The 71,031-nt window shown below is 42.5% G+C and overlaps 6 protein-coding genes and 2 pseudogenes across 9 annotated transcripts; 5 read left to right on the top strand and 3 right to left on the bottom strand.

The window, feature by feature from the left end:
* Positions 1 to 1,587: 1,587 nt before the first annotated feature.
* Positions 1,588 to 2,570, top strand: LOC127768870 (uncharacterized). Its single transcript, XM_052294524.1, has 2 exons — positions 1,588 to 2,086; positions 2,178 to 2,570. Exons 1-2 carry the CDS (start codon positions 1,860 to 1,862, stop codon positions 2,416 to 2,418), a joined length of 468 nt encoding a protein of 155 aa, XP_052150484.1. The 5' UTR covers positions 1,588 to 1,859; the 3' UTR covers positions 2,419 to 2,570.
* Positions 2,571 to 3,190: 620 nt separating this feature from the next.
* Positions 3,191 to 4,819, bottom strand: LOC127765656 (uncharacterized). Its single transcript, XM_052290595.1, has 2 exons — positions 4,382 to 4,819; positions 3,191 to 3,238 (listed from the first exon to the last, which is right to left on the bottom strand). Exons 1-2 carry the CDS (start codon positions 4,817 to 4,819, stop codon positions 3,191 to 3,193), a joined length of 486 nt encoding a protein of 161 aa, XP_052146555.1.
* Positions 4,820 to 19,945: 15,126 nt separating this feature from the next.
* Positions 19,946 to 24,722, top strand: LOC127768589 (uncharacterized). The gene is made up of 3 exons (XM_052294194.1): positions 19,946 to 20,359; positions 20,858 to 20,987; positions 24,205 to 24,722. Exons 1-3 carry the CDS (start codon positions 19,979 to 19,981, stop codon positions 24,411 to 24,413), a joined length of 720 nt encoding a protein of 239 aa, XP_052150154.1. The 5' UTR covers positions 19,946 to 19,978; the 3' UTR covers positions 24,414 to 24,722.
* Positions 24,723 to 29,221: 4,499 nt separating this feature from the next.
* LOC127765775 (LOB domain-containing protein 36-like) lies at positions 29,222 to 33,854 on the bottom strand. The gene is made up of 4 exons (XM_052290730.1): positions 33,693 to 33,854; positions 33,077 to 33,334; positions 31,497 to 32,774; positions 29,222 to 29,821 (listed from the first exon to the last, which is right to left on the bottom strand). Exon 3 carries the CDS (start codon positions 32,663 to 32,665, stop codon positions 31,742 to 31,744), a length of 924 nt encoding a protein of 307 aa, XP_052146690.1. The 5' UTR covers positions 32,666 to 32,774; positions 33,077 to 33,334; positions 33,693 to 33,854; the 3' UTR covers positions 29,222 to 29,821; positions 31,497 to 31,741.
* A 1,692-nt stretch (positions 33,855 to 35,546) lies between these two features.
* On the top strand, positions 35,547 to 36,139 carry LOC127766337 (uncharacterized; annotated as a pseudogene).
* An 18,467-nt stretch (positions 36,140 to 54,606) lies between these two features.
* On the top strand, positions 54,607 to 55,518 carry LOC127766336 (uncharacterized; annotated as a pseudogene).
* A 3,734-nt stretch (positions 55,519 to 59,252) lies between these two features.
* Positions 59,253 to 62,998, top strand: LOC127767381 (protein OSB1, mitochondrial-like). Of its 2 annotated transcripts, none has more exons than XM_052292703.1 (4): positions 59,253 to 59,595; positions 60,317 to 60,455; positions 61,707 to 61,803; positions 61,918 to 62,998. In XM_052292703.1, exons 1-4 carry the CDS (start codon positions 59,288 to 59,290, stop codon positions 62,232 to 62,234), a joined length of 861 nt encoding a protein of 286 aa, XP_052148663.1. In that variant the 5' UTR covers positions 59,253 to 59,287; the 3' UTR covers positions 62,235 to 62,998. The 2 variants fall into 2 exon arrangements, with proteins under 2 accessions (XP_052148663.1, XP_052148662.1); XM_052292702.1 differs by having other exon boundaries at positions 61,888 to 62,998.
* Positions 62,999 to 63,960: 962 nt separating this feature from the next.
* On the bottom strand, positions 63,961 to 67,972 carry LOC127767380 (uncharacterized). Of its 3 annotated transcripts, none has more exons than XM_052292699.1 (9): positions 67,783 to 67,972; positions 67,331 to 67,545; positions 67,142 to 67,237; positions 66,956 to 67,039; positions 66,395 to 66,555; positions 65,550 to 65,667; positions 65,076 to 65,211; positions 64,596 to 64,774; positions 63,961 to 64,435 (listed from the first exon to the last, which is right to left on the bottom strand). In XM_052292699.1, exons 2-9 carry the CDS (start codon positions 67,532 to 67,534, stop codon positions 64,196 to 64,198), a joined length of 1,218 nt encoding a protein of 405 aa, XP_052148659.1. In that variant the 5' UTR covers positions 67,535 to 67,545; positions 67,783 to 67,972; the 3' UTR covers positions 63,961 to 64,195. The 3 variants fall into 3 exon arrangements, with proteins under 3 accessions (XP_052148659.1, XP_052148661.1, XP_052148660.1); XM_052292701.1 differs by having other exon boundaries at positions 67,331 to 67,550; positions 67,793 to 67,972; XM_052292700.1 differs by having other exon boundaries at positions 67,793 to 67,971.
* Between the last annotated feature and the right edge of the window lie 3,059 nt (positions 67,973 to 71,031).

The raw sequence follows: 71,031 nt of genomic DNA, 5'->3' as shown, positions 1-71,031 counted from the left end.
GTTTACGTGCAAATTGGGTACGTACCCAATATTTGGGTATATATATTCAATATTTGGGTATATGTTCGATATTTGGATACATACACGTAAAATTGGATATATACAAAATATTTGGGTATATACCCTGATGAGAAGTATATATACACAAGTCTTTAAATGGGTTATATACCCAATAATAAGAGTCATGGTGCGTCACACATACTCTATACCAGTATAATATTATGGAGATGGTCCCACATACTCGACGTGCATATATAGCAAAAGAAATAAGGTACGGTATAGAATTTAAACAAACATTTTTTTTTTGGAAAACACATGGGTGTACCTAAAATATAGGTACATGATTCCTGGAATATATGTCACGTAAAATTAATTTGTTCACCAAACACAACCAATTTGTTTTAGATATGTTGACACGATTATACTCTGGAATACATGCGTATGTCGTGTACCCAAAGTCACGAAGAAAATTATTATTTCAGATACGTTCACACGAATTGACTGAGTATATTTACCTTCCTTTCATTAAAAAAAATACTATAAAAAAGTTTCATTTATAACCTTTTCACACTATATACGGAAATAAATGACATACTCAATCGTGTGCATGTGATTAAACATCATTACCATCCATAATTAATTACGCCTATGAATCCGGTACCTTTTCATCTAAGTATATACAAATTCCATATATCATAAACTATTAATGGGCAGACCTGTTAATATCATACCCACATCAACTAGTTTGATCAGGATCAAATCTAACGGTGATTATAATTGGAGCCCATATACCATGGTGCCCCAAATGGGCTATATATATAGGAAAACTAGAAACTACTATCAGGAGTAGCTACTCCCTCCCTATCCTCCCTCAATTCGATCGCTAGCACTAGATAATGCTAATGACTGTTAACGGGTCTAATGAATTGAATACTCCCACCCGTTTTTATTTTTCTCGGTGGTTAACTTATCTTCTACAGCAGATTCAAAAATTGAACATAGCCTCCCTAGTTTGTTGTATATATGAGATTTGATCGGAGACGAGCTAACAAGAGATATATCCGGGTGGTTTTTTCGCACTTATGTTTGTTTATCCACAGCGAGAAAGCAGGATATTTCTCCCATCATGAAGGAAGAGCAGAACATTATCTATCTAAAATCGTTCTCTGCGTTTGGATGGTTCATAACCGAACTGAGCTCAGATTAGTAGCCTCACCGGTGGCTGTGTTGCAGATAACGATGAAAGCTCTAGCATATAGAGAATTCCAGTTCTAAGGTTTGCTGCTTATTTTCCATCTTTTGGATTCTTTTCTTGATCGTTTCTATTCCTAATTCGTTTTCTTTATACTCCCTCGGTTTCGTTTTATTTGACGTCGCTAAGTCAATCCGAAATCATTCTTTTTATTTGACGCTGTAGTTCAGTCATACTGCTGGTTTCCATCTTTGCCCTCCTCCTCGCCCTGATTCCTCAAATCCGGCCGCCGCCGCCGCCGCGAGGGATGCCGGCCTCGCCTGCGCGATATCCGCTGAGGCCAGCGCCGTGCTGGCCGTCATGCGCCGCAGCCTCCGCCACCCGCGCGCCGTAGCCGACGACGCCACGGCGGACCACCCGCTCGTCTCCTCCCTCAAGGCGCTGCGCCGCCTCGTCTTCTCCCCCGCCGCCGTGCTGCGGCCCTTCCTCTACGCGGTCCACTCCGAGGACTCCGGCGCCGCGGTCACCTCGGCGTCGCTGGCCGCTCTCCACGAGGTGATGGCGCTCATGGGTCCGTCCCTCACGAGCGCCGCGCTGCGTGAATGGGCCTGTCGCCAGCTGCCGGTTCGAGGCCGGGGCTGAGGCCGCCGCCGAGGAGGCCGTGCTGATGCGGATGCTGCAGTCGCTGCTCGCCTGCCTGCGCGCACCCGCCGCCACCGCCCTCGGGAACCAGCACGTCTGCACTGCCGTCAACACGTGCATCCGTGTCGTCCACCAGGCCGGCGCCAAGGGCGAGCTCCTGCAGCGATTCTCGCGGCACGCCATGCACGAGCTCATCCGATGTGTCTTTGCCCGCAACCGGCGAGGAGGAGAAGATACGCTCCTGGTGCCCTGGTGTGGTTTCTGTTCTTTGTTTGTTGTTCGTCGACAAATTATCAACTTCACCTAAATCCTTTTCAGACGATTTTTTCTCTTCTTTTTCCAGGAACATGTTCTTGATTTCTGATTGCAGTTCATTTTGGGTTACCTGGATAACTGCAACTGCAATTCAGTGCTATGAAGTCACAATAATCCCAACCTCCCTTCAGAACAGAGCAAGTCCTGAGACTGAAAATGTGTTCAACGATGCCTTTTGGGAGAGCCTGGATGCTGTTGTCAATGCGTTGGACAATGTTGGACAATGGAATCTGGAACTCTTGGTGCTAAATGTAACACACAGATGGTGATACCTCACCTAACACAGAACTTTTGGTAGAAATTTGAGATGTGAGCATGCCTATTTGAGCATTTGTGTAGTGCCAAATTGTTTGGTAGAAATTTTGGAGTAGTTTTCAATAGAATCCTGTGAGCTTGAAAATTTTGTATTGTGTAAGTAAGACAATTTGGAATTGTGTCTGTAATATCAATTGGAATAATGGCAATATGAATGGCTGAATAATGTCAATTGGAAGAAATCATATACTGTATCTGTAGTCTGTCTGTATTGTCAGTTACAAATTACAAATTGGAATACTGAATGTTGAATGCACATGAACTAAGATTTTTTACACAATCCAACTTTTTTTCTCCAAATATAACAAGGTCAGAAATAAGCATCAGTAGTCACCGATCCGGAATCAAGAATCAAGAATCCCAGCTCACACAGCAAGCAGGAGTATATGGAACAAGAGACAGTGGAGAATCATGCAGAACAAGAGACAGTAGTGAACAAGAGACAGTGACATGTTCATATCAACAACAGCACCAGCAATTGCTAATCTGGATAGTGTTTCAGATTAGCAATTTCAATTACCAAAAAGCAATCTGAAGCACAATTTTGGCAACGAATAAATGATCAGCACATGAGTAAAATTGGGTAGTCACTGAGCTCAACATTCACTGAGTACCAGGGAGTACAATGTAGAGTAGCACAATATGTTAAGCTAGAATACTTAGGTATAATCCAAGAATAAATTACTCTTAGAATAAATTACACATGAAGGAGACTTGAACACATGTTTATTTTTCCTCTATCATTCTTCTCCCACTGATTCTCCCTCTCCTTGCCTGTAGAGAAAAGACACCGATAATATGTGATCAATACACATCAAGCATTTGGTCAGAAGACTTTACAGTCTAAGTTTTAACAAACAATGCTAGGGAGCATAAAGTGTAACATTGCTGATTTCATATGCTCAGGATTGTTACAGCAGGTGGATTTAGGGAACTCCAAATAGCAGAGAGAACTCAAATTTGCCGCATTCTGTACCTTCCTGATCACAAGAACACAGTCCAACATACAAGCTCTGAAACTTTGAAGCAAGGCATATGAACAAACAGCAACCAAATAATACTAGTCCTATGAACTTCATAATACACACTGAATAAATGAACAAAGATGGCATTAATGAGCAAGCCACGGAGCACAGAAAACTCTGCATAAAAAAAAGAGTAAAGTCCATCACCGGTCCCTAAACTTGTACCGTTGTGTCATCCCGGTCCATAAACTCGCAAATCGACTGTTCAGGTCCTCAAACTTGTTCGACTATGTCATCCCGGTCCCTAAACTTGCAGATCACTCGTTTAGGTTCTCCAACTTGTTCAGTTGTATCACCCCGGTCCCTAAACAGGACGGTCTAAAAACTTTATATAAAAAATAATTCATAACATTTTCATGTGAACTCTAATGAAGACAAACTTTATATCAAAATTGTAGCCCTCGACGCGACCTACAACTTTGTAGTTGAAAAGTTTTTGAATTAAAACTGTATAGGGTCCCAAAATATTGTTGCATGTTTATAGATTTTGAAATTATAATTTTAAAATTACATTTTGGGACAAAAAAATGACTTAAAATAAAAAAAATTCAACTAAAAATTTGTAGATCGCGTCGAGGGCTACAAGTTTGATATAAAGTTTGTCTTCATTAGAGTTCACATGAAAAAGTTATGAATTATTTTTAAATATAAAGTCTTTAGACCGTCCTATTTGACCCAGATGATATTCAAATCCAAGTTTGGAGACCGTGGTGACACAACTAAACAAGTTGAAGGATCTAAACGAGTGATCTGCAAGTTTAGAGACCTGGATGACATAGTCGAACAAGTTTGAGGACCTGAACGGTTGATTTGCGAGTTTAGGGACCGGGATGACACAGCGGTACAAGTTTAGGGACCGGTGATGGACTTTACTCTAAAAAAAAAGAAGTACCTTCCGGCGGCTCAGGACAATGGTGCTGCCGGCGGCTCCGGCAAGGAGGGGTGGCGGCGACGGCTCCGACGAGTATGGGTGGCGGCAGCGTCTTGGGGGTGAGCCCCGGCGGCTGGCATGGCGGCCGGCGTTTCCGCCTCTTTCTTTCCGCGGCGGCGGCTTGATGTTGCGGCTTGACGAGGAGAAGGCACAGGAGCACGGTGCTTGGAGCAGGAGGGCCTCGCCGGCGTCTTGGGGTGAGCCTCGGTGGTTGGCGCGGCGGCCAGCGTTTCCGACCTGGGAGAGCTCGAGGAAGGAGGCGTCGGGGTCAAGCAGGCCCGGCGGGATGGGATGGCAAAAACGAGAGGGAGGGGATCCCGGCGGGTGGCGGCGTGCACGCCCGCACCTGGGAGACACGGGCGCGGAGGTCGGAGAGGAGGCCGCCCACCGCGGCGGCATGTCGGAGGCCGGTCGATTTTTGGGGATTCCTCCTGCGCCGATGAGGAGAAGACACAGGGGCAAATATGTAATTTCACAGCTTCCTTAATTTTGACAAAGATGTCGGAAACGTCAAATAAAACGAAACGGAGGGAGTATTTTGCATTGGCAGTCCTGCAGCAGGTGCGAATGTATCAGGTGGTGGTGGCTCTCGTTTATGTTTTTACCAGAAACGATCACGCTGGACGATAAGAAGTCATGTTCTGCTCCCAGTTCTGCCGTTCGCCATGTTCTGCTACATCTCTAAACCCAAATACAAACACAAGCAGAAACTACCAAATCTGCCACATGTTCTGCTCCTCAGAAATCAGAGAGCAGATCATGCTATGCTCCAAAGCAGTGCATGTCCATCTCTAAACCAAAAAAAGAAGTGATGTTCTGCTCCCAGTTCTGTGCCATGATCTGCTACATCTCTAAACCCAAATACAAACACAAGCAGAAACTATGATCCATGTTCTGCTACATCCGCAGAAGAAGCAGAAGAACTTGTACTGCTCCAATTCACGGATTTGTCCGACACCACAGACTCGAGGCATATTCTGCTCTCAGTTCACACGACAGTCAGCAACTACGAAAAAAAGGATGGGGCATAGCGGACAAAGATGACAACAGAGAATTTGGATAACACAATAAGCTAAAATAGCCCAAAAAAAACAAAGGAAAACTTCTTATTTTTATTTCAAGCAGAAGTTACAGAAAACTCAACTCAAATATTAGTCGCGTTTCTCTCATAGAAAATATCATAAAAGAGTATAGATAGTTCGTACGACTAATCAACGATCATGCAGAAAGCAATCCATTATTCCATATGATCTGCTCATTAAACAACTGGCTAAATGTTCTCCTTGGTTACATGTTCGATCGGAACAACTTCTGCGGTGCCGGGGGTGCTCCGCAACTTCTGAAATTCATGTTGCAAGCTGCGTGACTATTTCTGGAAATGGATGTCATATCTCTGGAGAGAGCGATTCATCACTTCACTCCTGTCACCAGTAGCCATGCAATGCACAGTTGCACAAAACCATTCCTGACCAAAGAACGCAACACACAGTCAGAACCAAACACACAAACAAGAGGAAAATTATAAAGAGCACATCAACCAATTCGAATCTTCGATATGTACCAATCAGTTGATGAGTTCTGCACACATTCATGTCCATTCAACAGACCTCCGTCCTCCCGCACCGCCCGCTTGTGCTGAGCAAAAGAACTCGTTGGCAAGGATCAGCCTTTCGCCACCGCCGGCTTCTGCTGCATGTCACCACTCGCCGAGATGCCGACGCGGTTCCACCTTCTTCCACCGTCGGCTTGTGGTGCTCGTCTGAACTCGCCGGCGAGGATTCACCAACGGCTATTGCCGCCTTCTGCATGCGACATCATGTGTCGACGAGGTTCCGCCTTCTGTCGCCGCGGAAGGCGAAGCAACAGAACTCGCCGACGAGTTTCTGCCCTCTACCCCAAAAAGATTCTGCTCCATCAAATTTCTGCAGAACTGATCTGCTTCTGCTCACAAATTCCTCCTCTTCTGACCTACCTCGCCGCCGTTTTAAATAGATATCCCGGTAACAACCTCAACACTTCCCTGATCAAACGGCCTTGCATGCGTGCGGATTAACAAGCCTTGCATGCAGAACTTTCAAATGGCCTTGCATGCAGAACATAGCGCCACGAAAACCGCGCAGTGAACATATTTTTGCAAAATAAGAAAAATCAATATTTGATTTTCTGCCACGGTGGGTTAGTGGATACCTTCTCTCCTAACGTGAGTGGGGCGAGACTCAAAGCCCGATAGGAGGTGGACAGGTGTTGGATGGCTACTATAGGAGTAGCTACTCCCAGTAGTGTGTGTGTATATATATATATATATATATAGGACACTCGTATGGGGCACCATGGTGCCCAGGCACCATGGTATCAAATGCACAAAATCACTCAAATTTTTTAAAATTTTCAAATTGTGAGTATATACCTAGTTATAATAATTCGATTCATACCTATACCTATCAACAAAACAACTCAAATTTAACTTTATTTCACAATCCATGATTACATATCTAACTAATTATATGTATGGATGCTATATACCTAGAATCAAAATCTAACAAAAACAAGTTCAAATTCAGTTCAAACTTGCTTTGAACTAGTTAGTAAAGTAGTTAATGTTAATATCTAAGTAATTGAAAAAGTTTCATACTCATTTGAATTGGGTATATACTCAATTTCAACAATGGTGCCCGGGCACCATGGAGCACCAAACAAATTTAATATATATATATATATATATATATATATATATATATATATATATATATATATATATATATATATATATATATATATATATATATGTATGTATGTATGTATGTATATATATATATGTATATATAGGACACTCATATAGGGCACCATGGTGTGTGTGTGTATATATATAAAAAGAGGTGTTGCCGAAATTTCTTTGTTTTGGCACTTTTATAGGTTTCTTTAGTGGCATCCTAGGCTTGTGGATATTTCTGGGATATTACACGTCAAGAAGAATGAGCCGATGCTATCTGCTGCGGCCTACTTCTGGTCAAATACACTCAATTGTTTCTTATTCTGGCAAGGCCCCATGACTCCATCGTTGTTACATGTCAAGATGCTAACAAGTCTGAATGTCACGACTTCCGTCAACCCCTTCAAACTGGACATTAAGTGTAAAACAGATCCATGGAGGTTGGAAAGGATACATAGCAGAATATCAAGGCACATGATCTGTTTCCTTAAGGGAACATGTTGCATTCCTGGCCATGTGGTTAGAAAGAGATGTATTATGTGGTTCAACCTATGGGCCAACTGCAAACTATCAGCACTTTGCTCAATTTTTGGTTTAGAAGAAGCATATTCCTCTAAGGAAATATCTGCTTGGCTCAGTTTATCGAATGCTTCACTCTGTTGCTTGCAATATTTAGAAGATAAAGTAATCAATTATGGAGGTCCTTGGTGGTTCATGCAGCTGTGGATTAACATGTACACAAGGCCATCATTAGCTTTGTCAGCTTTCCCAACAACTTATACTGATGATGAAGATGTCAGCACAAGAAGGTGCATGTCCTTTGGGGAAGCTGCCATTGTGTATCCTAGAGAAAATTAATCAATTGAGGGCTTCAAAGATTGGTTCTTCAGATTCTATGATGGATGTGTGTTAACACTGGAATTTTGCATCAGATTCAGAGAAGGAAGGAGATCGAGGTAGATTTGGTGTGGATTCGAGTTTATCTCCAAGTCGGACTGTGCATCAGCTGAGTATCGTATCGGCTAAAAAGTGGACAAAGGCTTGATTTGGCCGATATGGCAAACAGCCGATACAGATAACTTGGGGTCAACATGGGCCTAGATTAAGATAACCGTCATTCCCAAACAATTCCCAAACAGAGATAGAGCTCAATTAAGGTAATTGTATCTATTGATTAGGATAGTTATAGTCTTGTTTGTATTTTATCTTTAGAAAGGTTCGAGTCGTGTCCATAATGGACTAAGTTTGTACTCGGGTATAAATATGAACCTCATAACATTGTAATACAGGAGACAATCCAATACAACTTCAGCGCATCGCCACCCTTTTCGCTTTTACTTTTCGACGAGTTCGCTTCGCAAGAGGTAACCCATCTCGATGGCTTGTGCTATCGGGGCTACTATGTCGTTTTAGATATTTTAGTCCTTATATCGTGACCATCTTTATTATATGTCTCTGCTAATCTAGTCTTAGCATATCAATTTAGCTCTATTGGCTGCTTCTCACTTTAGGGTTTCTGCCGGTATCTGCTAAATCGTATTGCTAGATTAGATTAGCTTAGACATCTACCACCCTAAAAATTCAGTCAATGGCTTGATTGTCTAGATATCATGTTTCTTTTCATACTAAGTGTTGCATCAATACATTCGATGTACTAAGTCGTGTTTCGAACCATAATCTCTAGCCTGCTTCTTGATTGTTAGTAAGGATAGTATTGGGGTTTCAACCGATCTTACCTAATATACATGCTCCTTTACTAAAGTTTTATTTATATTTGCCACTTATATAGACATATCTCCCTATATAGTTATATCAAGCTAGATTGGTCGTTCTCCCCCTCATCCTATCTTACTATAAAGTTATCCCCCACTAACTCCTTAAGCTTAACATGCAAAGATGCCACATCATCATCCACTAACAAGATGCCACATCATCATCCACTAATTAACAAGATGTCACATCATCATCCATTAACAATCATCACATTTAAACATCATGCAAACATGCTATATCTTTATAGTTTTTATAATTTAAGAGCTTTTCAAATACAAACATGTTAAATTATCATCCAACATAATTCACATAATGTTTCAATGTATATCTTCATGCAAAGATGTCACATCATCATCCACTAATTAACAAGATGCCACATCATCATCCACTAACAATCATCACATTTAAACATCATACAAACATGCTATATCTTTATAGTTTTTATAATTTAAGAGCTTTTCAAACACAAACATGTTAAATTATCATCCAACATAATTCACATAATGTTTCGATGTATATCTTCATACTAAATTCCCGCAGCAATGCGCGGGGTTTCACCTAGTTTATATAGAGCACGACCCTAACACCTCTGTGGTCGTTCTCCCCCTCTTCTTATACCCTTAGCTGCCGCTAAGAACAATCGGTTTTTGATGATTAGAGTTAGCTACTTGCTACCTGCTCGCAACACGCGTGTTGGCTAAACCGCCTTCCTGCTTGCAATCGGAACTCCGCCATATTGTGCTTTTAATAATGAAACATCATCTTCATCTAGCAATTCAGTGCTTGTTCTACTTGTTACTGCTTGTTTTTCGATTGCTTGCAGGACAAGTGCCCTTGTGGCCAGGTTGTCATCTTCCGCCTCTCATCGAAAGATCGTGACAGAAACCCTCACGGGTCCCATCATTTAGTAGTGATACTATAGACGATCTTAGGGATCTGACAGAAAATCTGTTGAACATATTTATTAGTTTGGTCATTAAGAAAAGAAAAAACAGAAGAGGAAAAGTAAAGAAAACAAAATAAATATGGAGTAAAGTGTGAACATTAGGAAAAATAGAAGAACATGTTTTATATGTTTTCTTAAAAACAAAACAACACAATTAACTACAATATTCCAGGATAGGGGTTACATTGAAAGCGAAAATAGCATTAAGAGTTTCTTTGAAAAATATTGTTGTTATAGCAATGTTACAAAAAAATTAACTAATTTTTGTAAAGTAAAGTATATTCAATAAACTAATAGGCACATTGATAAACAAATAAACAGGCTATATAGTGGGTGCGTTAATAGGCACATAGATTTTCTAGTAGGAATAAGTTCACTTCGTGACCCTCAAAAGTGATCCAAATCTAAAACGTGACCCTAAACCGTAAAACTAGATATCTTGACCCCTAAACATTGAAATCCCGGGCAAACCGACTCCCATGGCTGTTTTGCGGGCGGTTTTCGCTGACATGGCCGCTTGACTCGGTCAACATCGCTGACTCAGCGACGGTAGTTGGGAATAAATAGCGGGGCCTCTTCTAGTGTTATCTTTGTCGCTCGTTTGTTCCCCATTGGTGTTGTGAGTGGGTTGTGGCGGCGGCGGAGAGCGGTACGGCGCGGGGGGTTACGGCGACGGCACGGTTGACGGTGGTGAAGCTGCTAGCGCGATGAGTGGCGGTGAATGGCGAGCTCAAGGAGTGAGGGCTCATCGGTGTCTTCTAGGCACACATCTGCTTCCCCCATCCTGTATCAGGTTGGCCCTTTGGAGTATGAGCCGACGGTGGCATGCAGGTGCGGCAACAAGGCGGTGAGGTGGATTTCGCGGATCTCGGACAATCCCGGGCGCTGGTACTTCAAATGTGTGAATGCAAGGGTGAGTTTTTTGAGCTAAGTTCTAGGGTTCAAGGGGTCCATGATTTTGTTGAGCTGAGTTCTAGGGTTAAATTGGTTCACTGTTGCAGAGTGGAGGTTGCGATTATTTTGCTTGGGTTGATGGTCTGTTGAGCAGTTTCCTTAGAGAAGTGCTGAACGATTTGCGCGACGAAGTGTGGAAGCTGAGGAGGGAGAAGGGAGATTTTCCGGCTGCTGTTGAAGAAGGAAGATTTGTGCAATCAGAGCTGGTATTAGCTAGGAATGAGTTGGCCATATCGAGGAAGGCTGTTGGTGAGAAGGAAGCTATAGTAGGGGTGTTGAAGGATACGAATAGTAGGTTAGAGTTTGAAAGATGTGTGTTATTTGAACTCTAAAATGGAATATTATGAAAATGGGTAGGTAATAAGGAAATGATTAGTTTGATACAAATTTGAGCAAATCAGTTGTGCAGTAGGCCACATATGATAAAATTGTAGTCAAATTGCAGAATGAACCAATTAGTCTGGCATCATTGTAAGGCAATATTTTCAGACCAACATAGCAGGTGCCAATTCAGTTGAACAAAACTTAGCAAATTTCAGCTCAATGACGTAGGCCAAATCAACAAAACTCAGCAAATTTCAGCTCAATATGACATAAGCCAAATCAATTTAGGCATTTCATAGATATTTCAGCAAAAGAAGAAATAGTCAGGCATAGCAGCACACATGAGCCTTACAAGTCTGGCATAGCAGCATTCTAACCATTACATGACATATGGCATGAACGACATTACATCACAAATAGGATAATTAGCTAAGGCATGTCAATACTTAGCAGTACACATAGATTGATTCAAAGTTTGTTAGATTCCCATGGTGGCAGCATGAGAATTGATCCTGGAGTCTTGGCCTTCTTGGATGGAGCAGGCCCAGCAGATGTTTTCTTCTTTGCTGGTTCTTGAGCTGAGACTGAAACAGATGCATTCCTAGATGTGATCTGAATTGAAGCTGATGTACAACCCTAGGAATATGGCACAATTGCCTGCAGGTTGACTGTTGCAGAACCACCTGGCTGTGTTGCAACCTTTGCCTTAGCATTCATCCTAACAATTTGATCATGTTGCCCCTGAAAAAATTATGCATACAGTGTGAATAAGCATATAGGTTCAGAATTGGGAAATGCAAATTAAAGTAAGAACAATTGGAAAACATCTAACCTTCTGCTTAGTTGAACTGTTGTGTGTTTGACTAACAGAACTTGTTGTAGCAGTAGTTGGTGCCTTCCTTTTTTTGCTCTGCACAAAACTCCGTGGAGTGTTCGATAGCACCAAGTTGTTATCTTCCTGTGGGGCTGTGTTGCTACTTCCTCCTGTAGCTGCATGGTGCCTATCACAGGAAGTTTCGTCGTTACCAACTTGTTTGCATTTCTTGCATCTAATTACGGTGCCCATCCTAGATGCCTTTGTTGGTTTTGCATGTTCATTGGCCTCTCTTCTTCTCTCTACAATATTCTAGGATAGGGGTTACATTGAAAGCGAAAATAGCATTAAGAGTTTCTTTGAAAAATATTGTTGTTATAGCAATGTTACAAAAAAAAATAACTAATTTTTCTAAAGTAAAGGTAGGATTTGAGGAGGATAAATGGTTAGAAAATACTTCCTTCATAGAGATATCCGTCTCTTCAAAATGTTTCCCTTAGAATAGTTTTGTAAGGTTAGGTTAGAACTTGGCAAATTGGCATAATTTAGTGGTCTCTATTGTGTATATTCAGTTGAATGATGAGTGTGACTTATTTAGATGGAATTTTCAGAAATGGTCAATTCTTGGATTGTTCTATGTACTTAGCTCTAATAAATAACAGCCATCTTGAAAGGAATAAAATTTAAAAAAAATTAAAAATGCCTCTTAAAAAAGATTTTTATGAGGTATTTGTTTAAAGGAGTAATGTTAACTAAGGATAATTTAGCAAGAAGGAATTGAAATGACAAATAGTAGATGTTCTTTTTTATGAAAAATGAAATTATACATCATTTATTTTTTAGTGCCATTTTGCTAGATTCCTTTGAACATCAGTTCATATTTCTTTCGGTTTGAAACCTTTAAATAGTACTTCCCCGTTTTTTGGGAATCGGCTTGTGGGCATTGACTCGAAAACAAAGAAACATATTCTAGTAAAAGCATCTGCCATATGTTGAGCTTTATGGCTTAGTAGATATGATATGATTTTTGACAAATCCCCAATGAAATCTTATATGTAGGGGGTAACATACTGGCTCCAGTTCCAGTCACAACTACAAAAGGTGTGATGAGGATAAGGAAATTATACATATTGCGTGTTGAAATCTAAAGACAATCGACATGCATATTGTTGACGGTCCTTAAATCATAATATTTGACAGTCAATACTTGCATATAATGAAATAAAACATGGTATCCAACTTAGTGGTAGGGATTATTACTAATCATTTCCACTAGTGTTGGTGAAATATGTGTATGCAGGTAATTTAAGGAGAAAACACATCCATCATGTGACAAAATGCACCTCTGCAAATTCAGGACACGTTTGCACGGATTGGAGGCTCCATAAGTTAATGAAAACCATTTAGAATTGGGTCAAAACATAGTGCAGGTTATTGGGGGCCCATTAAGCAAGGTTCGGCCGAACCAGGGAGCTCGCCGACGGGCTCCAGATTCGCAGGGGAGCCCGGCACTGCTGCGAGGGGCTGCGCCCATAGTGCATTTACCCCTTCCATGGTGTATTCTTCCACCGGGATTAATTGATTCGCCGGTGTCGGCTCTTCGGTGAGGTTGTAACTGGAATTGGAGGAAGAGCCGATGAATGGGAGCCGATGAATGGGATTAGGGATTTGCCAGCCATTGGTGGATATGAGTGGAAATTCGAGGAATTGGAGAGGAGAGTGTGCAAAGGTGGAGGAAAGGAGGAAGAAGGAGTGTTCTGGTGTGATCCGAACGTTCTACCTCCAAACGCGCATCTAAACAAACTAGGGACGAGCGGGGGAGATTGAGGTTCAAAATTGGGGCCGATCGGGCGCCGCCCTGGATCGGCCGAACCATCAGGTTCGGCCGAACCCTGGTGGGTCCGGCAGGCCACCAAATTTTTCCTAGGCCCACTAAAACCTATTTTAATCACAAAAATGACAACTATACAGGGTTTTAAGCATGCAATAGATGAGATCAACATGGTTCATAATCAATTAATTCAATAACATCCACTTCTTCATCTAAAGTTTCATTTGGCTCAAGGAAAATCTTTAGGCGTTGACCGTTTACCTTAAATATGTTACCTGATTCGTCGCGGAGTGTGATTGCCCCGTGCGAAGAGGTGTCGATGACGTCAAACGGTCCTTCCCATTTGCTGCGCAGTTTTCCATGGCCAAAAAGCTTAACCCTGGAGTTGAACATTAGTACCTTGTCTCCTGGCTTGAATTTCTTGATCTTTTTCCTTTTGTCATGCCAGCGCTTCGTCCTTTCTTTGTATATCTTTGCATTGTGGTAAGCCTTTTCTCTCCATTCCTCAAGTTCAGCGATCTGCATTTTTCTCCATTCTCCAGCTCCCTCAAAATCCATGTTCCAATTCCTGATGGCCCAGTATGCTCTGTGCTCAAGTTCTACGGGTAGTCGGCATGGCTTCCTGTAAACTATCTGATATGTGGACATTCTAATGGGTGTCTTGTATGATTTCCGGTATGCACACAGTGCGTCCGACAATCTATCCTTCCATCCTGTTCCCATTTTATTGACCGTCTTTTGCAGAATATTCTTGATTTGTTTGTTTGATGTTTCTGCTTGTCCACTGGTCTGTGGATGGTTAGGAGTGGCCACATTGTGTTTGGCTCCCATTTCTCGTAGGAGGTCTCGGAAGGTTTTGTCAATGAAGTGAGAACCTCCGTCACTTATGACCATTCTGGGGGTATCAAATTTAGGGAAGATGATTTCTATGAACATCTTCTTGGCATGCCTTGCATCCGTAGCGCTGCACGGCATAGCCTTAACCCACTTGGAGACATAGTCGACTGCCACCAGAATGTACTCGCAGTTGCGAGACTTAGGGAAAGGTCCCATGAAGTCTATACCCCAAACATCGAATATCTCGACTTGCAAATTGTATGTGAGGGGCATTGCATCGCGAGCAGTGATTCCTCCTTGCCTCTGGCAGCTGGAGCATCTTCTGACGAATTCTTTTGAGTCTTCGTACATTGTTGGCCAGAAGAAACCACTTTGCCAAATCTTGGCCTGGGTGCGGAATACACCGTAATGACCACCATAAGGTGAGGCATGGCATCGTTCTATGATCTTCAGTCCTTCTTCAGTTGGCACACATCTTCGTAGTAGGCCATCGGAGCAGACCCGATATAGGTATGGCTCATCCCATATGTGACGACGACTTTCATACTTCAGATTTCGTTGATTTTTCCCTGGTGGTATGTACTTGAATACCATGTAGTTCACTATGTTGGCATACCATGGGTTGGAGTCGCGAACCGTCATCAGCATATCATCTCTTAAGAAATCATTGATCGGTTGTTTCGGCATGTTAGTGATCGCAGCCTGGACAAATGATCTGCTACAGAATTTTCTACTCCCTTTTTATCTTTAATTTCTAAGTCAAATTCTTGGAGCAGCAAAATCAATCTTAAGAGACGAGGTTTAGCATCTTTCTTCATGAGCGGGTATTTCAAAGCAGCATGATCAGTATAAATTATCACCTTGGCTCTTACTAAGTAAGATCTAAACTTGTCGATAGCAAAAACAACCGCGAGCAGCTCTTTTTCAGTAGTTGCATAATTCAACTGGGCTCCGGTTAGAGTTTTGCTAGCATAACAAATTGCATTATGTTTTTTATCCTTGGTTTGGCCCAAGACCGCACCAACAGCGAAATCGCTTGCATCACACATAATCTCGAAGGACAGAGTCCATAATCTCGAAGGACAGAGTCCAATCAGGAGGTTGAATGATTGGAGCGAAGACGAGTACCTTTTTGAGAACTTCAAAAGATTTTAGGCATGCGTCATCGAACTCAAAGGGCGCATCCTTGGCTAGCAGATTGGTTAGGGGTCTGGCGATTGTAGAGAAGTCCTTGATGAACCTTCTATAAAAGCCGGCATGTCCCAAGAAGCTGCGGATTCCTTTGATATTCGCAAGAGGACGAATTTGATCTATAACATCGATTTTAGCACGATCAACTTCGATTCCTCATTCGGATACTCGATGCCCAAGAACTATCCCTTCACGGACCATAAAATGGCACTTTTCCCAATTAAACACTAGGTCATTTTCTTGGCATCGTTGTAAGACTTTGTCTAGATTCTGCAGACAATGACCGAAAGTCTTTCGATAAACTGAGAAGTCATCCATGAAGACTTCCATGATATCTTTGATCATGTCCGAGAAAATAGACATCATACACCTTTGGAAAGATGCAGGAGCGTTGCACAGTCCGAAGGACATCCTACGATATGCATAGGTGCCATATGGACATGTGAACGTAGTCTTACTCTGGTCCTCTGGATGGATGGGAATTTGATGATATCCGGAATACCCATCAAGGAAACAGAAGAAGGAATGATTTGCCATCCGTTCCAACATTTCATCAATGAAGGGTAGCGGGAAATGATCCTCTTTTGTAGCCTTGTTGAGTTTCCTGTAATCGATACACATCCTCCATCCGGTTACGGTTCGTTGCGGAATTAGTTCATTTTGAGCATTTGCAACGACCGTCATTCCTCCCTTCTTCGGCACAACCTGGACTGGGCTAACCCACTCACTGTATGGTACGGGATAGATAATCCCAGCATGCAGGAGTTTCAAGACCTCTTTCTTTACAACCTCTCGCATTGCATTATTGAGCCGTCGTTGAGGTTCCCTAGAGGGAGTACTCTCGGGGTCAATAGGAATATGATGGGTGCAAAGCGCGGGATTAATCCCCCTAAGGTCCTGAAGCGAGTAGCCAAGAACAGAACGATGCTTCTCTAACACGGTGAGAAGACGTTGAGTCTCGTCTTCAGAGATTTTGTCACTGATTATGACAGGGGCTTCTCTGTCATTGTGTAGGAAGGCATATCGTAGGCCTGGAGGTAGAGGTTTAAGCTCAAGCGGAGGTCGAGGTGACGGTTCCATGATTGGCAGGTCGAGAGTCTCACCGGGATCTGCTTCTTCCTTGATGAAGTCGGGGACCTAATCTTCCAGAAGGGCCTCGGGAGACTCATGAGGAGGAACTGCAGTAACCTCTTCCACTGACTCAATTTCTGGGAGAGGGTCGGTCAAGGTGATCCTTGCCCGCGAAAATAGAATTGAGAATTCATTCTCTCCCAGTGTTATTTTGAGGCTACCTAATCGGGGTGTGTTGATGAGAAGTTTCTCAATGGGCAGCCCGATTAGGATATCAAAGTCTTGGATTTCAAAGACGTGGAAATCCAAGATCGCCTCCCTGTCTTCAAAGCAGACAGGCACATCTTGCACAATCCCAAATCCTTCGATCATATTTCCATTCGGATGCTTGAAGAATTTGTTTGTCGGGGTCACTGCCTTATCACTTAAATAAGCGAATGCAAAAGACTCAGAGACGAGGTTGACCCCGACAGTTGGACTGTAGAGAATACCGACATCGTTCCCTTCCAGATGGCAAGGAATGATTCGGGAGCGGTATTTATCCGAATTACTTCGGATGAAAGCTCTGCCTCCCTTAGCCATTCGTCGCTCATTATGGATGTCAACTCCCGGACAGTTTCTCGCAGGAACCCAAGTTCCATAGGATCGGGAGGTAACAACGGAACAGGTGGTTTCCTCTTGCTAAAATAGTTCAGGGTATTGCCGTAGTCTTCGTCAAAACCTTCCCTGAACATAATTGCGGCACAATCCGGAGTCTGAATTTCTTCATTCTCGACAGACGGTGCTCAGGAACCTTCTCATCAATCGAGCTAGCAGAAGTAGATGGTTCAGCAAGTGGCTCGATCGTTAGAGGCTCCTCTATCTTGGACACGGATGCCTCCGGTTCATCCAAGGACACCAAGCAAATGATAGGCCAGGATAGAGAGGATTTACTAGTGAGAAACAGTGTCTAGGGAAAGCTTAACTTTAATCCTAACACAGTACTTCAGGCACTGGCAACCCGCTGTTCCTAGATGTCGCTCTACTACGTACTCGGACAGGGAGGACTTCAGTGATCTCGAGGGTTGTCACCACCTCTACACCCACCTCAACGTATTGTGGGCCACGCAGCAATTACTGGATAACAATTACCTAAACACCACGTCTAAGCAATTACTATCTACTTTAGTGTTTATAACTCACCAAATCAATCACTATATTTTAGTTGGTTATAGTGAACAATAATCCCGTATGCTATTTACGAACTAACCAAGAGATAATTCTCACAAGATAAATCTAAATTACTCAAGAAAAATATTATATTGAATTCAGAGTAATAAACATAATAAAAGAAATAGGAGAAGATTACCGACAACTCCGGAATTCTTCCGACTCTTTCTACTCTACTCTCTTCCTATTCTAGTATACAATATAGTAAAATAGAGCTTCTTATAGTTTAGCTCAAGCTTGAAAGTGTGTGTTGAAGTGAGTGAGATGATGTCCTTATATAGGGGTAGGTATGATGGTTGGCGAAGGGGAAATGTCCGAACTGCCCCGCAACCGTCATTGGAAGAGCATCTGGAGCGTCCACGCCAAACCCCAGGATCAACGGTGATCAGGGGGGTTCGGCCGAACCTGGGCTGGGCCCTCCTGGCCTGGCCTTCAGTCGGTGGACTCCTTGGGCTCTCCTCTGTTCATTTCTCGGAGTTTTGGGTTGATTCACTGATGTTTTGATGAAGTTCACAACCCCTCCTTGTATGGATGCATAATTCTCCTCACTTTAGTCTGATTTTCCTCCCAACACCGGGGTTTATCATCTGCATACAAATATACACCAACACTTGTGGAATATATGAGATTAAGCACCTATCACTATGTTGGATGTTTTATTATCTGATCTTTATGCGGATGTTGGCGGTATAGAATCGACATTTAACACCCGCCAACAGCCTTGCCAAATTATCCTTAGTTAACACAACCCCTTTTAAACAAGTACCACATGAAAATTTTAATCTTAAGTGGCAACTTAAGCTTCCAAATACATTTATTTCTCTCAATATAGCCATTATTAATTAAAGCTAGGTACATAGACCTCACTGAGAACCAGCCATTCTTAGGCCATTATTTTGAAAAGATGGATGTTTGCTCTTAAACTCCTCTTTCCAATCTCTCCTAAAACTTCTACGTAGACCATCCAAATATCTTACTTAACAATCCACCCCTCAAACTCACGTTCCATCTAACAATTCTCCTCGAGCGGTTATTTAGTTTTATACCATTTTTAATCCTATTAATAATTGACACATCCAAATTTATTGTCGCTCATTTGATTTTGTAGCTACAAATTTGGCAAATGCCAAATTTTTCTGTGGCTTCATTAAGGTTAGCACTAGCCTAGCCCAAACAATTTAGTACCAATTTGATACTTCCAATTTTTTTCATTAGTGACATGGTTCAAATCTTAACATCCACTAATATGCCACTAGACATGTGTTGGTTGGAAGGGGGGGGGCATTTACGGATATGTGAGAGTGTGGTGTTAGGCCATTACCAATCTAAGACACTGCACCTAGTTTTCATAAACTCCACATCGTCAAGAAACTAGTACTAGAACACTACTCTTCCAATGCAAACACCACTACTCCATACTTAAATTTAATGCTACTTATCTTACATGATATCTTGGATGTTGGGTAGAAACCAAGTCTCATGCAAGATATGGTTTCCTTCTCTTTTCTCATTTATTCACTTGCCACATCATTTTTCATCGTAGATGACAGTTTATTTAATACTATGGACACAATTCTAGTCATTGGGTTGGGAATGGTCTTATATGTTGTGTAGTGGTGTGTGGACGTGTGCGTCTGCCGTCTAATGGGATAAAATAGCCTCCCAAATCAAGAAAGCCCTAAGGCTCGGTTTAGATAATGGGTTAGGAGGGGTGGGATTGGGACAAAGATATGAGTGGAGGGTTGAGATGAAATGAGATATGAAGAATGAATAAGTTATCCTCTTAGAAGGTGGGATAAGATTTCCCCAACCCATTTTCTGTAGGATACAAAAGACGGCCCAGCAAGTAGTAACCAGCAGCCAAGCCCAACTCTCTTCGTCCCCCTAAACCCCCACACATGGCGCTTTGCCTCCGCCGCGCCGCCGCCGCCGCCGTCGGAGAGGCGCTCCGCCGCGGCGCTTCGACGGCGCCGTGGAGGCGGGCGGCCTCGGCGTCGTACCACCACACGATCCAGGCGTTGCCGCGGGAGACGGCCGGCCCGCGCGCGGCGGCGCGGGAGCGCCGCAGCGGCCGCGTCCCGGCCGTGCTACTCGCCCTCGCCGGCGCCGGCCCCGGGGAGGGGGTGGCCCACCGGAAGCTCCTCACCGCCGACAGGAAGCAGCTCGGGGAGATTCTGAAGCAGTCCCCCTACTTCCTCTCCACCCCCGTCCGCCTCCAGGTCCGCGCCGGCGAGCGATCCACCGCCGTCGTGCACTCCGGCACTGTCCTCCCTATCAAGGTCTTCGCCCCTCTCCATTCCTGTCCTTTCCACCCACCAAAAAATATCTCGTTCATTCGTTCTTGCGCATCGAGGAAATCTTTTCGTATTTCAGCTCAGTTGGCGTTGGCCGTGTGGATTCGTTTGCTCACCCTGTGTACGAAATGCGCATTATTAGTGTAGTTTCTCCTGGCAAATTGCTGGCTGTTAGGTTATTTGTTACTAGTGTTAGCGACTTCCTAGTATTTTGTAGTGCTTACTTTGGAGAAATTGCTCAGATATGTAGCAGTCCTTATAGTTTAGGAGTGCAGAGAACCAATCCTTCTTTTTATATGATTGTTTACTGTTCTTGAGCAGTTTTATCCTGAGAAAGCTGGGGGAACCACTGGTGTGGTTTCGCAACTATATATGCGAGAGTGCTAGAAGAAATTGGTCAGATATGTTGTGCGTCAGGACCGGGTCTGCACTATCTTGCATAAAATGGATTGTGGTTGATGTGGATGCTCTTGTGTTTTGCAGGTGCATAGAGACGAAACAACAGGAAATATATTGAACTTGGTGCTGGTGGAGGCAGATGAAGGAACAATGCTGAAGGTGAACTTGCCTGTAGAGTTCAAGGGGGAGGACGTCTGCCCTGGGTTGAAGAAAGGTATAGGTTTTCTTTTTATTTGGCAAAATCCCTGTGCTATATACAAGATGATAGCTTATGTTTTTATGGAATCTCAACATAGAAATGTGCATTGCATGATGCTTAACACTTGGCACGAAACTCTGCCCTTCTGTAACTAGGCCCAGTTTTATTTAGATCATTGAGTGGATTATTGCCACGGATTATCTCCTTGATTATAGGGATAATTTAAATATTTTACGAAATAAACTTAACAAATAGTTTAAAGTAAGCGGTCTAAGGCTCTAAGCAATGCAGTTGAAGAAAGTTTTTTTTTAAAGAAAACATATTTTTTGAAGCGTGGAACAAATAATCTGTTTCAATAATCCAGTGAATAAGCTGAAAAGTACAGGCCAGATAGTAGATACCCAAATGCCACGGCTAAGGATCAATAGATCCAGGTTACCCTATTTTTTGTGATTCCATGTAAACTATCGAATTTGAATAGCTTTATTCTACGAGTCTATGTATGCACATTTGTTTGAAATTGTGTCAGAACTCAACAGTGACATGAAAAGTTATACCACAGATTGAAAAATGTGTTAGCTTGCTTATCGATATTTATGAAGAAAAATGAAGAACGGAGTTGTTGCCAGTGCTGGACCCAGGATTGGCCCAAGAACTGAGCCGACCCATTATACCTTGTTCTGTGTGTCTCGCATGGTGAAAAATGCACATCATGATGAACATTGAATCCTAGGCCTCGGGCCATGGCCCAGGAGGCCTGAGGCCTGGGCCTGCCCTTGGTTGTCGGCATGGTTTGCTTATCGTGTCAACCCATGGGATTGGCAAGTTTGTAGTATGGGCGCATTAGTTGGATGCATGTAAGCACATTGTGCTCAAAGTTGATATTGGAGCCTGGATGGGGATAAAAAAATAATGAGGTGCTCTTGCACATGAGCCCATAATTGAGTGGTAGCAAACATGGGATTTTTGCCAAGCAGATGTGCTGAGTTGCTGACCTTGTGTAAGTGGTCACTTGGAAAATAGCTTGTTTGTTGGAGGTTCTAAGCGTAAGCAGTGAGATTCCCACATCTATTTGTCTTATATCAAGGTTTAGTACCACAAAAGTAGCTAACATTTTTGAAAGCCAATATACAAATCAGGAGTTTAATGGGCTTTGTTGAGCCCTCCATTACCAGGCAAAGCTCAGATTCCTCTATTTAACAGAATAAAAAAAATGACTTTCTTATTGTCTGAAGATGTGCATTCCATTGTGAATTCCTCAATTCAGATTAGTGAATAACATGGTGCAATTTACTTTATTTCTTTTTGTTTCCTAATCTGAAGTTCTGTTAAGATGTTGGACTTGTAGGGACCAAATTACTCTTGGTGTTGTGTGTAGGTAGATTTCTTTTAAGATATTTATTTTGTCTCGAATGCACGTTCCTAGTAACTGTTCTATAAAAAAAAATATAATTCTATCAAGTGGAAAATTAATTACCCTTTCCAGTGAAATTGGCAAATATTATTTGTACTGTATTGCTGGCCTAAGTTTTGCAGAGGGGCATCAATTTTCTTATTTAAGATATAGGACTCTTGCCTTAATAATTCTGGATAGCTCCATGATTTGGCAAAATAAATGATGAACAGTATGAAATTTCCATTATGATGTATTACTATCCTATACGCATTCTAAGTATCTGTACACCAAGTCTGCTGCATTCTGGAAGTTAGTTTGTTTAATGCAAGTGGGCAGGTGGCACACATCTTCTCTATTATTTACTACCGCATCGACTGGGTTTGTGGTCCTTTTCTGCCACCTCCCATTGTTTATATCGAAGTCCTCGTGTAAGGAACGAGCCGTGACTTTGGTACTTCTGCAATGATAAATCGCAATCAATAGGTCCCGAATATGCTTACCATTTGTAAGGCCGGGTCGATTTATGAGGGGGACAACTTCCAACATTCAATTTCCACTGGCCTCAATGCCGGCTTCAATGAGCTTATCATCTCTTCTGGGCCACCTAAGCTAGCCTCTCAAAAACAAAAATGGAAATGGAATTTAAAACTTCAACAAAATGTAGTTTAATCTTTCAAAAACTCTGTTACAATGGTGCTCCTCGTTTGTGGAGCATGATATCTTAAGCTTGTAGCAGGTTTAAGATTATGCTTGGGAGTTGGGGGATCTTCCAAGAATGCCCTAAATTGTTTGAGTAGTTTTCAGGTAATCAAGTTAGCGCCAAACTGACGGTAGCTGAAGAGAACATGTGAGAAAGCACAAGTAGTCACTCTTAGCCAAGGGAGGACAAGTGGTTGGCACAGGAGTTCAAAATTTAACATGTACCCCTGTCCTTGCATTTACTTATTTGTTGGTATCTGAGTTATGGTTATGGTGCTATGCTATGTTATGCATCTAATTCTGGGGTTTATGATATTGGTAAAGGCTTTACCAGTGTTTTCGTGTACACCTGGCAAATCATGATCTTTACTGCTACCAGTCACGAAAAGGAGTCGTTTTCATTTCGCAGTCTTTGCAATGTGACATATACCATTTGCTATAAATTATACATTCCTGAAACCTGTTTATTTAAGATTTTGATATTTGTTTTCATGTGAAACATACATATATCAATTTCATATGGCCAATCCGAAGAGTTGCTAATATATTCTTGATCATAATTGTACTATTTGATTTCACGCTGAGCAGTGACATTTTAATGACTGCCTGATAAGAGTGCACACGTTGCACTTTAGATGGGAGTGACAACTCATCTACCTGCTTTACTTAGTCATATTTGGTGCTCTCTCAGTCTAGTTTTCTCAAGACACAATCGTGATGTATCTGATTTGCTGGTGTGATTCTGCCTTTACATGTGGAACTAGGACATCTGCTCTTTGCTTCGTCATTTTCTTTTAACTAGATACCATGATTTTGTGCCTATGGCACCACACAAACATGTGGATAATATATATAACTAGTCATACTGAAGTACTGCCTTCATCTCAAAATATAAGAACCTAGGACCGGAAGATTCGTAATACTAGGAAATGTCCCATCCGGTCCTAGGTTATATTTTGGGATGGATGCAGTATATACTATGGCATGTCACATTTTCAATATCTGTGGCAGTGTTTACCTCTTTATGTGGATTATCTAACTCTTGCTTTGCTATTCTTTGAAGTAATTTGTGTCTAATTGCTGAATTGTTGTCTTTGTATGCTTGACCTGACTATTGAATTCAATTGAAAAAAACAGGCGGCTTTTTGCAGAAAATAAGGACCAGCTTGGTGTATCTCTGCCCTGCTGAGCACATCCCTCCAAAAATTGAGGTGGACCTGGCAAATCTTGACATTGGAGATAGGGTATCAATGAATGACATCCCCGTCCATCCGTCGTTGAAGTTACTGAGTAAAAACGAGACCATGCCTGTCTGCAAGATCTTGGCCTCGAAACCAGTTGAGTAGAGGAATCCATGCAAATTTTTGGAGCTTGGTGACAATGTACCCGAGTTGGTACAGCAGCCCAGTAACTTCATCTCCCTATGTGCTTGCATTTGGTAGCTGTTTGCCAAGTCCCAATGTGGTAATAGGTTCAAACAAGTTATCATGTTCAGGACCAATCTTGGCTGTAATGTCACAAAATAACACCAGCTTTCTCAGTTTAACATACACAAGACATTTTGTCGATTCTTGGTTGTGGCCTGGGTGTATTGACACGCCGAGCTGATAATGTCGAACTTTAAACATACCATGCCCCATTCTTATTGTTAACCATTCCTACTGAGTTGTTGTCATGACTCATGATCATCACCAGCGTGTCCCATGTACTGAATACTGAATGCATGAACTGGAGTGGAAAGATCATAAGACCAGCAATTTCATGCATGGTGTCACTGAATCATGTGTGCATGTATTTTTTGTCCTGTACGGACAAAACTTTTCATATTTAACCCTTTCTTGGAATTTAATGGGCTGCGTTCTCGAGCTGTTTGCTCCAGTTTCATGGCCAGGCAGTGCCACAGTGACCGACCATCTGAACTCCTTTTCTGGCCTGGAATTTTGGACCATTGCATGATATGATCAAGATGAGATCATCTGCCGTCCTCTCGATATGGTAGCATCTGCAAATCTTTGCTACTGACGTTTTTTCTAGTCTTTTGAGGCAATATGCGTCCAAGATGACAAAACACTGCTTTGAATTGCAGCAGTGCACACAACACAAGCTATCTATCAGGATCGCTCTTGAACTCATTCTGCTCCGTTTCTTCTCCTATCATTGGCCGGCCTGGTCTAAGACCACAATGCAATACCTAACAGGGAAAAAAAAGAGAGACCAATCCAGGATGAACCAAAAAGTCATCTTCACTTGTCCTTTTGGATTAGTCCAACAACACATGATTGAAATGAAAAGCACTTAAATGTTCTTTGCTCACCAACAGCATGTGTTGTGGTTAAATGTAGGTGTATCTTTCGCAGTTTTGCAGAGAGGCCTCAAATTGCAAGGAGAAAATGGAGAATTGGAGATCAATCCAGGATGAACCAAAAAAAAAAAAATCTTCGCTTGTCCTTTTAGATTACTCCAACAACACATGATGAAATGAAAAGCACTTAAATGTTCTTTGCTCACCAACAGCGTGTATTATTGTGGTTAAATGTAGGTGTATCTCTTGCAATTTGCAGAGAGGCCTGAAATTGCAAGGAGACAATGGAGGAGGAAAGCAAGACAATTCCCAGTGCCTTTGGTGAACTGGATGGCCGTGGCAATAACTCCAAACCGATCCTAGGAACAACAACAACAACAAGAGACTAAATTGTTCAGAGGTCTCCGGTCCCCTACCATTGGCAATTGTTAGATACTCCTCTCTACCTCTATACAGCTGCGCCACCTCCATCCCATCCCATCTGCCTCTGCATTCAATTTTGCACCATGTACTTACCAAACAGTCATCCCTCCAAATTCACAAATCGCTACGCCTCCCCCAACATTCGGCGGCCGACACATGGGACCAGGGGCTCATATGTCGGCCACCGTTTACCGGGGGTAATTGTAATTTTAGCGGTGCCATGGTGCGTGTAGCATTATTCGTTGTATTTTGTACTAGTGGTATGTACTACTATGTACAGACAGACAAACAGGTGTATAAATTCAGGGCTGGTGCACAAGTTATTACTGCCTCGTTACATGTCCGGGCTGGGCAGCAAGCAATTCGGTGTAGCAATTTGTTCCCTCTCCCATGCAATGCTATACAATACAGATTGGCAATTCATAATGGCAGCAATGGCCAAATTGGCCACAGAAAATTGATTGGGTGATACTGCCGCAGTGCTGCTAGCTGCTATAACACTGTTACACTGGCCTTCTACTTCTTTCTGACCTGAGCTCTGAAAATCTGATAGAGCTTAGCATGCATATGGACAATACCACTATAATGTCTGGTCAAACGAGGCACCTACATTTTGCATCAAAAATGAAAAAGAAAACAGGCACCTACACCGTACATCTAGCATCAAAAAAGGAAAAAAAAAACAGGCACATACATCTAGTAAAGGGGCTCTCATGGCTTAGGATGGGGACAATTGCTTTTGATTAATTTAGCCCTCCTCTTGATTGCAAGTACACCAAAAGACCTTGGTTTGCATGCATTAATCCTAGATTAATCACAGCTTGCACGTACATACACATGCTAGGGGAGTTTAATTAATTAAAAAAAACTCTGTGCATACATGAGCAGAGACCTAGCTGACTAGTGAATGGTTGTGTGTGGGGATTATATAAACAATGGAACAAGACAAGAAATATTAAGAGGGTGGCCAGGTTGGGAAGAAGGGAAGTCAGCCCTAGTTGTTAGCAAAAATGTATTGATTTCACTACAGATCTAGTACAATAACATTGATGGTCAAAGGATCATCAGGCATCGGTTTTAATTATATTTATGGAAGTCCTGATGAAATATATATACCATGTAGTACCTAGATTCTGAGATATATATATATATATATATATATATATATATATATATATATATATATATATATATATATATATATATATATATAGGCAACATATCCTATGCACACATGCCCTCACGTGTACACACGTGCACACCAACTAAAAAATGTCACCAAAAAATCTAGAAAAAATCATACACATACTTTCAATTGTATTACACCTAGGGTTAAAATCTTAACGTCAAATTCATTATATTTTAGCCGTAACAAAAAAAAACAAAAAATCTGACAGTTTTAAGGTTGCAATTTTGTCAGAATTTTATCTTTTTTGTTATTCTCTATGTAGAATGAATTTGAAGATGCGACTTTGCACGTAGATGTAATACTATTGAAAGTACATGTATGAATTTTCCTAGAATTTTTTGTGATAATTTTTAGTTGGTGTACATGGTGTGTACATGCGAGGGCCTGTGTACATAGGATACGCTACCACATATATATATATATATATATATATATATATATATATATATATATATATATATAATATACTAGCTAGTTGCTTTTCTTTTCGTTTGGTTAACTGCACCCATTCTAGGGTGGGTTATTCCACCAATTGTGGTACCAGAGCTAAAATCAAAGGGACAGTTCCTTCGTTCACATTTGGACATTGGCAGTCCCACCAAATACATATTGATTTGTATTACTTAAAAAAAACTAATAATACTATGTTATGAAAGTACTTGCTGTAACACATGATCAACTTGTTTGATATTTATACATCCAATCTAAATATTTTAGTAGAAATACATAGTATTGAAAATTCAACTTGAAAGACATGTCCAAAAGAACATGTTTTTATAACCGTTTAATAAGAGCCACTTATTAATTGCAACATAATTTATGTACCAGCGTGGCAAGCCATGCGTCGGTCTCTGTATGTGATAAGTGTGAAGACGTTTGACAAAAAATCGTGTCATGACAGTATGACACGAGCTACAGAGCTAATCAAGAAACTACGGTAAAGCTTTCGTGCGTTTGGTATTTTGCTACACTCGTAAACTTTATTGTAGTTTCTTGATTAATTAGCTCTGTAGCACGTGTCATGATATAACTTTCGTCAAATGCTCTCACACTTATTACATACAGATAAACACGTGGCTTGTCACGTTGGTGTGCTTTAACACTTCATGATGGGTCAAAATCATATAGGGAAGTGCGAAAAAACAAGGAATCATAGTGATAATATGTGGATGTGGAAATTTAATCTTCCTGGCGGTTAGATGCCATAAAAACCTGCGTGGTGATGAACTATATAGAACCTAAACCTTATATACAATTTCTCAAGCTGTTTCCTAACATTACAGATATTGCAATAACAACTAAACTCTAATTTTCTGGATTTAATAGTTGGAGTAACACTTTTCAATAAGTTAACCCTATCTTGCGCAGCTAATAAATTTAAAGCTAGTACAAGATATACAGGAACTCCTTTTAAACACATCAATGGTAAATTATATGCAGGGAAATTACTGCGCTTTGATAGGAAATAATGTGTAAAATGGAGGACTACGAAACACAAGAATACAGGGATAGCCACGTATAGACAAACCATAGAAAAAAACACAAGAAAAATGAGGAGATATTAAACTCAGAAAAAAAAAACCCCATCAGGTTGGGGTTCTCCAAAATCCCTAGTTTTGGGGAGCCATTCGAAAGAGATTTCACACCATTCTAAAAGCCTCAATTTGTTCCAAAGGGTCAAATACAAAATCTTTCCATAGGATTCAAATCTTATGAAAAACCCTCCATAAATTGGATCATTGATGTTGAGTGGGTTCGAACCTAAATGAAAATCATTACGTTTTTGGCGGTTGAGTAGGGTCGTGAGCATCGGTGAGTGCATCACACTGTTGAGTTCCATGTGTGATGAAAGGGATAGGACCATGAGCAGATTGGATTGTGGCAATGCAAGGCATGGTACATATGCATGTGAGATTGTGAAGCTTGTGGAAGCATATGCTGGCCACCCTGAAATTTCAGAAAGCAAGATGAAATGGAAGCATGGCATTGCTTCCAATTGAATAGCATTTGGTTTGTCCTGCATTTCGAACAAAACAAACATGCATATCCGGACATTGTGATGATTTTTCAACAGCGTACCTATAGATGAATTAAGAGAGCTGTCAGGCTCCCAGGCAAAGCATGGTAATAACTTCATCGCCTGCTTCTTTTGTATCTTTCTGAAGAAAGGACACGTCTTAAGGATCATTGGCATGCATAACAACTGTGCTTATGCATGATCTCAAAAGGGCAGTAAAGTATTAATGATGAACCACCACGGGACTCGGATTTTTGTCTCTTTGCACAAATAAAAACGACTAGAATCCACTCATTATTAGTATATTTCAGACAAAATGAACTACTGGCTTTTATTTCTTTGTACACAAAAATATACTAGAGCAAATATAGCAAAGGAACAAATGCAACAGCAGGAAAATAAAAGGAAAAGAATCAGATCGAATGAGACTATATATATGTTCAGGAATCAATGCAGAAGTGACCAAAAGACTAGCTAGTACAGTAGTTAAAAAGGATCGATACTGCAGAAGAATCGAAGTATTTTTCTTTGTTTTTTTTTTTTGTTTTAACGCTTGCTGCTCCCTGTGTCCCAGCTGGTGACTGCCGGGTTATATCACTCTACTACCATTTGCCCCCCATTCTGATGAACAGAGACCTCCACTGTCTCACATTCTCACTCCTCTGTCTGTCTGCTGCCAGACTCTCTATACAATGTTGTGGGTTTTTTTTTTCCTATCACTACTTACTTGTGGCTACAAAGCTCCATGATGAGGGTCTGTCTTTGTTTCTGGCTGCATTTATTCGGCTCTCACTCTGGAGGGAAAAGCAACTCATGAAGGAGCCTGACAAAGCATAGTTCCAGGAGGATGATAAGTCAGTGAATCAAATTGATTGGGGGTTCAAAAGAGTTGCATAGTAATATCATATGCGTGATGCCAAGACTATGCATATGCCTATGTCAAAATCTCTGATATATGCAGCAGTGAGTCAGATGCGCATTGCTGCAGCTTCAAACCGGCCCCTACACAAACACACACACAAACACAGAAGAGAGAGAGAGAGAGAGAGAGATGCATATGCAATTATGAACATAGAAGTCCATATCAAATGACCATTGTGTTAGGTTACAGTTCTGAAAAAATTTAGTCTGTACTCTGGTTTTTGGACAGTAATTCAGTCAATGAATAAGAGAGATGACCAGCGTTTTTATTTAAAGAAATGCCACTGTTAATTTATTTTCTTGCTGACAGAAACCCATTAGTCTATGACAGACTGTAAAATATAGAAGCAGGCCACATGAATTGATCGGCAGACAAAAATATGTAAGTACCAGAAATGCAATTTCAGATCAGTTTTACACGTTTTGAACATGAGAGCATGCTGTCTAGTGCCTGTCAAATACTGACCTATACATATCGCTAGCTATCTATATACTGTTTTTAAGTTTTCTATACACACTATTCTAGAGTCAGATATTACAGTGAAAGACGAAAATTGCTACTATATATATGTACTGTTTTTAACTTTTGAAACAAACCAGCATGCACTGAGGAACTGACTCTTAAAATGTTATAGAAATTGCTATTTTTTCATTAAAAAAGCACAATGGCATAAATTTATAGTCTTATAGATAGAAGAATCGCCCCATTGGAAATAATGTGGTGCTAAAAAAATTCCAAAAGAAAATCTTCATGCAATCAGTGCAAGAAACAAAAACTTATTAGCTATACTTGTATAGCTGCTTCACTCAGATTTCTGAATATATGGAGTATATGGCATTAGCAGGAACTATAATCTAGCTCTTAACATACTAACATTCTAATTACACAGTGCTATATATGGTTCATATCGAACTCCAAAAACATGTTTTAGATATCTGGAATTCTGGATATTTTCACTGAACAACAATGATTTGGTAAACGAGAATGATGATTCTGTAAATTCCAGAAATATTGGCTTGTAGAATGGGGTCTAATCGTGCACCACATAAGGAGAATTTTCTACCTACACTGTTACATATATTTCCATCCCAAAATTTCTGTAATGTTGTGTATTTTAACTGGTCACCCATGAAAGTCATCAGAAAATAATTCAAGAATATACGTGCCAGTACTATTGGAGTTATCAAATATAATATAAATAGAAAACAATACTCCTACATCACACGCTCAAACAACTCGAACGGCATGCACATCCCATTTTCCATTTTTATACTTTAGTTTCACTCAAAAGATTTAAATAACTCAAAAGGGAGAAGAAAACGAGGCTATAAAAATTTAAAAAAACAACCAGAGAGAAGAAAACGAGGATTGAAAGTAACTAAAAAAAGAGAAAAAACCATCACCAACTATGTTGAAGTACTCCATAAACAATTCTTTAGCTAAGCTATTTCTTTATGCACTAATCAACAATGAATCAGCAATCAGTTTGCGCAATCAACAATGAGATTTACAAATCCAAACACAGATGGAATCAAGAATCAAGATAGGTGGCAGTGTCGGTGGTAACGAAAAATACCTTGAGAAAGATCACCACCTCGCTCGCCTTGAGAAGTCATGGATGCTTTCAGGGAGGCATGGGTGTCAGTTTGCTCGATATCATATGAGATGAGGGAAGACGAAAAGACTTGTGACCGATCGATGAAGGAATTAACAGCTGCAAAGAAACCGAAACGAACTAGATGGATCGAGAGGAAGGTGGATGGAATCATGGAACACCCACACGCACGCACGGCGACGGAGACGGGGCCGGGCGCGCGGCGGTCAGCCCGGCGGGGCGGCACCGCCGCTCCCCTCGTCGCTGCCTTCCGTGTGGTGGTGCCGGTGGTGGTGGTGGTGGTGGTGCTGCTGCGAGACCTCGTCGTGCGAGTGGCCGGATGACGGCTGCGGCGGGGACGGCTCCATGTGGTACGGGAGGGCCATTGCCGGCTCGGTCTGCACCGACGAGGGCGGCTGCTGGCGAAGGAGGAACGGGCCGCCGTCGAATGTGTCGGCGTTGAGCGACGACGACCCTGGCGCCTCGACCGCGACGGTGGCGCCGGCGTTGGCGTGGCCGGCCTGGCGCGCGCGCAGCATGTCCTGGTCCCGCGCGACCTCGACGAGGGCCATGTGCTGCGCGTTCACCATCTGCTGATGGTGATGGTGGTGGTGCGGGTGCGGGTGCGGGTGCGGGTGCTGCACCTGGAGGCCGGCCATCTGGTGCTGCACCACCTGGTGCGCGTAGCCGGCGGCGCCCATCCCAGCACCACCACCACCACCTTGGGCTTGGAGCTGCTGGTGGTGGTAGTCGGCGGGGGGGAGGTAGTGCGTGTGCGGCGCGGCGGCGGCGACGACGGGGGCGAAGGCGGTGGGGCCGATGTAGGCGGCGAGCTCCTTGCGCGCGTCGACGATCTGGTCGCGCACCTGCTTGATCCTGAGCTGGAGGATGGAGATGTAGGCGACGCAGCCGTAGACGGGGTCGCGGAGGCGCGCCTCGGCCTCGTACGCCAGCGAGTTCACGGCGTCCTCCCGCTGCTCCGGCTGCAGGTCGTTGAGCAGCTTCGTCACGTTGCTCGCGCCGAACACCTTGTGCACGTTGGCGAACTTGGCCGGCTGGTCCGGCGGGAAGTAGGGCGCGAACACGCACCCCTGCGTGCACTTCCGCCGCAGCAGCTTGCACGCCGCGCACGGCGAGCTCGACGACGACATCTCCGATCGATCTCTCCCAAGTCCCAACCGAATCGATGGCGAGGCAGAGCACCCGAATTTAAAGAGATCGAACGTCCTCCAACGAACCCTAACAACCTTCTATTATCTCCTACAAAACAAAACAAAAAACAGAAGAGAAAATTCGATTGAAACCACTTGAGATCAAATTTTCAAAACACTGCATGATCCTAACAGAAAAAAAATCAGAAATGGCGACGTGTACACATAGCCAAATCATCCGCTAGGGCAGCATCTAAAATCTAATCAGCGTCGTCAATGTCGTCGTCGTCGTCGGAGAGAGAGAGAGAGAGAGAGAGAGAGAGAGAATTAACGCATTAATTCAGCCATGTCCTGGAGACAACTACTCCTGGCGCACGACGACGACGGGTCGGGAGACGCGCGCGCGCGTACCTGCTGTGTTCCGAGGACTAGATGGCGGCGGCGGCGGCGAGCGGGGAGGATGAGGAGGGGATCAGATCCGGCTGGCCGTGGCGCGGATCTGGCCGGCGCCGGCCGCCGCCCGCAGTATACTCCCCTCCCTTGTCGGCGGCGAGCGAGGTCGTCGACGTCCGGCTGCCGCAGTATACTCCCCTCCCTTGTCGGCGGCGAGCGAGGTCGTCGACGTCCGGCTGCCGCTGCCGCTGCCGCCGCGCGCGCGCCGCGACAATGCTGCATCACAACAACAACGAAGACGAGGAGAGAAAGCACCCGCGATTAGGATCCACGCAACAATCGTCATCATCATTAGCAGATACACACACAACACGAGAACCCGAGCCACCACCAACAACAACAACGAGAAGAAAGAAACCCCAAGCCCAATCCGCTCCTCGGAACCCGAGCGCAATTTGCAAAAACAAAAAAAAGAAAACCGGAGAGAGAGAGACGACGAGTCGACGACGAATAAAATTTATGGGTTTAAATCCCATGGCGCTCGCGATCAGCGCCGCTACATAGGGAAGAGGAGAAAGCAATAGGGAATTTAGAAATGGGGGGAGATGCGATGCGATCGGAGGAGGAGGCGCACCTCGTCCGGCGCGTTGGATCTCGCCGATGGATTTGCGGCGGTTTGGGGGGGAGGAGGTCAGGAGGAGGAGGGAGACTCGCCTCCCCTTGCTGCTTGCTACTCAGATCCCAATGGGAAATCAGGAGAGAGAAAGAGAGAGAGAGAGAGAGAGAGGAGAGCGGAGCAACGGGAGGATGGAAGAAATAGTAGCGGGGGGCTCCCTTCCTCCTCCTTGTCGCGTGGATTGCCTCCGCAAAAAAAAAAAAAAAAAAAAAAAAAAAAAAAGAGGAAAAAAAACTACTAATCCTGGAAGGATCGGTGCATGGGTGGGAGAGAGATTTGTGACACTTAGACACGAACTCCCCTCCGTCTCATAAAAACAAATCTAAGATATGATATAGACATCTTCATAGTATTACACGAATATATCCAATTCGATATTGGTTTTCTATAGGACGTAGGGAGTATGGGGGAGGAGTTTCACGACCGTATAACGTCACACGGTTGCGTTCCGACAACCATGGAAGCGCAGTAACATATATACATAGGTACCCGGCCCACTATAAGGCACGCACGCGTATGTGTGTATACCTAGAAAATCATTAATTGTTAGTTTTGCGGTGGTGTTACGGGTGTATAGCTAGTTTTGTTTGTAGTAAGAATATTTTTGCTCGGATTTTAAGGGTGTGTTTAGTTGGCGAAAATAAAATTTTTGGGTGTCACATCGGATGTTTAACCGGATGTCGGAAGAGGTTTTCGAACATGAATGAAAAACCGAATTTCATAACTCGCCTAAAAACCGTGAGACGAATCTTTTGAGCCTAATTAAGCCGTCATTAGTATATATGGGTTGCTGCAGCACTTATGGCTAATCATATACTAATTAGGCTCAAAAGATTCGTCTTGCGATTTATATGCAAACTATACAATTAGTTTTTATTTTTATCTATATTTAATACTCAATGCATACGTCTAGATATTTGATGTGACGTTTTTGGGGGAAAAATTTGAGAACGCCTAAGTTTTAGAATTGAAACTTGTACTCATAATTGAATTATGAAGCTAATTATTTTTTTAATGGTGTGTAACAGGTGATCGACATTGAGGAGTTTATAATGACTTCATCGAAGATACAATGGACGCTTGTCAAATAATAATAATAATAATAATAATAATAATAATAATAATAATAATAATAATAATAATAAAATTTGAACTAAAAGGAGGGGGAACATAGTAATATGATTATGTCAGATTTGATTACTAATAGCAAGTTTTATAAGAGCCTCAGGAGTAGCGTGAAGATATATACCTTTGAATTTTTGATCCGGACTACCTTACTATTCTTGTGTTAAAAAAATATTTTTGATTCTTCGCAAAGAAAAACATTTTTTTTGATACGGGCTAATTAATTAGAGGTGAATAGAGTGATGATAGCCTGATAGGCGTTATGCCAACTTGGCAGGGTACAATACAAAGCTTGGGGATTCAGTTAAAGTGTTCTGTTTGTTTGCACAATACAGCAGTAACTGCAAGCCTATGTATGTCAACAAACCCATTGGCCAGCTGGAGCCCAACTGGAAAGGCATCCGCGATGTTCTATGGTAGATTATGTCCATACTGGTTTTTCTCACATATATAAGAAGAACCATATACATGCATAAGTGATTATATTTACATTAACCATTTGATATACTCCTTCGTTTTTTAATAGGGTTAATTTGATCCATGTTACTGTAAATATGGCAAATAAAAAATACTATTATTATTCATGTTATCTACTAGGTGTCACTGTAAATTTCTAAAATTAAAACCATGCCACTCTGTCATTTTTTCCGTTCTCCCCATCCTCCCTCCGTGAGGACGTGAGGCCACATGCTCGGTGACGACGTCGTGGTCGTCGTCGACAGCGGGCACAGCATTGCCGGCGAGACCCCGACAAGCCGCCCGCCGCAAAGTCCAGGATCTGCACCAGCGCCACGCTGGCTGCAACTGCGCGCGTACCGCATCAGGTCGGGGAACGGCGCCGCCATGGAGGAGGCCGACGTTGGGCCATGCTGCAGCGGATGGGGCACGGCGCCGGGAGACGAGGAAGTCATATATTGAGGCATCCAAAAGCTCCAAGAAACACAGCATCGGCGTGCGAGGAATCATCCATCCAAGACCAAGTTAGGTGAAGATGAGCTCGTCGCTAGCAAGAAGGCGTCGTCGTTCGTGGTGACGGCGAGCATGAGCGCGGTGGAGGCGCTCAAGGACCAGGCGCGGGGCTGCGCAGGTGGGACTCCGCCAAGCAGCAGGTCACCGGCATGCCGTCCCGGTGTCGCTGTCGTCGCAGACCGCTGGCAACGGCGTGCCGTCCGTCCTCCCCCGTCGGTGCCGCCGCCGCATGCGGCAGGGCCACCAGGCCAAAGAGGTCGGAGGAGAAGATGCAGAATGGGTATCACCTCGTCTGCTGGGGACCTAATTAAATCTTCAATTCGTGTAGTGCTTTCGTTTGCAATTAGTCCACGATCTCCTGATGGAGAATTGCTACGTGCAAACTACGGAGTAAAATCAAAAAGAAGACGTCGGAGCGGCACTACCGTGGCGTGCGGCGGCGGCCGTGAGTCCGCGCGCTCGATGCGGAGCTCGGCGACGAGGCGCAGGTCGCGGTCGGCGAGCACAGCGGCGTCGGCGTCGGCAGCATCAGGGTCGGCAGCGTCATCCGGGGCGGCGGAGGAGGATGGGGAGAGTAAGGGAAGACGGAAAGATTGACCGGAGGATGGAAAGAGTGACGGCGTGGCATGGTTTTAATTTTTTGAAATTTACAGGGCACCGAGCACATCACGTGAATAGTAGTGGTATATTTTTTATTTGCCATATTTGTATTAGTATGGATCAAATTAACCCTTTTAATATACGATGTTGTTGATTTTTTTATATCATTTGATCATTCGTCTTATTAAAAAAAAATTATGCAAATCTAACACTTAAAATTTATCAAGTGATAAATCAAACCACAAGAAAAGAAAATACACTTACTTAATTTTTTAATAAGACGAATGTTCAACCATGATGTAAAAAGTTAACGGTTAATATATTAAAAACAAAGATAGTATATATATACGTTTGGTTTTCATGAAGGTATATCGGTGTATATTTCACTTGGGGCCATTTGGTATGAAATATTTTGCCTCCAAGCTAACAAAAGCCATTTCTCTCTTTCTTTTGTTTTTCTTTTCGCTCATGATTCTGCTCGGGAATACTCCCTCCGTACTCCTCCGTACTCGTAAAGGAAGTCGTCCAAGTCGTTTTGGACAGCGACACGGTTTCCAAAATACAACTTTGACTTCTTGTTTTTTAAAAAATATTTATTGAAAAGTGATATAGGTATACTTTTACAAAAGTATTTTTCAAGACAAATCTATTCATATAATTTTTACATTATCAAACTCAACAACTTGAGAATTATTCGTTTGTCTAAAACGACTTCCTTTACAAGTACGGAGGGAGTAATGGTTTAGATGACTAATGTCTATATAATCTTTCCACATCATACATACATGATCTATACAGAACACATATACAATATATTACTTCCTCTATTTCACAATCTAAGTCATTCTAGCATTTCCCACATTTATATTGATATTAATGAATCTAGACAGATATATGTCTAGATTCATTAATATCAATATAAATGTGGGAAATGTTAGAATGACTGAGTATCTATTTAGTTGACTGTAATAAGATTTGAATATTAATGATTTGACTCTAGATAATTGTACGGTATTGATCACCGGGTGCTTCTAATACACGGGGCCTGTTTAATTCACAAAATGAAAAATTTTAGGTGTCACATCGGATGTTTGACCGGATGTCGGAAGGAGTTTTCGAATGTGAATGAAAAAACTAATTTCATAGCTTGCCTGGAAACCGCAAGACGAATCTGATTCGTCTCACGATTTCTCTCCTAACTGTGCAATTAGTTTTTTTTAATCTATATGTGTCGAAAGATTATATGTGTTAAAAGATTCGATGTGATGTTTTTAGAAAAAACTTCTCGGAACTAAACGGGGCCACAGTCGATCGCTGCACGCAATCGGCTCGCCCCCGGCCCTCGTTCGCCTATAGGCTGTAGCATGTGGGTCCATGCGAAGTAAAAATATAAAAAAAAGGAAAAGAAAATTATTCTAAAATAAAAAAAAATACTAATGAACCAGAAATATATTTCTGTTTTGCATTGACGCATTTTCAAGTGAATATCCACGTGCTTGGTTTTCTTTTTATTTTTTTATATAGTTTGTTTGTATTGGCTGATGACAGTCGTTACCCAACATGTCAGTAGTAGTTGCTTGTCAAATATTTTTTAAGTGGTTTTGGGTGACTTAAAATCCTAGTGTAAGTCAGAGCTTTATACATATAAATTTTATACACATGAACTTTTGACCTAGAAACTTTATGCGTATAAAAAGTTTCTATAGATGAATTTCAAACGAATTTAAAAAAATAAAAAAATGGGCCAAAAAAGGCCATGCAAGTAACCGGACAGAAAAGTTTATTCTACAATTTTGCACACATGCACGTCTTCGTCGGCAACAAAAGAAAAGGAAAAAAAAAGAGATGGACTAACTTGCCTCCATCAAAACCGGTAACAGTAAAAAAGGAAAAAGAGGAAACAACAAAATTCGAAGCGATTTCTAAACATAAAAGCGGTTAAAAAAAAGAAAGAGAAAATGATCGCGGGTGCACGAGCCTAGGCTAGAAAGAGAAAGAAAACCAATTGCTCTGCCAAGCTAGATCACAGCGAACAATCGCACATTAGCAATTTCTTATTAGACCATTATTAATTAAATCATCTTTTTTTTCTCCTTTTCTTCCACCACATAAAAATCTTACGTGGCATCTTCTTTTAGAAATTGACGTCACATCATCGTTGTTTATACCCTCAATTAATTCGAATAATTAGTACTCCCTTTGTACTCGTAAAGCAAGTCGTTTTGGGCAGCGACATGGTCTCAAAAACATAACTTTGACTTCTTATTTCTATAAAAATATTTATTGAAAAGTGATATATGTATACTTTTACGAAAGTATTTTATTTTTATAGAAAAATGATATATGTATACTTTTATGAAAGTATTTTTCAAGAAAAATATATTCATATAATTTTTACATTTTCAAACTCAACAACTTGAGAGTTATTCATGATTTATATTTCCAAGGTTTGACTTAAACATTGTCCTAAATGATTTTCTTTACGAGTACGGAGGGAGTACGGTATTCGCATTAAGTAGTACAATTTTTTTAATGTATAAGGGCAACCACAATGTGGCCACAATAATCATAGGCATCCTCAATGTGCAAAGGTCATACCTTAAGGTGGGTCCAACACACATAGTTGCTTCATAGATAGAAACAAGCCACTCTTAAGGTGGACATCTCCAATGTACATGTAAGAATAACCTTAAACGGTAAGTTAATATTTGTACTCCATTTTTATGCCTTCTAAGATGAGCTATCACCATAAAATGAATCCCACAAGAAGAAAAAAACACCCAAATAGGAAGCCCTCCGCAGGTTAGCCCCAATCTTCCATAAGCATTCAGACATGCAAAAATGAATATGGTAGAAACTAGAAAGTAGTGAGACAAAGACACATGACTTCCTAGGATACACCTTCGGTGGGATGCCATGCAAGGAAGCTCCACATAGGTCCATCCAAGGAATCCTAGAAAATGTTGTCGTATGGAGAGTCCCACCAGAGTGGAGAGAGTCGCCTCAACAAAGCCACTAAAGGGAACACTATGTCTAAAATTGTTGTCATTATCGGTCTGATAAACCCTAAGCTAGACTTTCACCTACAATCTGCATGCCTGCCTCCCCATCACCACACCACATCCAACCATCATCAACATGTAGACATGGTTACACTGACGCCCTCCACCGGTTAGCCTCAATCTTCCATCGCTTGCAAGTGTTGCATGACTATGCCATCATCATCATGGGACTCTACCGCAAGTCATTGCAATCGTTTACCACCCCTAATCCTCCGGGAAAAACGTTGCGCCAACACCCGCCCGCCCGCTATCAGTACCACAGCGAGCCACTATCGGATCTGGTCTTGGAGGGCTGGACTCAGCCATCCCCGTTGATGTCGGCCGCAGCCATAAACTTGCAACTACCATCGTGCCCACGATTCTATATTTGTTCTTGTGTATCTTGCTGTGGTTGTGCCTCCCTTCGACCACCGTCAAGAGCCAACCACTGTTGTGGACAAACCGTCGTCACCATCCTCACTACATACCCGCTCCTAGTTGCTCGCTAGATTGCCCCACCACCATTGTCCCTACTACTTGCAAGGCAGTGGCTGGTCTAGCGGGATGGAGGCAGGGAAGGAGCCCTAGGGGTGGGAGGAAGGCGGTGCTTGGGTTTTCGGAGCCTGTTGGCTTGGACAACATGGGGGCGACAAAAAAAAAATACATATTGTAATATAAATGTAACATTTATAATAGCTTGATGTGCTACGTTTTGTGTTGCACACTACCAATATTAGCATCGTCTTCCTCCCACTACCTCGACTATGGTGACCATCGACTAGCTGTGAGACTACAGACATTACTACCTACCTTGTCATTGCCAACAACTATAATTTCTATTTGAAAACACATAAACATTTTTACTAATCAAGTTATAGAGTTTATCTGATTAAACCCCAATGCATCACTGAAAGATAAGAACTGAGAGCAAAGAACCATCCTTATCGAAACGAGGGTTAATTGAACTAAAGAAGAATCCTTCCTAATGAAACCAAACAACGTAAAGGGGCAAAATGTCAAGGTATCACAGCATTGTCGTGACGACTGCATCCTTGGGCTTCCTTTGACATACACTCCGCTTGACAGACCGGTAATCCTCTTCGTCCGCCTCCACAGAAATGACACAAATTAGCGAAGGTTTGTTTCTGAGCCATAGATTTCGGTGTGTGCTTCGCCGGACTAAGCAAAGGATTTCCACGGAGTTCACCATTGAATCTAATGAGACTTGGCTTGAATCCTGTCAACCAATATTGCATAGGTGGTTAGAGATCAACTCGAATGACAAACCTTGCATGGTTACTGCTACTAGGGAAAAAAAGGGAAGACTATTCCGAAATCTAGCCAACCTTAGACACAAGAGAGAGTTTGGATGATGGCGAAAGAACCGTTGTCTTGCTGAATCGACGAAGGAGGTTGAGGGAGAGTTGACATGCAAATCATGTCTGCTAGATTCTGGCCACCATGATTCAATTTGTTTACATAGATATGTCATCCATCCCACTCGAGACTTACCACCACTGCTGCACAAACCCTTTCTAGCCCCGGTTTGCAACCCCCTTAGTCCCGGGTAGCAAACCGGGGCTATGAATCCGGGACTAAAATTGATCTTTAGTCCCGGTTGGTTACCAATTGGGACTAAAGATAGCTAAGCCACGTGCCCGGCTGCACCATCATTAGGGACTAAAGATATTTTTTCTTTTTCTTTTTCATTGTTTTTTTCTGCTTGAATATTGATTTCAAACCGAACTCAACAATAATAAAATCAGCCTCATTCACAAAATCATCCACAAATTCAACAACAAAATCATCCACATTCACATCACAAAATCATCCACAAATTTATATCATAAAATCATTCACAAAAACATCTAAAATTCATCTCCAAATTTACAATACAAAATCATCACAAAATCAACACAGATATTTACAACACAAAATCCTCCGCGACGGTCGTGCCCTGTCGCCCTTCGCAGCCTCGGCCGCCGCCCTCTGCAATGGCCCCACCGCCGCCCTCCGCGACAGCCGCGCTGGGTGCTGCCGCCGGTCGCCGCATCCCACGGAGGGGAGGGCGTCGCAGCCCACGACCCGCCGCCCACTGCCGCCTGTCGCAGCCCGCCACCCACCGGCCGCAGCCGTCGGAGAGGGGGGAGGGGAGGGGAGAGAGGAGAGAGGAGAGTGGAGGGCCTGGAAGAGGAGGGGGAGGATGCGTAGGAGAGGGAGGAGGAGAAGAAGAAGATAAGGATGAGCAAGAAGATAAGGTTGAGGGAGAGAATGAGAGAGATTTTTTTTTTGCTCTCGACCCGTGCGCAATTGTATCTCTCCCTCCCATATGCGATTTTTCCTCTTGCCCTCCTGCGCGCGCTTTTTAATGTTTAGTCCCAGTTGATATAAACAACTGAGACTAAAGTATTGATCTTTAGTCCCGGTTGTTGACACCAATTGAGACTAAAGATAATAGGGTGTCTGCCACGGCTTGATAATGAATGAACCGGGACTAAAGATCATCTAGTCCCATTGGAGTTTTAAACCAGGACGAAAAATGATGTTTAGTTCGGATTCCTATTCAAACCGAGACTAATGTGATTTTTGGTCAACACAGCAAAGATGGTTTCTACAGTAGTGCACTGCCCCCAAGACTACCAAAGGGGAGGAGAGTCTCCCAATGGATTCCATGCAACAATATGACAGCAACTATAATTGCCTATCTCCTGCTATAATTTGATGTCCCAATGTTGATTATGAAATAATATTATAGTATAGTATGAACTATTATCCCTAGGGACTAGGGATATGTTGTGATATTATATAATTTGGTATTTAATTAATTGGTTTGAACTCAAAAGTACTTTGTACGTTGTATATACAACCATTGGGCTCAATTAAACATATACACACCGATATCAAATTATTATTGTTTTTACCAATAAAAATAGATAGACACGCACATATATATATATATATATATATATATATATATATATATATATATATATATATATATATATATATATATATATATGTATATGTAATCCACACACACCCAAGAATCACAAGGACACCCCTAGTAAATATGCTCAAACTATGAGACAAATTAGATGCCATCGACAAATCTCGGAGCTCACTAGTTAGGGCATGTTTGTCACAGCTCTAGCTCTAACTCCACCTCTCTTGGAGCTGTAGCCCAGCCAAACAGTTTTTTTTTAAACAGTAGACGGTAGGATTTCTACCGAATGTATTATAAGAAGAGAGTTGGCTCTGTTTATAAGGGAAACCAGGCCTGAAAACCATACAACTGTACAATTTGTTAAAGAAAAACCGGCAAAACCTTATACGGAAGACACAAAAAGCCTGTGACAAAACGACTAGACCCACAGAAGTGATCGAGAGAAGAGTAAGGCCTTCAAGGCGTAGCCTCCAAGGAGAAAAACCGGCAAAACCTTATACGGAAGACACAAAAAGCCTTTGACAAAATGACTAGACCCACAGAAGTGATCGAGAGAAGAGTAAGGCCTTCAAGGAGGTGAACAATGACAGAAGTAGGCTACATACCAACACAAGTCTTTTCTGCACACTTTGTCCTCACTCGTGTGCACCCAGGAAGAATTTTCCCGGATGGGTGAGTTCTTTCGAGATCGGCTTCTGGAAAAGAAGTTGCAACTTGTTTATATAAGTATTCTATTAATCCTATTAAGCCCTGAGCCGGGATATCACATTCTCACCCCCTTAAGATATCGACATCCTCGTCGGTCAACCCAGGTCAGGAACATCCCCTATTAGCACCACGTATATACAGACAATTTTCGACGCACATACGTCATGCTATACGACCACTTTGTGGATCATCCCGTATGCACCGTATGCCCGCTATTCATATATACGTATAGCTGCAAGGGTCGGCTCTGATACCATCTGTGACGCCCCACACTCTCCAGGCCAGGCCCTCTCTACATATGGCAGCTTTCCTAGGACATAGACTACCCTCACAGACCAACACAAGTCTTTTTTGCATACTTTGTCCTCACTCGTGCGCACCTGACGCCCCACACTCTCCAGGCCGGGCCCTCTCTACATATGGCAGCTTTCCTAGGACATAGACTACCTTCACAGACCAACACAAGTCTTTTTTGCATACTTTGTCCTCACTCGTGCGCACCCGGGAAGAATTTTCCCGCTCTGATACCATCTGTGACGCCCCACACTCTCCAGGCCGGGCCCTCTCTACATATGGCAGCTTTCCTAGGACATAGACTACCCTCACAGACCAACACAAGTCTTTTTTTGCATACTTTGTCCTCACTCGTGCGCACCGGGAAGAATTTTCCCGGTCGGTCACCTATCCCGAAATTGCTCCAGACCAACACAAGTCTTTTTTGCATACTTTGTCCTCACTCGTGCGCACCCGGGAAGAATTTTCCCGGTCGGTCACCTATCCCAAAATTGCTCCAGGCTAAGCACGCTTAACCTTAGAGTTCTTTCGAGATCGGCTTCCGGAAAAGAAGTTGCAACTTGTTTATATGAGTATTCTATTAATCCTATTAAGCCCTGAGCCGAGATATCACACGACGCCCGCCCAAATCTAGACTGGATTTTCACCCGTAGGGGAGAGAATCCACAAGGCAACACCTCCTAGGAGGAAACGGCACCCACAGGCGTTGATGTCACCGATCCTAGAAGACTAGGCAGGGGTTTCGCCCGATACTCCCTCAAGAAGTGCAGGACCTCCAAGAAGCTAGAGTAAGAGAGTTGAGTGTTATCGTTGCCTATCTCATTGGCTGAATCCGATGCAGCAGCTCCGACTCCAATTTAACACAAAAACTCTAACACCGTAGGGAGTAAGCACACCGCTCCACACTCGGCACAACTACAGGTTTACACAGCCACATGGCACGTGAAGCACCGGCGAGGCCCAAGAGCCCTGACTACAGACATACTAGACCACCAACACGGACAAACAAAACTCCTCAACCACGAAAAGACTCCACGGCCGGGTCTGGAAGTAGATAGCCAAGAGAAGGGAGGAGCATCAAGGAGGGGAGGAGGCCTGGCCGGCCTGAAGGGGAACTGAGAACTGACGGCAGGGGCATCAAAGACATCGGTGTCATCCATGTTTCCGACGAGGATCTCCGGGCTCCGCGGTACAATCCTTACAACTGCAGCAACCACCTCCAACTTCACCACCAGCGCAGAGAGAGGAGCGCTAGGGCGAGCAGCAGAGCAATTGAAAGGAAGGAAGAAAGGGGGGAGGCGCCGGCCTTCCCCTTCTGCTTGTGCCGAGAGACGGCATAGAGAGAAAGAAAGAAGAGGGAAGGAAGGAGAGAAAAGGGTGGCTGTCGGTGACTGGAGCGGCCGGAGTCACCGACGCGACCCCCCGACAGGACCCCCGATGCCCGCCAACTGACGGAGCCGGCTGGCGTAGCGCCGCACCCCGGGCAGGCCGATGCGCCGCCCCGGACGCCGACCCGCCGCCTCGCGTCGCGCTTCCCGACGCCGCTGTCATAGATCCGGCAGTGGCGGGTCCGGAGCTACCGCCGCCCAGCCTAAAAGACCCCGCCGCGCTGGCGAAACGCTGCGTCCCCCGCGTAGAGAAGAGGCGCCGCTGCGAGAAGGCCCCGCCGCTGCCATCCTAGCTCGCCAGCCGGCTTTGCTGGCGGCGAGCTTCGGCGGCTGCGAGATAGGGTAGAGGGGGAGAGGAAGGCGGCAGCGGTGGTTTTAGCTCCACCGAAAATGGGAGTAGAGCTGGGTGAATCGCTCTCACAAAATGAACTAGAGAGGTAGAGTTGGGTTTAGGCAGCTCCACAACTCCACTCCAGACTCAACTTCTAAAGCTAAATTTGGGAGTTAGAACTCTACAAACAGATCCTTAATGTAAATTAGTATCCAACAAAGCTTACCCACGTGTGCATGAGAGTTCACTACTACATCACCGATTTTCCCGGACGGGCTAGCCAATTTTCGCGTGCGGGTAGGCGGCCCGCACGCACCCAGTCGTTTGGGAAAACCGCGATTTTCGCGTGCGGGTGGCGCGCCCGCACGCGAAAACCGATTTTCTCGTGCGGGCGCTTAAGCCGGGCGCTTAAGCCGCCCGAATGGAGATACAGAAAAAGGAAAAAAAAAAAGAAATCCCTAACCCTAACCCTAATCTGCCGCCGCCGTCGCCGTCGCCCGCCGCCACCGAACACATCACAAGAACACACATCACAATAACATCTCACATCAACAAGAACACATCTCAAATGAACAAATCACACAAAGAATTGCAAATAACAAAGAGAGAAGGGGGAGAGATAGATCCGGTCGCCGGTCACCGACGCATGCCGCCGCTTCGCCGGTCCCCCTCCCCTCCGCCGGATCTGGAAGGGAGGGGAGGAGAGTCGCGCGCCGCCGGCCGGATCCACCGCCCCCTCCCCCGGATCTGCAAGGGGAAGGAGGGGAGGGGGCGGGCGCCGCTGGATCCACCGCCCCCAAGCCTTCCCTCCACCGGATCTGCATGGGGAGAGAGGGGAGGGGGCGCGCGCCGCCACCGCTGTCGCCCGCCGCCGCCGCCTGCTCTCCACCTGCCGCACGCTGCCAGATCCGCCGCCCCCTCCCCCGGATCTGCAAGGGGAAGGAGGGGAGGGGGCGGGCGCCGCCGGATCCGCTGCCCCCAAGCCCCCAAGCCCCCCCTCCGCCGGATCTGCTAAGGGAAGGAGGGGAGGGAGCGCGCGCCACCGCCGCCGCCGCCGCTTTCGTCCGCGGCTGCCGCCGCCGCTCTCGCCCACCGCCGTGCGCCATGCACTGAGGGAGAGAGAGGAGAGGAGTGGAGAGAGGAGAGGAGAGTGGGAGGAGAGGAGAGGAGTGGAGAGAGAAGAGTGGGAGAGAGGGAGGTGGAGCGGCCGGGCGAAGGTAGGTGGTGGACCTTAAATGCGGTGGGCCCGTGTGGTTGGCTTAAGCTGCCCGCACGGGATATTGCTTTTTCCCGTGTGGGCGATAGCCTGGAGCCTGTCCCCTATTTTTACATGCGGTTCCAGTTACGAACCGCATGGAAACAAAAGGGGAGGGCGTCCAGGAAAATATATTATGTAGTAGTGATTGTTTGCCTGGCTTCACATATATATTGTCTTGTGTACCGTTTAAATTCTTAAAAGCAATAAATCAATCTCCCTTTCAAAAGTACTAGAATTCTTGTTAACAGGTGATGAGAATTATTAGTCGTCATGAGAGAAAACAATTACTACCAAAACATGATACAAAAGAGGCGTGTCCAGCAATCCTCTTTGACCGGCGTCCCTCACCACAAACCAAACAAAACAAAACAAACGTGGTTACCGACTTGTATATATTCCACAGTACTAAACATTCCGACGATCCATTGCAAGTTCGCAACATGTAAGGTCATTGTTCGGTGGATGTGTTGGCCTCTAATGCAAAAGAGACGGAGGTGTGAGGTGAGGTCGCTGTGATCGTGAGAGGCATCGTTGTCGGTGGTCACGCGTACGTACGCTGGTGATATGATGCTCCTGACTCCTGTGGTATGCTACCTGTCACTGTGCGTCGTCGCCTACGTATCATTGTGGTGATGATATATACCGGAGTACTCCCTCCGTCCCATAATATAAAGTATTTTAACTTTTTGTTTGCACAGTTTGACCATTCGTTGTATTCAAAAAAATTTAGAATTATTATTTATTTTATTTGTGACTTACTTTATTATCCAAAGTACTTTAAGCATAATTTTTCGTTTTTTATATTTATACAAATTTTTTGAATAAGATGAGTAATCAAACAGTATAAGAAAAAGTTAAAATCCCTTATACTATAGGACGGAGGGAGTATATATATGATGTGGCTTCGATTTATTTTTTGTCGCCGTTTCATCAATTGCCGATTGATTTGACGGGCTGGGTGCATACGTGCATCGCGAAGCATTTGCAAACCCCCAATCACCCAATGGAACAGTGATAACTAACTAAATTTCTAATTAATTAATTAATTAATTCTTTGTTGGCCTGTTTCGTTGCATATGACTTTGTAACTGCACAATTAAAGATCGAGGTATGTAGTGAGATGCATGCACCCCGGAATGGCGGACATTTTATTGGCAATCTAGATAGAGCTTGTTTGGGAGAGGTGCAGGGTATCCGTAGATCTACCGAGTTATTATTTGGGTGAGCCATCTCATTCACAGCTTAATCTAAACATACATGTATCTCTACTTAAAAAAAACATCCTCCTTCCCCTCCACATAAAAACCTCTCTTTCCTCCTATAAAAAACCATCCACCCCCAAAAAAATTTCCACTTTCCTAAAGAACCAACCATTATAAAAAGGATTAAAAGCCCACTAGACCTAAATCATCTTAGTAAACTAGATGACGCTCCGCACTTTGCTGCGGGATATATGTTAGATAATAGAGAAATGATGAATGATTTGGATTGAAATATTATAAAAATGATTTGAGAATGATGATTTAGCATGTGTATATTTTGTTTTAGAATAAAATAAATTGTAGATATAATTACTATGTGTATGCATGTTGAGTTTTGAACTTAATTGGTTGATGTGGCATGCTTGCATGTAGGTTTTAGTAGTGCTAATAAATACTATGCTTGCATGTTGAACTTTAGGTGTGTAGTAGGCATTAGCTTTATAGAAAGAAGAGATTGAATAAAAAACATTGCAATGCGCGTGCCTATAACTAATATATAGAGAGGCTTAATTGGACCACTTAACTTTAGCCTATAAACTTTTTTAAAGGAATTATTTGACAGATGGCGGTTCTGGCTGCGACTCTTGTAACCCGAATTTGCCTTCGCCTATGCGATTGATCCTGATGGCTTTACGATAAGCTCTACAGTGTCGTAGCCCCGGTATTCCAACCGGCCCAACATTTTTCAAGTAGTGGTTTTTTTTTGTCAATATGTTATTACTGATCATTAGAGGGTGACATTTTAGACTTATGTCCAATTAAATTTTCTAATTCTATTTGCCAATATCTCCCCAAATAAATTAAACCATATATATAAAAATTATATGCATGTAATATTTTTTTTAAAAAAATATAAATTCACTTACACCACTCGATCCGATCCTCAGATCGTCTCCCATAGAACTGACTGCAAAGGCGACCTAAAATTTAGCCACTGTCACCAGAAAACCCATTTCCGCTCTCTCCGCTCAGTGGCAAGCCTACATAGATCTAAGGTACCCTCATCACATAGAGTGGTGAGTAATGTAAAGATATCGGATCCGTCGTCAGGGGGTGCGAAGATGCCTACCTGTGGCTGTTGCCACTACTGTGGTGGATGATTCTCTTCACTAGCCGGCAGAGCTCTAAGGTTGGGGTGATCAATGGTGAGGCCTGCTGATACCCTGCTGCCATTAACCGAGAGTTCCAAGTCAGAAAGGGAAGGGGGGGGGGGGGGGTACAATGTAATCGTATGCCTTCGCATGTGTATGTACCTAGCCAATCGAATTTATATAAAAATTGTGGTGTGAATACAAGTTAGAATAATACATACTACTACGAATTTATTTTGCTGAACCCAACATACTATGGTAACATGTGTGTGGTGAATGGTGTGCATCACCTTGTACTTTCTGAAAGAGTGTGACTTATATATATGTTCCTACATACACACTTTGGTTTAACAAATTGCAAATCTTTGCTCTTGTAGTTGCTAATCTTGACAAATTCGATTGACTTCATAAAAAATTATGGCTACGAACACTAATAATACCGACTTTCAATGGGGGCAATTTGAAAAGTCGAGAATGGGCTCAAGCGCGTCGTCCATGTCGTCTAGTCCTCTACGCATCTGAGCTACTATCTGCAGTAACATTCGTCTTGCGCGTTGGCTTGACTCCCTGAACAGTGCACAGGTACTATAGCAGCAGTAACTTTTGTACTGTACAGATAATTTTGTACTATAGCTATTCACCCCAGGCGTTGAACTTCAAACAGAGAACTGAGATGAGGGCTAATGCCCATTATTACTGTGGACCTCTGCCCTATAGCACCATGCTATATAGCGGAGGATTCCACTCCATTCAAGCTAGAATTTTTTATTATGTTTTAACCTTTTTTATTTTTCTTAAAAAAATAAACCCTCTTAAAACTTAATATCAAATCTTAATATTTTTACCATGTCACCCTTCTTTACGAAACAACATTGCCATGTCACCCGCATTAATTAGACGTGCCAGTGTTATTTTGCATGTCAATATAGCTGTGGCAAAATAACAATGCTACATCATAAGAGCAAGTTTTATAGTTGAGGTGATAGTCATCTCTAAACTTATATATATCATCCGGTTATTATTTAAGAGGTAATGCATACAACACATTGCCTTCATCACACTTGCCCCAATACAACATAATAATTCTACTTTATTTATTTTTCTCTTAATCTATTGCATATCTATTTGTTTCATCTCCCTTTTGTCGACGTTTGATGTCGCGATTCCGTTATTTGCATAGTATGGGGATCGTTGGTACTAGGATATACGCGAGACTGAGGTAAGAGAGGCGGAGACAGGGATTTTTATACAGGTTCGGGCCCCTGAATTATCAGGTAATAACCCTACATCCTGTTGGCCGAAGCCGGTATTGCTTTTATTCACCATAATCACACCAATACAATAGTATGGGGTAGCCTATCTAACTATTGTCGACATGGCGGTCTGAAGGTCTAATTCGTAGTCGACAACAGGGTAGTCTTCCTCCTCGAGTTTATGCCCGGCGAGATCAGAGATAACGCTTTCGTCTCTCCTGACAGTATCCGGAGACACCGTAGGGGACTAGCCGTGCTTATCCCTGAAGTCGATATCTGGCGTCTTGTCTTGACGTATGTTGGCTTGTATTGGCTTTGTGGCGTCTATGTTGATTGTGGTGGGTGTCTTCTATGGTGGGTGTGTTAATTGTCCCCCCTCTCCTCCTAGGGGACCTTATATTTATACCAATAGGTGCCCCCTTGTCCAAGTAGAACTAGGGAAACCAATATGGATACAATCCGGGTAGTCCTTGTCATTTCCATGTAGAACTCTGGTTGTCTTTCCTTATCCGGAACTCTCTCCATATATCCGTAGGTTGTTTCCGTATAGGATATGGTATGTGGTGGGTCCTGTTGAGATTTAGTCAACTATTATTAGGTATGTGGTATCCATAACCCTGACAGTAGCCCCCGACTTCGATGCAAATGAACGAATTCATATTCTCAACCGCGTGTAGACCTTGGAGTAACTGTTATCGAGCTCGTGTGACCATTCTCGGTGAGTTCAGAGATAACGTTAGACTTCCTTTATCAGCCTCGAACTTCCTTTATCAGCCTCGTGCGGGCACCTAAAGGGTTTGTCTGAGTCCATCTCTGGTGTCAACCGAGAAAGTACAGAGCATGCGACTAAGTCTCCCGTCTTGCTGTAATCGAGGATTTGGATTGAAGTCAAGAAATTTTATCTCGGCGGGTACACCATCTCTTCATTCTGTATTCCTTGTCGAGATCCACCAACTGTTCTCGAGTAATCGAGTAGGCGTAGAGTCTGCGACGGAGCCTTATCAACATTTGTCGTACTCGCCTTAGTCGATCTTGGTGTAGAACCATAGAGACATGGAGTCTTCGACAATGCCGAATAGAATTTTCCTGAAATCAATACTCAGAAAAGAATATTAGATAGAAATAGCCCCCGAGCGAATTCTCAAAGGGTGACATGTTATAATATGTATGGAAAATCGAAAATGAATTAAACTTACAGACCAATGTTTTGTATATGAGCGTCTACTCTCTTACCGACTTCAATCAGTCAGTTTGTTGAGTTATACACTCTCCCTAGCCCCCAGCCTTGTCGTCGGAGAATCGTTCTCGGAGGATAAGGCTCTTAGACCTTTGACCTGCCTTGGTTGAACAAGTACTGATCCTAGCCCCCAGCCGTGAAGTTGGAAAATCCATTTCCGATTGCATGGCTTGGTTAATACGCAAGACGAGAATTCTTACAAGACCAGATCTTACATGGTCTTTCGTCTCTAAAGGATCCGACAAAGCCTTATCCGCTATGGGCGTCCCCAGCCGAAGTTCCCTTAGGTTCCTCAGAGGCTTTGTCAAGACGGCGTAAAAGGGACATTAGGATAGGTTTCAACGCTAGGTGTCTTTTGTGATAAGGGATCTCTGGGTAAAACACTTGGCGATATTGTGCACCTGATATCAACTTTGTTGAAGTAGAGGTAATGGGAGAATCGCTACACCTCTGGTCAAGAACCAGATAGTAGTCGTAACTCAACCACTAGAAGTAAATGTACGAGAGATCGCTACGATTGACTGGTTGAGAACCAGTGAGTAGGTATCTCTCGATCATTTGAAGTCGTGGTACGAGGACCGCTGTGTTATTGCTATAGTCGTACCTCGACCATCTGAGGAAGCGCTAGAGTTGGTTTATTACGCGTGCGTCTCATGTGGCCAACATGACTCACACACCCAACTTGTAGCATATCCGGATGTCTGTTCGCAATCATGTCGGGTGATCAAGCCGACGGCGTTCACGAGGAACTATCTGTTAACAACCTTTTCTCGAGTAGTCCAGCCATGGCCGGTGCTATGAGATAGGTCGTCGGTCTTCGTTGGTAGGTTGGGCGCGATGACTCTGCATTTGTCGAGATCGTTCTCGACAATGCGGTGTACTTGACCACAACCTACTCGAGTGCTCAATTGTTCCTGAAAAATATTTTCTAGAAGGCAAGACATATAGCAGATAATATCGAGTATGTATTCGAAAAACTGCATGGTCCTTCTAGTATGGAGGTCGTTGGTACTAGGATATACGCGAGACTGAGGTAAGAGAGGCGGAGACAGGGATTTTTATACATGTTCGGGCCTCTGAATTATTAGGTAATAACCCTACATCCTGTTGGCCGAAGCCGGTATTGCTCTTATTCACCATAATCACACCAGTACAATAGTATGGGGTAGCCTATCTAACTGTTGTCGACATGGCGGTATGAAGGTCTGACTCGTAGTCGACACCATGGTAGTCTTCCTCCTCGAGTTTGTGCCCAGCGAGATCAGAGATAACGCTTTCGTCTCTCCTGACAGTATCCGGAGACACCGTAGGGGACTAGCTGTGCTTATCCCTGAAGTCGATATCCAGCGTCTTGTCTTGACGTATGTTGGCTTGTATTGGCTTTGTGGCGTCTATGTTGATTGTGGTGGGTGTCTTCTATGGTGGGTGTGTTGATTGTCCCCCCTCTCCTCCTAGGGGGCCTTGTATTTATACCCATAGGTGTCCCCTTGTCCAAGTAGAACTAGGGAAACCAATATGGATACAATCCGAGTAGTCCTTGTCGTTTCCATGTAGAACTCTGGATGTCTTTCCTTATCCGGAACTCCCTCCATATATCCGCAGGTTGTTTCCGTATAGGATATGGTATGTGGTGGGTGCTGCTGAGATTTAATCAACTATTATTAGGTATGTGGTATCCATAACCTTGACACCTTTATAGAAAGAGTCCCTTGCAAGAGGGTGACTCTTTCTCTTTCTTCTCTCTTTTCTCCTCTACCTCATCGTCTAGTTCTATATGGCATTTTCGAATTTGTGCTCAGATATCCATAATAGCTTTAAGGATTAAGGGTTTGGCGTATCAATGTTTTACCGCCACGTGGCTGATATCGCCAAATGATTCAGATTTGGAAAGATTAGTTTTTAGAGAGTTTATTTTTAAAATTAAGGAGTTCAAAATAAAAAAAAATCTACCAATCTCTTTATTAGTCAGTATTTGTTATTAAATTACTGTTTGACAAAATGGTTAATACAAAATTATAAAAGTGTTATAAATGAGATAGAACTTACTAATAAGCTTAACAAGCTTGCTGAAATCAAGCTTTTAGCTCGTTAACGGTAACAAGCCGCGCCTAGCTCATTCATTAAGATAACGAGAGCTAAAATGAGCTAACACTTATCGAGCCGAGCTGACTCGTTATTATCCAGCCTTAATACACAACTCATGGATGAATTAATACACTAAAATATACTATTAAAAGGACATCCAAAATTAATTATCCAGCGGATTAAGTCTATTGTTAGCCCCTTTTTAGTTTTGCTAAAAGTCACCCTTTTGCTCTGAATTGCAAAACCAGTTATTTTTCACTTTCAATTTTTAAAACTAGACACATATGACACCCTAAAACATATTATTGCTAATGTATTTTCACTAACACGTGAACTTCATTAATTAATTGACACCTGCATTAACTGAACGTGTGCAATGGGAACACAAACTAGGAAAACACTGCTTCTATTTTAAACAAAACTACAAAAAATTGTCTTGGGGTGTTGAATTGTCTTTCCGGTTTTAGAAGTTGACGATGAAAATAACCAGTTTTGTAGATGCAAAATAGACTTCGAACAACGCTAAAAATGAACCTTACCCTTATCTTGTAGTACTATCTAAGGTCTAGCACATACAGTGCATCACTGCATTGGGTTGGGTTGGTCCAATTCATACTCCTTGTCCAAATATAGCTAATCCAACAAAATTCCAATTTATGCTCAGCAGAATATCGGACAAGTGCATAGGACGTGTGTGCAACCTGATGTGTCTTCGTCAGTCAACGGATGGCAGCAGATGAAATCTTTTTTTTTATAATTTTTTGTTATATTATAGGGGAGAGAAGAAAAGTATTGTTCGGACTTCTGAATAAGCTTGATTCATGGTCCGTACATGCATGACGTGGAAACAAACTTTTGCATTCCTTGCAGTAGTACTTTCTACTCATATTTATTGGGCAAAATTTGCTACAGGACACCGAAAAATTACGGCATTTGCTATCAGACACCCGAAGATCGTGTATTTACTCGTGGACACTGAAAAAAGTGGTAATTAGCTACTGGTCACTCCTTCCATTATTTTATTATTTCCGGTCAAAATAGAGAGATAAACTTTGGTTAAAGACAAGTTTGCCCATGGACCCACTTGTCAATCTCTCTTTCTATGTTCTTCTTCTTCCTCCCTTTCTCGATCTGTTCCTCTCTTTCTCATTGCGCCGCCGCCGAGCTCCGCCATGGCCGAGCTGTCATGCGTCGTCGCCGTCGGCGGTGAACCCCGGCTCTAGTGTCGACCAAACCGAGAGAGGAAGCTCTCAATCTCTTCATCGCCCTCAAATCCCTCGCCGGCCATGAAGAAGACAACGCGCGCTGTCACCAAAGAGCTATCTCCATCTCTAACTTACCACCGTTCCATACTCACCTTAACATGCCGAAGATTTTTCCTTTTGATTACATCCTCTCTCGTGTAGCGGATCGACGGGAACGCCGCCGTGTCATCGCCGACCTTGGAGCACGCTCTGCACATCGCCGCCATGACGTTGTCGCCGTTCGGGGTGCAGTGGACCATTGCAAGCCGAACCACCACGCCATCAGCTTCACCTCGACCTCCTCTCCTTTTACTCCCAAGTACCCCATCCAATGGCGCAACGATCTTGGAGATCGGCATCATCTTCTCCAACTCCAGCTGCCGAGCTCCATCTTCGATTTCTCCCTCTCCAGTGAGTCCCAATCCGATTCCTTGCCATGGTAGCCTCGCATAGACATCTCTAACACGAAAGACATACATGCATGGCAGTCCTTTGAAGAAATCGAGCCATCGTCGTTCATCCAAGGTGAAGCGCCTCCGCCGAGACATTCCGCGAGCCATCGTCGACGACCAAGCTTTGCCGACCTCATCCGTGCACGGGGATGCCGCTGTGTGTCATCGCCGTTGGTGGTGAACTCCAGCGATGCGCCGCCGCCCCGCCGTGGCCGAGCCATCCTGGCTCGGGCCGGCCGTCGTCGCTAGGAAGAATGGGAAAAGAAAAGAAGAGAGAGAGGAAGAACAGTACGTGTCCAGGGGCATTATGGTACTTACACGGCTCTTTCTCTCTCTATTTTGACCGAAAATAATAAAATAATGGAAGGAATGTCCAGTAACTAATTACCACTTTTTTGCAGTGTCCACGAGCAAATACACGATCTTCGGGTATCTCACAGCAAAAGCCGCAATCTTTCGATGTCTTGTAGCAAATTTTGCCTATTTATTTGTACTCCTGTGAGGTTTGGTTTAGTTTAATGAGACTTGACGAAAATTCGCTCCCTTTTTATCTCAAGGTAATGTAGTAGCCTAGAGCCGATCCGTTTCAACAGAAAACAAATTCAGTTTCTAATTTACTAAATCAATTAATAAACAATTATTTAGTCTAAGTAAATACATATTGAACAAGTAGGTGATTTGATTTTTTTTTTTTTGATGGAGGGAATAGTGAAATGAGGGAGAACCTGTTAAAAGTTGGTGTAGCATAGATTGTGAGACATAAACGTAACTGGTAGGGGTTATATGAGAATGGATATCATCGCTACTAACATTGAGCAGTATAGACTAGTCAATATTGAGCTGAAAACCAGCCCGCATTGATGGCCCACGTAAATACCCAACCCAACATAAACACCGCCAAGATACAGCCCATGCCCATATGATGTGCCGCCCAGCGACAGCGAGCGTGACATCGGCAGGCCCACGTGCTGCCAACGGGCAACCTGTCAGCGGCCCATTCAACATTGAAGTGAAAAGGGCGAAGGCCCAGTAAAGCCCATACTAAACCCAAAAGCAACCGAAAAGAGACACATCTCGGGTCCTCTCTCGCCGCCGCCGCCGCCGCCGCCTAGGCCTCCTCGCCGGCGCGCGGTAGCTCCGACGGAGGAGTTCCCCCCATGACCTCCCGCTCGCTCATGTTGATGTGCCAGCTGTCAGCGCACACAGCTGAGCGCCACCTCGTCCTCGTCGATCTCCCTCGCCGGGATATCTTTCCGCTTGCGGCTACGTCTCTGCCGGTCTCCGGTCTCAAGTACTCCCTCCGTACTCAGAAACTCGTTTTGGACAGCGACATGATCTCTAAAATACAATTTTAACTTCTGGCTTCTATAAAAATATTTATTGAAAAATGATATATGTATACTTTAATAAAAGTATTTTTCAAGACAAATCTATTCATATACTTTTTATATTTTCAAACTAAGTTATTTTATGATTTACATTCGTAAGGTTTGACTGAAATATTGTCCTAAACGACTTTCTAAACCAGTCTATACTATATACTACACTACTTTCTACTCCCTCTGTCCTAAAATATAACAACTTCTAGCCTTTAAAATTTGTCCTAAAATATAACAACTTATTCACCAACATTTTCTTCTCAACCAATCATAATTCTCCACCATTCAATTTTTTTACCTACCTCCACTTCTTCTCCAATCACAACACTCTCCTATTTAATCGTACCAATTTTCTTAATAATTTTATCCAACTTTAAAAATGTTTATATTCTGGGACCCACTGGAGCTTCGACCAACCACCATCGGTCAATTCCGCTTTGGGCGGAGGGAGTAGCATCTTCAACTCAGTTCTTCCTAAGGCTATCCCAACCCAAAAACTATCAAGTAGTTTCCATACTTACCATATAATATAGACACTATGTGTAGAAACTATACATCCAATGGATGGTGTCTTCAAATTAAATTACCATCCAATCATCTCTCTTCTCTCTCCTTTTACCCTCCTATCCCATTATTTTCATTCTTGGTTATTGTGTAGATATGGTTTCTTGTATGAGATATGGTTTCTCGTATGAGAAATGATTTCTTCATCTTTTTACCTCTCTCATTATTAACTTTTTTGCCACATCATATTTTTGCTTATGTGGCAATGTATTTAATGCTATGGATAGTAGATAATATGGAGGGTTGGGGATGTCCTAAGTTCTTGTCTCGGACGAACCGGTTTTTTTTTTGTTGAATAATTTACGAATAGATTTTAAGTAGTACAATAAATTATGAATAGATTTATTAGTACATAAATTCTGCTTAGCTTAACATTGGGGGGGGGGGGGGGAGGAAAAAGTATGAAACCGCAGTACCATTTCACTGTACAAATCTCCTTAAGAACCCAGAGAAATTTTATTCATTATGTAATCCATTTGACTGTGTAAACAAAGGTACTAGTACTGATAGTTTACAAAGAAGCAAAACCAAAACATCTGGTGGGTAGTGTAAACTGTAAACTAGATGGATGTAGTTTCAAACTGGGTTTCTGCTTTAGCTCTTGATGCTGCAATCTTTCGCATAACCATACTTTGCATCCGATCTACGTGAGTGGAGCTGGCAACGACTTAGTCCAGATAGAGAGAGTCCAGATAGAGAGAGAAACGACAACACCAAGTTTTAGTGGTGAACACGACTAGATGAGTGTGTGAAAACACGGTCCCGGAAGATTCCGTTTTCCTTGAACGCGCGGGAAGAACAAAAGATGAATAAAAAAGAATAATATTGTCCATCGTGTTCCCTAACCAACAGAACCAACAGAAGAGGAGGGAAGATCGGCAACAGTGCTCCAGCGACCAAACAGGGATGAGTAAGGTGGCCGGACGTGTCCCATGATGTGACTCGTCCATAGATGGTGGTGGTTGGCAATGAAGCAAACCAGAACAATGGGAACACGGCTGACAACAACATGGTCCCGATAGAGAAAGAAACGACAATAGGAAGCTCTTGTGGTGAACATGGACGGGTGAGTACATCAAAACGTGTTCCCGAACGAGGAGGTTCCGTTTTTCTTGAATGCGTAAGAGGAGGATACGCAGGGGAGAGGAGAGATGCCAAGGAGTAGAGATGTCGTGGGAAAGGGGGAGGACGTGCGGCGAGGTATAGATGTGGGGTGTCGTGAGGAAGGATGGAGGCGGGAGAGGAGGGTCGCCGGGAGAGGTGGGAGAGGAAGGACGTCAGGGAGAAGAGGGGCCATGGGCAGGGGGAGCGTGTGAAGATCAGGGCACCGGGAAGGGGGGAGGGGAGAGAGGGGGAAGCGAGGGGTGACGGACGAAAGTGAAGGCGGAAGCCTTATGTATTTTTAAATTAGGTATATATAGATATAGATAGATTTAGTTTTCAGCTTTGCTCCTTTTATTTTTTTAATTAAACTACTCCCTCCTTTCCAAATTGATCATCATATAATAGAATTTAAAATTTCTCAAATTGATCATCATATACATGCATGAACACGGATTTTATTAAAATACAATTAATGCTGCATGGGAGTAATTGGCATGGTGTTTTAATCGATGCATGTATTGTGGAAAAATATGTGTATGGTGTCTTGATTGATATGATTTAAATTATCCTTGGTCTTGGTGCATAAACTTATATGAGGATCAATTTGGGAATGAGGGGTACTATGTAAGCGTCACATCAATACCACACCGGGCAAAGAATTAGTCAAATTAGTCACGTAGTTATCACGTCAGCTAAAACCGGGGATAATACTGACACCTCGTTTGCACTGGTTTTGTAAATCGAGGTTTGCACTGGTTTTGTAAATTTCACAAAACGTACACGTTTTGTAGTTCAGGTTGTAGAAAACCACACACTTTGACACTTGGCACTTAAGTATATATATTTTGGTTCAATGAATGGATTCACTCGCGAGATGACGTGACTGTTTCATCAAGGACGAGGACATGACATCATATTACCCGCCATCGCACGAAATTAATAGGATGCCACGTCCTTATCTTAGATAAAACAATCACGTCATCTCGCAGGTGAATACATTCATCGATAGTGTGATTTTGTAAAACTAAACTACCAAAATATATATACTTAAGAGCCAAGTATCAAAATATGTGTGATTTTCTACCACTTAACCCTGTAAAACATGTAGTTTTGGAAATTTACTCTAGGTTTGGGGGACCCGTTGTTTTTCCGTTCAGGGATATTAAGGGCATCACAGTGGGGGCCCACAGATCTCTCTCCCGTTCACTTCCCCGAAACGTCCCCATGCTGCGCTCCCTCGCCGGCGCCGCCGAGGCGGGGCGCTCGTCGGCGGCCGCGGCGCTCCGGCGGTCCCTCCACGCAGGAGGGCGGGAGGAGGTGGAGAGCGTGGCGTACCGCATGTCCATGCTCCGGCCTCCCCCTGTCGTGCCGAGGAGGGGGCTCCCGAGGAACTCGTGCAGCCTCATCGGCCGCCTCGACGGGCCGGTGCGCCCGTGCGGTGGCAGCTCCGACGAGCGGCCCATGGCGTACACTTTCCTGTCGGTCTCCTCCTCGCCCTCATCCCCGCCCTCCTTGAGTCCGTCCAACTTCCGGTAGCGACCCCACTCTTCTCCCTGAATCGCAATTAGTTTGGATCCCTGACAGAAACGGAAGGCCTTTCTTTGGTCTATCTTAGTGCTAATTCTTCTTAGTAATCTTAGTTGTGTGCGCTCATAGTAAGTTCAATCTTGTGATGCTTGTTGCGGTCGGTTCGTGTGATTGGATGCCCATTCTGTAATAATTGATTTATGGTGCTTAATTGCTACATTTAACTGTGCTATGGGTTGGAATAACCTTTTCATTTATGTTAGGAATTACCTTTTCATTCATGTTGTCTGCAAAATTCATCTAGTCCTAAGTCTTTCCCCTCATTTGTACTAGGCATGTTCAGCTTGCATTTCCAAATTGTTTTGATGAGAAGGCCATTGTTTAACTTTGGGTACTTATTTTTATGATTATGAGTTCTAGGGCCAATTTGTGTTTATACATTGTTTTAACAGATTCATTCTTAGTACATGCTGTATATATCTATCAAAAAAGAGAATATTGATTGGAGTAAAACTGAATCAGCTTAGCAGAGTCTCATTTTCTTTCACAAACCTGTTAATCGTATAGGGGATATTCAAGGTATGCATGGTTTAATGAGGGTTTATTTTCTTGTCCTTTTCGTAGACATGAATGAAATGTATATAGTCTTGTTCGGCTCATGATTCCTGTACTTTCGTGTAATGGAGTTTATCACCATTTTTACAATGTTATTATGATCTTGAACAGTGTGACATTGAATTTGCAAGGCGAGCTGGCACATGTAAGCCTAAAGCATTTGAAACAAAATGACCTTGTTTATGTATCTGGCCTTCTGAATTCATATCATAAAGTTGATCCAAGTGGAGAGAAGCATACGTTCTACAAGGTTTGTCAATGATAACTTCTTTTGAACACTTTTTGATGTTCTTTGTGAAATATAAAAGGAGCGCACACCTAGGCCCTAGGACCTTGATGATTTGTATGTCACCAGATTGTGCCTTCTCTAATATATTTTCTATTCCACAACCTTCGCTTATATAGATTATACATCTTCGTATGCAGAACATTTATTAACATCAGAACTTTAGCTCAAATTAAAAATACAAAGTTTGCTCAGAATGTTTGCTTGTTCCGTGCTGCTTTTGTGTTGTGAACACCTTTTGTGGTGGATGTGCATAATTGTCAACAAGGGAAGAAAAGCTACAGGAGTGGCAGTGGGAAACAGGTTCATAGAAAGAGTTTGATGTCCACAAATAACAGCACCATGTCCTTGAGGAAAGTTTGTGCTAGTTGGTTAGTAGATTTTGCACTAACTAGTATATAGCAGGTTAGTAGTGGATTGACATTGGAATAGCAGATACCACCTGCTATATTAGTGGAATAAAAAAACTCAATTTTTTTAAGTTAATCGTGCATACATCAAGAGTTCACAACTCTCTTAACACAATAAAATGGTGACATTTATAGGTCCGAAACACTCATAAAAGATATAGATAGACGTACAACTCACTATATATGCACGAAAAGTGGTAGTAATTAACAAGGTAGTCGAAGTTTAGATCTGGATTCTCAAGTAGCCAACATGACTTAACACTGCAACTACAAAATTAAACTTTAAAATTCAGACTTCAGACTCCAGTGCATATAGCAGTTGCTATTTTGTAACCCGCTATTTTGCAGCTGTACCTCATCTCAGTAGCGGTAGTACCCACTACTGCTAATGCGAGCACTGGCTGCTACCACCGCTGCTATTTGGAACCTTGAAATTTGTAATAGTAGTTAGATGCATCATTTAGTTATATCAGAGATACATAGTCAAGAGTTGTTGAAGTTGCACCAAAACATGTTAGTATGCTTGATACCTTAGAAGAAATAAAGGAAGTTCCTCCATCCAGAAGTACTGGTTCCTGCTGTATTTTTCTCTTGACTGTCTTCTCTCTCCCTGTTCATTCTAGATTCTGTTTCTCCCCATTCAAGCCCTCCTTCACCTATTGCCGTTCTTCAAATTGTCCTTACCTGATTTCCTCTGACAAATGTTTAGTTAGCAACGCATTGTGATATTTGTGGCCAAGAAAATATGTTTTCAGTGCAATATCCCTTCCATGCCATTGTGATTCTAACTCCGTCTTTTTTATAGATACATGTCACAGACCTAAACTATGTTCTTGATCAAAATCAGAGGCCTCAAAATGATGAGAATTCTTCAGACAAATCATCAATGCTGTCTACCACAGGTATTTCTGCTGAGTTATCTTGTACAGTTATATTCTTTTCTATTATTTACCAAATCTTCTAACCTTGTACTTTTCAAAAGTTAGATGAAATACTTACAGAAAAGAAGTACATAGATCGGCTTCGCTTGTGGCAGGTCTTCTTCGCTAGCCCTTACGAATGGTGGGACAACCGACAATCCAAGCCATACTCCTACTATCCTGATTTCAAGCACAAGGACACTGGCGAGAAGCTGTGGCTTCGTGCAGATGATCCTCCTTGGGTAAGAAGACAGCTTGAATTGCAAGACCAACAACTGGCAGAGAATGGACACAGGGATGGTAGTAGGACACTGAAAAACCACACATGGAAATCACAAGATTTTGACTGCTCTCCGTCTCAAGATTTTGGCTATTCTGATGACGAAGAATTGCTTCATTCATCAGGTGCATGATATGGGGAGATGTGAGATAATGCTAACTGGTCTCTTGATCTGCAATTATTATGCCTAGCTTCAGTGTGGAACTCACTTAGTTGTAGAGGATATAGAGTACTTATGTTAGCGTAGCAAGTTATTAATGGCTTGAATGGCGAATACTGGTAATGTGTGCGGTAACTCATGTACATGCATGATGTGGTGGAAATGTAAAAAAAGTACTTATAATCAACAGATGGTGGAAACCTAAACACTCGAAATCATGTGATTACGACAAGTACTCCCTCCGTTCTAAATAAAATCGATTCCTAGATCCTCGAGGCTAGTTTAGGGTTCATGTGAAATTACCGAAGTACCCTCATTAACTACATCCATCAACAATCCCAATCCCAATCTCTGCATTCTGCACACATTAATTTAGTAACTAGTAGTACTACTACTAGTACTTTAGAGAAGGAGTAGTACTAGGAGAAGAAGAAAAAACGAAATGCATTGCCGCAAGGAAGGAACATCTCTCTAATCTAAGAAAAAGAAATGGTTTGAATTCACATACAAGAATAATAGCAAGAACAAGAACAAAGAAGAACCAGGAATAGAGGAAAAAAAATAACAAGAAGAAGAACAAAGAAGGACCAGGAATAGAGAGGAAAAAAAAATGAAATCGGGATCCTGCATCCGCCGCCGCCGCGTCCATCCGCCGCGCATCCATCCATCGCCGCTGCCGCCGCCGTCGCGTCCATCCGTCAGGCCGCATCTATCTCCTACTGTTGCCGCCGCATCCATCTCCTGCTGTCACCGCCTCATCCCGCCGCCGCCACTGCATCCATCCATCACCGCCGCCGTCGCCGCTGCATCCATGTGCCGCCGCGCGCCATCGCGGCGGCTGTTGCCGCCGTCCTTGTAGATAGGAGCGGAAAGAGGGCGGAGCTGGAGGGAGAGATTGAGTGGGAGAAGCGAAGAGGGAGGTTGGGAGAGGAAAGGTTGCCGTGTGAACGGAGAGAAAGGAAAAGTTGGGACGCTCTAGCTCTTTCTGGACCACCCATGACCACGCAAGATATTGAATGTGTCTCGTTTTCTGGGCACGAATCGATTTTTTTGTGGGACAACCACTCTGCCCTAGGAATCGGTTTATTTTAGGACTGAGGGAGTAGGCAAATACATTGAAGCCATATACCAGAACTACCCATGGATTTTTCTTTTGTCATATTTCGTTCAAAGAGTTGAGGGGAGATAATGCATCGGTTATTCGCTCAAAGGGGTGAATGGAAGATAGTGCATCAAGTTATTCGTGTGGATAGTGTATCAAGCAATTCGCAAGGGCGAATTTTCTTTCCAGGTTAGGTCGCTAGGAACCTACCACTAGAAATAGATGTTCTAACTTACAACCTCTTATTTTAAGTGACTGACATGTGAGTCACCCAGCTTGTGGGTTCATATTTTAGCAACCAACGTTCAGTGGGCAGTAAGTCGCCCAGTACTATATCTCATGCTTCATAGCACATCTCAAAGATGTGATGCCGACACACGGTGCATCCTGTAACAGCTTTCATTTATGCAGGTAAGCAGGGGTAAATTCCCCGGTAAGGGGAGCAACAATGAAGCTGTAGAAATGCATTTCTTTCATCCAGTTGTAATTTTCAAGCTGCACATGGATGTCCTTTGGTGATAAGTTGATTAAACCTCAAACACATTTTAGTTGAGGTATATGAATGCCTTCCTGTGGGACTTAAACACTTACAGTGAGTGATCATAATTAAAAACGTCTCCAGAGCAGCAAAATACTGATGGGAAAAAAAATTTGTGGTGCCATTAATCATAAAATCAACAGAATAGACAAATCCATGTCTTGTTGGCATGGATGATACGGTGAAACCACAAAAGCACAACTAGTTTCTGGGCTCCTGTCTGTGGAAGGCACATTCATAGGAAAAAAAGATGAATAAACACCTACGAAAGCGTTCTTTTTTCTTTATCCTCACCTACGAAAGTGTTGGGTCTCGGTATCTCTTGAAGAGGGATTCGATGTCATCAAGAACTTCCGGTGCCAAAGGCCGTGGAGCACTGGTAAATGCATCAATGTTCTCCTTCAACTGATCCATGGTCGTTGCTCCGATGATTGTGCTAGCTGTGAATGGACGGTCACGCACAAAGCCCAGTGCAAGCTGGACTGGAGTTAGGCCGTGCTTCTTGGCAAGCTTGACATATTCATTCGTTGCTTCCTGTCAAAACAAATGCATCAATTAGCAAGTCACCATATACGGGTGAGAATGAACAGAAAAAAATATTTTGATAATCTGGACAGATGAGAAATGAATCGGAAAATGTTTTGATTTAACTGGTTTGTTGGTTGAAGTATTTGATGGAGTAGAGTACACATACTTTAGCCAACGATGCATTGTAGCGCTCCATGTATCCAGGGAAGAGATTTAGCCTGCTCTTCTTTGATATGTCAGGGTTAGTATCAATATACTTCCCAGTGAGAACACCTCCAGCCAATGGAGAGTAGGCAAGCAACCCAACATTACAGTTATTTGGGTGGCACACTTCAACAAGGTCAACTGCTCAAAAACAAAATTTGGTGAATGTCCACTATGTGAATAAATCCAGTACACTGGTATAAATCATTTTTGCTTTTGCTAGGGCTTAATAGGTTTATCTTAAATCAAGAAAAGCAATAAATTAAGTTATCTAACAATGAATGTTTATCTGCATCTCATGTTTGTTGGAGATAACAGGCAAGGTAACCAATGTTTATGAACAAAAGATATGGCAAAGATATATCATACTTAAGCTCAGAACCAAGAGCATGAAAGAGTCTTGCAATGAATAAAGTGAACGGATAAATGTTATCAGTTTAACCTTCGAAGTGGCATCTCACAATTAGACTATAACTGTTCTGGATGCTCACAATCTTTGGAAGTCCTTGAACCTTTGCAGCATGTACAAACTCCATCACTCCATATGAAGTTTCATTGGAAACACCAATATAACGAACCTAGAACGGTGATTAAAATCAAATTAAACAATGGTTTACAACTTGCCATTATTCACAAACTCTAAATATGCTGTGAGTTTTTGAAAAAAAAAAAAAACTAGAAACTAGTCAAATGCACCTCTACCAAGACAACAGTTACATGCGCTCATATGTTATAAAAAATACACATCTTTAACTGGATGATAAAAGATGTAAGTGTCATGCCCTGTTGAAAGGTGGCTCATATGAGGGGCAGGCATGAAGCTACATGGTTGTAAACTTGTAATCCACCGGTCCCACTCACTGACAGAAAATCCTTTCTAAGTGCAAAAAGTGAAGATGCAGTATAAATGCATTACCTTTCCTTCATCAATTAGCTCTTGGAAAGCTTTCAACTGTTCCTCAAATGGAACACTTGGCCTCCATTTGGTTGGGTTGTAACAGTATTCACCAAATAGTGGAACATACCTATCTGGCCTGAAGATATAAAACAAACATCTGGATGAGTCTTGTTTGTTCATCGTTGTGAAGATAGAAACTTCAAACACATAAGTATAACGAGAGTAACTTCTATCTAAACAAGTGTAAGTGAATAGTCAAATAGCTCACGGTATTTCTGTTAAGATAGCAGATACACTAAAACAATTTATATCAGGCAATGGATTGAGTGGTGAAAAGAGAACTCAAATTTACAATTTCTATTTTCATCATTTTTTTCTCGAATACACATGTGCACTAATTTCGTCATATATATTATTTGTATTGGTATACTTTCCAAAGGGAAAATTGCTAGGTAGTCACGGTGTCAGATATATGACAAAATTTAAGATAATGTATTAAATCTTGTATGGGAAGATAAGAATAGAGAAGTGCAAATTACAAGACACTGAGAGCCAAAGATATTTTGTATCCCTAGGTAAGTGCAATAAGATCAAAAGTAGCAGGAACAACAGGAAACAGTAGGTAAAAAGGACACCACATGTCCTTGTTAATACATAAACTAAATTTTCTTCTTGCAATAATGTATATACCCGTCAGATGGAAAATAATATTTGAAAGAAATATACTTTTCCATATGCTATGTAGATAAACAACTGATAGCTGAAAGAATCCGATGAATGGTTATGCATTCTGAAAATGATTGTGCGAATCAAGCTGGCCAAGGACGTCTAAATTATATGAGAAAAAAAAAAAAGGCACTAACCAGTGTATCTGGAGTAAATCAATGTAGTCTGTAGATAAGCGGGAAAGACTCTTTTCGACACTTTCCTTGATATTGGCAGCATCAACACGAACTACTTTCGCATTGTCCCGGAGAAAAGTAGATCGCTCTGAGTAACCTGAAACTTTTGTGGCTAGAATAATCTAGGTGCACAGAAACAAACCACGCAAACACAATGTTTCAGTAACACTGTCAGATATTCCATCATCGGTTGGACATTCAGGGAACTGTTCGTAGTGAAGTCTGAGCTGTATTTACTTATACTCTTCAACTTATTGCAGTTAGTATAATTATGCTACCTAGACCCTAAACACCAAAGTTAAAGAATGATCATATTAAATTGAATAAAGATGATGAATTTCCTGAGTGACTATAGCTATTATCCTGTGGAGGCTGACAGGCTGTGTTTAACCTTCCCACGCATGGATTCAAATTGTATATCTGACATGAACGCCCATATTCCTCTTAGCGAATGCCATAGTTCCTACCTATTTTTTCTTAATTTAGTATGTGATAATAAATGCAAGAGCTTATTTTAGTTACCTTATCTCGTGGCTTTGATTGCATCCAACTGCCTATATATAGATCAGTTCTTCCTTGAGTCTCTTTTCTGGGTGGCACTGGATACTAAAGGCGAAATGGAGAAAGGCTGTTACAAAATGAAAAACTAAAGCAATTGCCGCTCCGTAAATCAGGAGAAAAGAAAACAGAAGGAATGTACTAATTAACCATTTCTGCTGTGTCAAGGATATTGACACCTTGATCGAAAGAATAAGAAAGAATATCGTGCGCTTCCTTCTCCGTGTTTTGCTCTCCAAATGTCATCTGAACAAAAAGCAGGATTAGCATGGGATGTAAAATTAAATGTAAAAAACAACAAGAGCAGGAAACATGATCTCCAGTTATATATGCACATACTGTTCCAAGAGTGACCTCACTGATGACAAGGTCTGAATCTCCCAGCTTCCGATACTGCATCTGCGACTGCGCCTGCGCCCGAATTCTGCTGCCGATGCGTCTCCTGTGCCATATCTCAGGCCGACGGGAGCACAACCCCGATAAGGTATTGCCGTGTGATGAGGATGGGTTTGCAGTGAATGCAGATACGGCCATTTGTTGCATGCTGAAGTTCCCTGTTCTTGCACAATTCCAACAAATTAACAAGGTTAGACAACAAGTAAACAACCAACACTAGATCAGATATGCACACATTTCTCTCCACCCAAAAAAAAAAAAAAAACTCACACCGTTAGGAGAGCACGAAAGCACCCGTCTCCCTAAATCCCTATGCAGAATTAAACAATTCTTGGATTCGTTGGCCAGGGCGTCTACTCATGATTCATGAAGTGGAGAGAGGGAGGGATGATTACCAGCACAAACCTGGTCGCCGGCCGTGCGCGCGTGGAGGATTCCGCACAGGGGAGGGGAGAAGGCTACGGCGGCGGCGGAGGGCGCGAGGAGAGGAGGCGATGCGGTAGAGGGGTAGCCGTGGCCCGTGGCTCCGGCGGGACCGCAGTTTGGATAGCACTATAGCAGGAGGCACGGGCCGCACGGCCGGCCAACGGGAAAAAACAAAAAAAAATAAAATAAAAGAAAAGGAAAAGGATATGTGGTGGGCGGGTGGGAATGGGATACACGCAGTTAGAATAATCAAGTTTTTGGTTATGAATGAGAGCGGCAATTGTACGAAAAAAATTTGAAAATATACCTTTTTTTTTTTCATAATTTGCGTTTATATACATCCATGGCAAGTTTTGTGAAAATAGATCTAACCCGTGTCGCGGCGATGCAGGAGCGACGCGCAAGCGAGAATTTGGGACGCGGGACCTGTGCCCGGAGCAGTCACGCACGTTGGAGGATGCGGTCCTGCACATTGGGCATGCGGCACCGGGGCACACCCGCACATTGGGCATGCAACATCGCGGTGGTTTGCAGGACCGGTCGGCACCAGCTTGGTCCCGCAGAATGCTTATGCAGGACGGACTTCGGTCCCGCGCACCACGGTGCCACATATTGGAAACGCGGGACTGCTCTTAAATTAACCCCTCCTAAACTTTAGGTCCAATCACTTCTAAACTTTTGTGTGTAGTTAAAACAAATCAACCACTCCTAAACTTTAGGTCCAATCACTCCTAAAATTTTGCGCACAGTTAAAATAAACTGAGAATCCTAAACTTTTGCGCAGAAGGGAGGGGGGCAGGGCAGTCGCGCGCACCGGTCGTGCGGGACCGAGGCCGTCGCGCGCCTTGGTTGTGCGGGACCGTGGTGGTCGCCCATTCCGGGAGCGCGGGACCGATGCTCCCACTTGGCCGCATGCAGATCCGTGCCGCTCCCGCGTGCTTCCTTTGTCATCTCATCCACGTGAAGTTGTCTCCCATGATGCGTGCTGCTGCTAAAGGTAGACAAAATATAAATCCGCGCCGTCAATACAGTAAAAACGTCAATCATGTCTTTTCTTTTCGTTTGAAGCTCACCCCATAAACTAAGAGGGAGGGTGAGAGATGTGATGCCCCTCACACAAGAGCTGCACAGAAGAGAGGAGACGCTACTCCTGCAGAAGAGAGAGTAGCATTGTGAAAAAGAGGAGAGCTAGAGAAAACATTTTGGTGAGCTTCCAACAATTGAAGAAATATAGGTAAATTAGTAATATAAATATTATCAAGTATACGTGGCGATGGCTTGTGCATTAGATGTAATTATTAGTGTATTGGATAAGTTATAATTTAGATAGTGTTCATATACTACATATAAATTGTTCGGTTATATGGCATGTTTAGAAATTTTAGGTACCACTTACGTTTGAAGTCGATAAATATGTAGTATGAATGTAGTTTGAATATAGAATGGGTTTAGTATTATATTTGTTGTACATAAGATGTGCATAAATTTTTATTAGTGTGTTAGGCCGTGGGGAGAAATATATATATATATATATATATATATATATATATATATATATATATATATATATATATATATATATATATATATATATATATATATATATATATATATATATATATATTTCGAAATTTCTTTAGTTGTATGTACGATATCTAAACAAGATAGAGAAATGGGTAAAAAATATATTAGTTTAGTATGAACATAGAATGGTTGTAGTATTATGTTTTTTTGGGTACATAGTAAGGGGAAAATTTTAATTAGTATTTAGAGCCATGCCGCGTGAATAATTGAATGTGGTAAGAAATATTTTTAGTTGAGTGTACCATTTGAGAGTGAATACGGCAAATGAAAGAACAAAATTTAGAGGTAACTTGCATGACAGTTGGGATTGATATAAATAGTATGGATTTTGCAAGATTTATTATTGACATATATTCATTATTTTGAAGGTTATAAGTGTGAACGTGGTGCATTAAATTTAGAAATTACAAGTTCGGAGAAGGACGAGAAATAAATAGGAGACATAGAGGTAAGCATGTATATATTTTTATGTGTTTAAATTTGGTAATTATTATTATGTTGTTAAATTTGCTGCATTTAGAGACAAATTTCAATAGTTGAGTATTATGTTGAGTATTTAGAAACAAAATTAGTTGAGTATTATGTTTTATTGTACATAATACGTGGATAAATTTCAATAGTATTTAGAGACGCGTTGCGTGGAAAATTAAATGTAAAAAAATTTGAATACATTAATATGTATCCATGAACCATTTGTTACATTTGGATAGTAAACCAGCGAACATATATTAATATGATATTATAATTGTTGCTTAACCTTTGAAATATGAAATTAAAACTTGATTTAGGGATTCACTAAATGTGCAAATCATTTAAAATAATAAAATGAACAAGGGAATAAATTTTTCTTAAGAAATCATGGTGCGAGTTAAATTTCTGAAATTCTCCATGAACTAAAATACTCTATGGAATTATCGTGAAATTTTCGAAGCTATATTGGTAATTTTAAAAGTGCAATAATAATTTCAGCAATTATTAAAAACATAAAAGCAAAGAAAATACCCAATTAGTATTGGGCTGATTTCAGCCCATTTGAGGAGGATGGTGTAGGGAAGTGGGTAAAATCAGCCACCTATTGAACTCTAGTCTTTGGTGATTTTAGCCCATTTTGATTTCAGCCCACCATCAGATGAGTGTAGGAAATGGGCCGAAATCAGCCCAACAGTGATGGAGGGATTTGATTTGTTTTTCATTTAAACTAATTGCTAAAATGATGTTTGCGATGTAAAAATTAAATCCTTCGATTGAACAGTTGGAAGAAAGTTTGAGGGAGTGTTTTAATATATTGAAAATTTAATAAAAAAAATATAAGAATGATTTATTAAGGGAATTTTGTTTTTAATTGTAAGGTCATTCAATTTTCAATAGTTTCATATGTTAAATAATATCCAAATTTTGTTTAAAAAAATACTCAATTATAGGTATGTCACCAACCTTTAGTTTAATAAAGGCCGTCAAAATGCTTCACATACAAAATGAAAATGACATAATCCATATCTTCATTTGTGAGTATCGTTCTCATCAACCTCGTACTCACTACTATAGTTTTGATTAAGAGTTAACTTTACGACTTTTAGTCATATATCGTAATATTTCTTATAGTGTGATTAGAGTTGGGTCGTATGTAATGCAAT

This window comes from Oryza glaberrima, chromosome 3 (genome assembly GCF_000147395.1).
Source record: "Oryza glaberrima chromosome 3, OglaRS2, whole genome shotgun sequence".
Classification (NCBI taxonomy): domain Eukaryota; kingdom Viridiplantae; phylum Streptophyta; class Magnoliopsida; order Poales; family Poaceae; genus Oryza; species Oryza glaberrima.
This window is presented reverse-complemented; position numbering and strand designations above follow the sequence as displayed.

Coding starts and splice junctions, on each gene's coding strand:
- LOC127765656 (XM_052290595.1), bottom strand. CDS start 4,819: ATGCCGCCGCGGTGGGCGGCCTCCTCTCCGACCTCCGCGCCCGTGTCT. Junction 3,239..4,381: donor TTGTCCTGAGCCGCCGGAAG/GTACTTCTTTTT, acceptor TTTTCTCTACAG/GCAAGGAGAGGGAGAATCAG.
- LOC127768870 (XM_052294524.1), top strand. CDS start 1,860: ATGCGGATGCTGCAGTCGCTGCTCGCCTGCCTGCGCGCACCCGCCGCC. Junction 2,087..2,177: donor GATACGCTCCTGGTGCCCTG/GTGTGGTTTCTG, acceptor TTCTTTTTCCAG/GAACATGTTCTTGATTTCTG.
- LOC127767380 (XM_052292699.1), bottom strand. CDS start 67,534: ATGCAACAAATGGCCGTATCTGCATTCACTGCAAACCCATCCTCATCA. Junction 65,668..66,394: donor GATTTACTCCAGATACACTG/GTTAGTGCCTTT, acceptor TTATATCTTCAG/GCCAGATAGGTATGTTCCAC. Junction 64,775..65,075: donor TGTGAGATGCCACTTCGAAG/GTTAAACTGATA, acceptor GTTTTTGAGCAG/TTGACCTTGTTGAAGTGTGC.
- LOC127765775 (XM_052290730.1), bottom strand. CDS start 32,665: ATGTCGTCGTCGAGCTCGCCGTGCGCGGCGTGCAAGCTGCTGCGGCGG.
- LOC127767381 (XM_052292702.1), top strand. CDS start 59,288: ATGCTGCGCTCCCTCGCCGGCGCCGCCGAGGCGGGGCGCTCGTCGGCG. Junction 59,596..60,316: donor TTGAGTCCGTCCAACTTCCG/GTAGCGACCCCA, acceptor GATCTTGAACAG/TGTGACATTGAATTTGCAAG. Junction 61,804..61,887: donor ATCAATGCTGTCTACCACAG/GTATTTCTGCTG, acceptor TTCAAAAGTTAG/ATGAAATACTTACAGAAAAG.
- LOC127768589 (XM_052294194.1), top strand. CDS start 19,979: ATGGCGCTTTGCCTCCGCCGCGCCGCCGCCGCCGCCGTCGGAGAGGCG. Junction 20,360..20,857: donor GCACTGTCCTCCCTATCAAG/GTCTTCGCCCCT, acceptor TGTGTTTTGCAG/GTGCATAGAGACGAAACAAC. Junction 20,988..24,204: donor CTGCCCTGGGTTGAAGAAAG/GTATAGGTTTTC, acceptor TGAAAAAAACAG/GCGGCTTTTTGCAGAAAATA.